The following is a 72,089-nucleotide window of genomic DNA, read 5'->3' as shown; positions in this document are numbered from 1 at the left end:
TTGTATCATTTGCATTCACAGTTTAGATATTTAATCTTTGCACTAGTTTTCTGGGTTATTAATCTTTTCAGATTCTAACAAATATTATGGGAATAGTGTGTTGACATGATGAAATGGGTAGGATATATATTTTTCAGACTAGGGCATTTCAAGTTTTAAATTCATTACCGAATTAGTTTAGAAGAATTGATCGAAGTTGGGGATATCCCAATTGTAGCCAATTGAGGTTTAAATGTACTTAAAGCCCAAATTCTTTTTTAAAAATTGATTTTCACAATTGATTGTGCATATTTAAGAGAAAGATATTGCTGTAAGGAAGTCAATGCTGGTAAGAAGAATGATAAGCGGTAAGCATTGAATGACTTCAACACTAGTAAGCCACTGGAACGGGAAAATTTGGGAACATAAAAGAGCAAATTTATTCAGTTTTTAAAAGTTCTATTCAAGAACCAACTTCAACAGTCATAGGTAGAGCATCAGTTGCATAGGGAGTTTGAAATTCAGAGTCAGAGTTTGAAATTTGCCTTTGTCGTAGGGTCGGGAGGTCATTTTCAGTGATCTGCGATGCTATGGGAAGTTTGGATTAAAATGTTAAAAAGATATTACTAATGCTAGTCATGGGATCGGAGAAAGAAAATTTCAATGGTAAGATAATACAATGAATTCATAATTTTGAAATGTTATATTGATAAATGTGGGGCCCACGAGATATGATGGTCCAATGGGAATCCACCAAATGGCACTAATTGATTTGGAAAAATGGAAGTAAAGGAAATATGAAATAAAAATCAAAATCGAGAGATTGTTTTTGAACGCTCATAAATTTCAAAATTGAAAGGATTTGAATATTTTTATGTTTTATATACTTTAACTATATGAACATTTTCAATTTTTCAATTTTTAACTCTGTTCAGTTTGGGAGTCAGATTTTTGAAATGGTCTCAGGGGCATGATTTCAACTTGAAATATGCACTATAATATACCGTCGGAACTGGGAAGAAGCGAACTTTCCTTTTTTGTAGTCAAATTTTGTGTAGGTATCAACTAGTAGCAGCTACAGGTGAATTTGTGTTTCTAGGGGCTTCTCAGTGAAAAATGCAGACTTGTGTTTCTAGATGAAATTGAGATCAAATATAATCAGTTTTTCATCATCAATTATAAAGGGAGATTTGATGGTTTTTAATGCAGATGGAAATAATTATGTTTTTGGCAACAACACAAGTTGATTTCACGACAAAAAGCAGAAGTGACATGTTAAGATCAGATTTGAAGCTTTAGTACAGTTTGTGATGAATTCCTGATATTTTCTCCATGAGATATTTTGCAAATTATTAAAGGGGGATATATCAGATATTTTGGTATCATTTATGGTTTTTGGTTGGAGGTAGTTGAAGGAAGTTCAGTTTCAACGACTTCAAATTGAAGATCATTTTCATTGGGACACATGTCAAATTCACCTTCTAGATTCTAAAATATCTTCTCTCCTATATATCTTCCTTTTCTGCTCTTTTTAGGGGTTCCAATTCTTTGGAGATTTTCTGAGAATTGTGAGACCAGTCTAGTTCCAATTTCCTGAGATTTTTCTCATAGTTGTGATACCATTTTCTCAATGTTCTTCTATTATGAATAGCAGTAGTGTATTTCTTGTGAGGCATTTCATATTATACAGTCATTCATTGTGTATTTACTGAATTTTGGCATACAAATGACTGTATTGGTTTTCAAGGAAGTTAATGCAAGAGTTTAACCTTTGTAGTTTCAATCTGATTCTCTTCTCCTTCTTCTGTTATTTGTAATGTTTTTTGTTTGAGAACGAAGAGCTTGAATTCAGTTGCAATCCCTTAAGGTTGTATGTCAAGATGAATTTTCTCTTGGAACAAAGATCCATGTAAATGCTTGTTTACATTGACAAGGTTGCAGGTTCCACTAGAAGGATTTCACCATAAGTATGAGAGTTGTTATGAAGATTGATGTCTATTTGCAAGTCAAATAGATAGATCAGATTTTTAGATATACGAGTATACTTCAGATATCCATCTATATGTTAAGGTTTAGTTGATGCCCAATGGATAAGGTACTGGTTAGCTTAGAGATTGCATGTTCTCTGTTGTTGCATACCTGAATTATGCTGAGATATCAAAACTTTAATTGAATATCTTTCCCTTTATGTTTAAAGAATTAAAAGAGTTTCCCTCACTTAGTTTATCAGGTTCATGTGCTCTGTTATTAGCTATTTCACCCATGAATGCTTGTATAAACATAGAAGATCAAGGGATTTTATCTGTTATTTTAGATTCAGTTATATGCCTTTACATTGGTACCATATAAAGAATCTAAGGTCCACTTGCCTAGGTCTTATAGAGCCTGAAGAAGAAGAAGGATTTATCCTTATAGTTGGCCGAAGACTATAGTCAAGTGCATCTATTATAAGAATTTGCTAACTTTAGATGTATTGGTCTGATTTCTTGGTTATTTTCAAAATTGTTAAATCAGGAGCCAACATCCTACATTCAAGCATACTCAACAAACGAGGTAAATATTTTGTTAGCCCCAACTTATATTGTAATTGATGATCCTATGAATGTGTGTACAAGAATCATATCAGTTGTTATATTATCGTTGATGTCAAAGCCCTAGCTGACTAGACATTATGCTATCTCGAGCAAGTGCCATACAATTTGATTAATGAAGAGGATTTGAAGAAAGTACGATGAAGATAAAAGATGACATGTAAGGTATTTAATGGGCACTTGAATGTGTTGGACAATGATTATGTAATATTGATTTGATTGTTTTGCAATCATGTAATGTTGCAATGTATTGAAGGTTACAAGATTAACCGAGTCCCAAGATTAATGAAGGGTAAGTGTACTTGTCGAGTGACTACAATATTGCCCAAGTGATTGGTAAGAAGGAAGGAAGAATGTAGTGTTGCCCAAGAAAGTTAGTAATAACTAAGTTATATGTTGCCCAAGTAAATGTAATGTTTACTGAGTTACAACCAGATGAACAAGTTTGGAAAATTGGAATCTAACGCCGACTTTTGATGAAATTATGGAAAGTTCAAGAAGGTATAATGTGAGAGTTAGTGTTTGTTGCAAGATCAACGATGGAGAAAAATCAAGAAAAATCTAATGAAGGAAATTGAAGAAGAATAATGATAGACACAAAGTTCTATGCAAAGTTATATTCTATATGTAACTAAATTCATTGTATAAAGAAATTCGATTGTAAACCTAAGATCGACAATTATGTTTAAGAGGCAAAAGATAGAAAGATCTAGAAGCATTCAAAAATCTACTTAAGGAGATGTTAGAGACAATTTAGGTTGTTGATCTAATTATGTTGATCAATAGTTGTTGATGTTGATAAGGATCTGATTAAAGGTTGTTGTGGAATGTGAAGTTGTTGAAGGAGAAAAGAGATAAGTTTTGAGCCAAGTGAGTTGTGCAAAGCAAAGAGAAGACAAGAGGAAGGAGTTTGTCGATGATAGAATCAACCAAGTGAATAAAAGAAAGAGAGAGAGCAAGAGCAGAGATCTGAACAAGCAAAGGTAGTTATTATTCTTTACAATCACTTTATATTGTTTACAGTTTTACCATTGTAGCAAAAAATATTGTAAGTACCAAGTGGACCTAACAAGTCTATGAAATCCTATATGGTAACATCAATTAGTGGTGTTTGTAAGTTCTTTAAATCAGGCCTCTCTTTTTGGTCCTAGACATGGACTGATAAAGTCTAGATGATCTTTTGGTAAAATCCACTAACAAGGTCATTGTAACAAAGTGTATATAACCTATAACAAGGTTGACTCTTAGCAGAGATCACTTCAAAAGAGTGAAATTTTTGGATTGTTAGTCCTAGGTGGTTTTTCCCTTAACAGGGTTTCCATGTTAAATATTGGTGTAAAAATTGTGTGAGTGCTATTTGTGTTGCAAATTGATTTACATATTTTAATAGTTTACTGCAACTCAGTAATAAATAAGATATCACTAAGTTATCACTGGAAATTTACTGATAGTCGGTAATGCAAGGAACAATTTGATATCAATATAGATTAAAGTGTTTGAAAAAGTTGATAAGAAACACTACCGAGTGATTGAATGTATTAAGGATATTGTTGTTAATGTTTATGATTCTTTTATGGTATTGAAATGTTTGAAGGGACTATGAAATAACTGGACATAACCGAATCACCCCCTCCCCGCCCCCCTCTTAGTTATCTAACATATTCACATTTATCTTATTTTATTTTCATTTTCATTTCAAGGTTGATTCCTTAATCTATGGCTTGACCAATGCAAATCCTCCCTCCAAAAAACCCAAAACCCTTTTTCTTGTGTGCAGGTTTTGACAATGCAAGTTTTGATCACAGATCCGAGTACCCATTTCAACAAAGATTCCAAATTTGACTTTTGCTCCAAGATCCAAAAAGAAGCTATATTGGTTCCTAGGTCGTCATGGTCCTTAGGTCATCTTGGTCTCAGAACTAATTTTTGGAAAAAAAATATAAAAAATAAGCACACGCTAACATATGTCAATTTTTTGCAGTACTCAAGTCAACCTGGTCCTTCCAAGTTGACTTGGTCTTGGAGTCATCTTGATTCTCATATCAACTTGGTTTCTTAGGTCGACTTGGTTCTAGCACCTTTAAATCTTCAAACTCTGTTGCTATAGGTCTCTCTGCTATCCCGATCTATCACTATTTTGTCAATTTGCCACAAGATAACAACAAAAATTCTAGATTTCATTTTGGCTTTTTTGATCAAGATAAGTCATTTCAATCTCATGTTCTTTCATTTCCTTGTTACATTTGAGATTTGATTCATGGCATAGATTTGCATGTCATTTCATTTACATTACATCTTAAATTGCCTATGTAATGGGCACCCCTGGATGTCCCAAAAAACTAAACCAAATTGCTGAAAGGAATTATGTCAAACAGTTTGCATTCAACTTCTTAAAACCCCTTATAACTCTGGAAATCAAACGTTTATTTGTTTGTTGTGTTTCGTGCATGGAATTGGTATCATACAACATAAACAAGAAAGAAACTACAATAATATGCAAAGTGGAAATGAACTGCTGCTAATAAAATGTTATTTTCAGAATTCATAAAACCAAATACATGGCAGATTTATCAACTCACTAATTACTTCAGCAATATTGTCATAATACTCCAGCCCATGCTTACGAACTTGCTGCTACAATACTTTGTCCTCCAATCAGTCCACTACCTTCATAATACCATTCCCTCCAAGCGGCATAAGCGTCGGACAAGTAGTGAAGAAGATATGAGCAAAATATCAAATCTGTCTGTAGCCGGAAATGCAACTAAACTGCCTGATAATGAGGCCAATAACAAAGAATTCCAAAGGCCAAACCCCAAGGGAATGACGTCTAGAATGTTACAAGAGAGGATAGACGTCCTCAAATGCCAAGAACGGAGCTGCAACTCACACACCAATTTCTTCTCATATTCAACCTGTCTAATGAAGCCACAAATGCTTCCTTTTATTCTATTCCCACGGGTCCCCTCAACTCATATGGGCAATGTGGGATAAAAGATGTGTAATATAAAACATATATTAAAATACCCCTTATGTCTCCCTTGGGTACACATCACCATAAAATAAATATTAAAGTAACACTTTAATATTTTACAATTAAATTAGACGTTACTTTAATAAAACTTCAGGCATTAAAATGTATTAGCAATCGGACTCCGAATAATGTGAGTGATAGCTCATCGAAAAGCTCTCACCGAGGAGTATCGAATCCAATCACCAAAATTGACCTGCACTGTGTCCTGCCGACTTACTAAAAATAGTAAGTATGCCTGAAACTGAGTAAATCAACTTCGTTTTGGCCCAAACTGGAAATGACTAGGCCAAAACACTCCAAGATCCCATTAAACCCTTCGTTAGCCCTCGGGACCATGTAGAACAAGGCTAACGCGCACACACTTGGTCAACTGCTAAAATGGGGACATTACAGTCCGCCCCCCTTGAAATTGTTTGTCCTTAAGCAATCTCAGTCCAGCCTGCTGAATAACCTGCTCACTCTCCCATGTAGAATCTTCCTCCGGCAGGTCTTTCCATTTGACCAAATACTCCTTCACTATCCTGTTTCTAAGCTTCCTCTCTCTGGTATCCACAATAGCCTCAGGTACTAACACAAGCTTCCCCTCCTCATCCAAAGGGGGTAAATCTGCAGAAGGCACTACACTCTGACCAATGGCTTTCTTAAGCCTAGACACATGAAACACATTGTGCACTCGATTGCCCTCTGGAAGCTCAAGCTCATAGGCGACTTTGCCCACTTTGCGAATCACCCTGTAGGACCATAAAATCTAGGTTTCAACTTTTCAGCTCCGCTCTTCTTGAGCGATGACTGTCTATATGGTTGTAGCCTCAAGTAAACCATATCCCCTACCTCGAAGCTACACTCTATTCGGTGCTGATCAGCATACAATTTCTGTTGATTCTGGGCCTGTTGTATATTCTCTTTGAGCACTTTCAGGATGTCCTGACTATCCTGCAATAAGTTTTTAGCTTTGGGCACTCTACTGTCCCCCAAAACTAAATCCATGAAGCTAGGTGCTTCATAACCATAGAGTGCCATGAAAGGAGTCATCTTGATGGACATATGATAAGTGGTGTTATAACAATACTCTCCCATATGCAACCATCTGATCCAAGCCTTTTGTTGTGTAGTTACATAGTTCCTCAAATATCCTTCCGCCCATTTATTCACAATCTCTGTTTGCCCATCTGTTTGCGGATGATAACTAGTGCTAGGTGTAAGATCTGTACCACACAACCTAAACAACTCTTGCCAAAAAACACTCATAAACTTACTATCCCGGTCGCTGACAATGAATCTGGGCAGCCCATGTAACCTGAATATCTCTTTAAAGAAAAGATCTGCCACCTGTGTTGCTGTGTAAGTGGACGGAATAGCAAAGAAGTGAGCAAACTTCGTCAAGCGGTCCACCACCACATAGATGCAATCCCTTCCCTGCACTCGTGGTAAACCAGTGATGAAGTCCATCGAAATACTTTCCCATTTCCTATCAGGAATGGGCAAGGGTTGTAATAAACCTGCAGGAAATGTGTGTTCTCCCTTATTCTGTTGACAAACCATACACTCCCTGACATACCTCTGAACATCATCCTTGAGCCCTTTCCATGAAAACCGCTCTCGGATCTGCCTGTAGGTCTTGAAGACCCCCGGATGTCCTGCTGTGGGTGCATCATGAAATGCCTTCAATATCGCCTCTCTCAAATGTGATGACGGAATCAAATAAACCCTGTCCTGAACTCTGATCAATCCATCTATCACCTCATAGCGATCATCCTGTATGGTACCTGAAATCAATCCAGAAGCCCAAGCATCTCCGACATACTCTGCTATAATCCGATCTCTCCAATCTCCTGAAATCTCTGCCAGAGCACATAAGTGAGGTCTCTGAGATAAGGCATCAGCCACCACATTTTTCTTACCTTTGACAAACTCTATGTCAAAGTCATAAGCCTGCAATTTAGTCACCCATTTTTGTTGCCGGTCATTAAGATCACGCTGGCTCATGAAGTATTTAATACTGTTGTGATCAGTCTTGATCACAAAACGTCCACCTACCAAATATGATCGAAATTTGGCCAATGCATGCATTATGGCCAACATCTCCCGGTCATAGACAGAAAAACTTTTCTCAACTCCTCGGAGCTTCCTACTCTCGAATGCAATGGGATGCTTCTCCTGCATCAATACTGCTCCAATCCCATCACCTGATGCATCACAATGAAGCTCAAAAGGCTTTGTGAAATCCGGTAGAGCTAGAACTGGACATGAAGACATTACCTGCTTGAAATGCTCAAAACACCTCTGTGCTGCCCCTGTCCACACGAAGGCTCCTTTCCTGGTAAGATCTGTCAAGGGTGTAGCAATCTGTGAGAATCCCTTAACAAACCTTCTATAAAAACCACATAAACCAAAGAATCCCTTAAGCTGTGTAAGGTTTGTGGGAGTAGGCCACTCTACAATAGCTCTAATCTTTTCGGGATCAACCTGAACGCCATCTGCACTAATGATATGCCCCAGGTAAAGGAGCTCAGTCATGCCAAACTCACATTTAGATTCCTTGGCATACAATGACTCTCTCTCCAGAATAGATAACACCTCGTCCAGATGATGTAAGTGCTCCTCCCAGGTCTTACTGAAGACCAAGATGTCATCAAAGAAGATCAAAACAAATCTCCTCAGCTGCTTCCTGAATACCTGGTTCATACAACTTTGAAATGTAGCAGGTGCATTGGTTAGACCAAATGGCATAACCATGAACTCAAAGTGGCCATAGTGACATCGGAAGGCTGTTTTCTCAATGTCCTTTGCTCTCATCCTGATCTGATGGTATCCGGATCGCAAATCAATTTTGGTGAAGAAGCATGCCCCATGCAACTCATCAATCAGCTCATCAATCCTAGGAATGGGATACCTGTTTTTAATTGTTTTCTTATTCAGTGCCCTGTAATCGATGCACATGCGCATTGTCTCATCCTTCTTCTTTACCAATACTACTGCTGAAGCAAAAGGGCTCTTACTGGGCCTGATATGCCCCATCTCCAACAAATCCTTAATCGCCTTCTCTATCTCATCCTTGTGTTTCTTAGGATGATGATAGGGAGTAATCATAACTGGTTTGGCTCCCTCCTCGAGCTCAATAACATGTTCCATCCCTCTGTCAGGAGGAACCCCATGAGGAATATCGCTAAATACTTTAGCGTGTCTATCAAGTATCTTCTGGACATCTAGTGGATGACTCTTTTCTTGTGGCTCTGGTGAAGTTGGCATAATGTGGCACTCTGCCGCCCACTCTATGTCATCATGACGAAAAAGTCTCTGCATTCTCCTCAAGGACACTATTCTGCAACCTCCATCTGAAAGCCCTCTAAGTACCACAGTTCTCCCCTCATGCTGGAATCTCATCTCCAATTTCGCTAGATTGAGTGTGAACTCAACTAGTGAAGCCATCCATGTCATGCCGAGGATGACATCATAATCTCCCATGTCCACAACATAGAACTCATCTTCCAACTCGTAGCCATCTCCAAACCTGATGCGAAGATTAGATATCTTCCGAATGCATAATAACTTATCACCGTTAGCCACCATGACTCTAAACCCATCATGCTCCTCTGTCTGTAACCCTCTCCTGGCTACCAACTATGCATCTATGAAGTTGTGTGTAGCCCCAGTGTCAATAAGAGATATCACTTTCTGCCCCTGGATAGTACCCCTGACCTTAAATGTGATTGCCTTTTGGGCCCCTGTCAAGCGTGCCAACGATCTATCATCCTTAGGAATGTTGCTCTCCTCTATAGTGTTACCCTCATCTGAATCGGAGTGCTGATCCTCCCCTTCTGACTCTGACTCTTCTGCTGAAAAATACTCCATTTGATTTGCCTTAGCCTTGAGAGAACATTTATGAGATAAGTCCCAAGGCTCTCTACAATGGAAGCACAGCTTCTTCTTTCGAAGTTCATTCAAGGTTTCATTGTCTAGTCCTTTTGATCCTTCTTTGGGTTTGCTATACTCTTTCTGAAATGATTTTTTGTCTTTGTCCGTGCGGTAGGAAGAATCTGTTGAATGGTTTTTTCCTTTGTATACCGAAGGGGCTAAATCTCGTGCCTTTTTAGTTGCTTCAGCTAACGTGAGTGGATCATGTCCCTTCACCCAACCTCGTAATGGATCAGCAAGACCATCACAAAATAACACCACCAATCTCCTAGGAGAGATATCAGTAACAAGTACAGACAAGCGTTGAAACTCGGCAATGTAAGCATCCACAGAACCTGACTGTTTTAACTGTGCTAGCTCCTTGAAATGTAACTCGGGATCCTTAGTGTCAAATCTCCCAATCAATGTTTCGGTGAATTCCTCATAGGATGTAATCTGATTATGCCCCAAAGTCACCATGCCATGATGCCACCATTCATGTGCAACGCCATCCAAGTGCATAGCCGCATACTTGATAGCCTCCTCCTCAGGCATAGGATTAAGCTGCAAGTATGTATCTACCTTCTGCACCCAAGCTCGTGCAGTCATCTTCCCTGAAGCATCATAATAAGGTAAAGAAAGTTTTCCAACTTTCTTCCTCAGCTCAAAGTTTTGATTCCTCCCTCCTGCTTTAGGCATGTGTCTCATCCTCAAGTCCATATAATCTCTAAGAGAAATATCCGCCTGAAACTCTGGTCCACTAGCCTCCCAGTCCCTCCTGAACTGATCCTGTAACTCGGTAATCTGCGGTTCGTTTACTGGATGAACCGGATCTCTGGATGGAAAAGTGGGTAGAAGAGGTCTCGAGCTCACAGTCCGTGCTGGGCGTGCAACGTGTCTAAAGTTATCAGCCTCATTCCCATTGTTGCCGTGTCCATTATTACCATTAATGTTATTCTCAGGACCATTGTTGTTGCCTTGGCCTTCATGGTTATTGTTTCCCCCGTTGTTATTGTTTCCCTCGTTGTTATTGTTTCTGTTGTTGGCATCACCTGGATTAATATTGACACCCATCTGTCTAGCCATGAGCTGCAACATCATGTCCATTCGCCTATTCTGCTCCTGCTGCATACGCTGCCCCTGCTCTAATGTATCCAGTAACTGTCGGAACAGTACCTCCCCTTGATCTGGACCAACATTTCTGCCTCCACCTAATCCTGTATTCCTGTCATCTCGATCACCCATATTATTGTCCTGATCACAGAATATCTCCTCTGTGTCTGTATGGTTGAATTCAATGTCCCCCTGCACGGATGTACTAGACTGTTTGCTTTGCAAGTCTGAAATCCTATTTTGTCTTGCTCTGGTATCGCGGAAATTATAAGACCCCTGTCGCATGCTCAAACATAAATGCTTAGCCTGTGTTTTTTTAACTTACTTTTTCCCTCTATCCGGCTGTTCCAAATTCCCTATAAGACCTCCACAGGATGGCAGGACTTATAGCTCTGATACCACTGTAATGGGCACCCCTGGATGTCCCAAAAAACTAAACCAAATTGCTGAAAGGAATTATGTCAAACAGTTTGCATTCAACTTCTTAAAACCCCTTATAACTCTGGAAATCAAACGTTTATTTGTTTGTTGTGTTTCGTGCATGGAATTGGTATCATACAACATAAACAAGAAAGAAACTACAATAATATGCAAAGTGGAAATGAACTGCTGCTAATAAAATGTTATTTTCAGAATTCATAAAACCAAATACATGGCAGATTTATCAACTCACTAATTACTTCAGCAATATTGTCATAATACTCCAGCCCATGCTTACGAACTTGCTGCTACAATACTTTGTCCTCCAATCAGTCCACTACCTTCATAATACCATTCCCTCCAAGCGGCATAAGCGTCGGACAAGTAGTGAAGAAGATATGAGCAAAATATCAAATCTGCCTGTAGCCGGAAATGCAACTAAACTGCCTGATAATGAGGCCAATAACAAAAAATTTCAAAGGCCAAACCCCAAGGGAATGACGTCTAGAATGTTACAAGAGAGGATAGACGTCCTCAAATGCCAAGAACGGAGCTGCAACTCACACACCAATTTCTTCTCATATTCAACCTGTCTAATGAAGCCACAAATGCTTCCTTTTATTCTATTCCCACGGGTCCCCTCAACTCATATGGGCAATGTGGGATAAAAGATGTGTAATATAAAACATATATTGAAATACCCCTTATGTCTCCCTTGGGTACACATCACCATAAAATAAATATTAAAGTAACACTTTAATAGTTTACAATTAAATTAGACGTTACTTTAATAAAACTTCAGGCATTAAAATGTATTAGCAATCGGACTCCGAATAATGCGAGTGATAGCTCATCGGAAAGCTCTCACCGAGGAGTATCGAATCCAATCACCAAAATTGACCTGCACTGTGTCCTGCTGACTTACTAAAAATAGTAAGTATGCCTGAAACTGAGTAAATCAACTTCGTTTTGGCCCAAACTGGAAATGACTAGGCCAAAACACTCCAAGATCCCATTAAACCCTTCGTTAGCCCTCGGGACCATGTAGAACAAGGCTAACGCGCACACACTTGGTCAACTGCTAAAATGGGGACATTACAGCCTACTTGCTTTACATTTTCAACACCTTTTTTTAAGGTAATCTTGACTCACATTCACGCTATTTGATTCTTTTTCTTAGGGAGAGTCTAAACAAAACCCAACTAATTCCATCATCCCAAAAGGGGTTTCATATTGATACAAAATTTCTAGTTTGATTTCATATTGTAAGTCCTCTAATCTATTTTTCTTTTAATTCCCATGATAAGGTCCTACCTCTAGATTCTCTAGGACCAAACTACACCACTTGGAGATCTCATCATATCATATAATCCACTTAAATTATTTTCTGATAAGTTGGAAACAGTTTAGATACCAAAATGATTTGTAAAGATTATAAAAAATGATATCAAGGCTTCGAAATCATAAATTCATTTCCAGTGCAATCTAAATAGAAAATTATGCTAAAAAAAGTGGTAGAATGCAATCAAACCCATCAAACTATGCTGAAAATTCTTTCACCTGAAACCCAAACTTGGAAGGAAATTATGAGCTTGATAGGTACCAAACGTCTGTCTATCTTACAATTTATTAACAAAGCCGGTACATGAACAAGGTATACAATACTACTATAGCCGCTAGCATTCGTGTCTGCTCTGTGGAATGAATTGTATGTTTGTTTTGTCTGCCAATAGCTTTGTGCTCTTTTCTCATCCACTGGCCTCTTCTTTCACTTCTATTTACTTTGATGTGTTGGACCTTACAATTAAGTTATCTTTAATGAATTCCAACATTTCATTAATGGATATTGCCACAAATTGGATCAGTTACTAAAAACCTGAAGGTCACATCATGAACTCATGCAACTGATCAATTACAATACTCCAAGTGAAGTCTTCCAATTTTACCGAGCAAAATCCATTCATACCACTTTATCAATATAACGAGACATTCAAAAAGGATAATATTTGGTTAAATGCCAACCATGAATATCTAGAAAAGACATCAAACAAAAATAATCCTAGTTATACACAAACTGCCTTGTAGTGGCAGAAAAAACAATACCATCATAACGAGAGTGAACAAAACTGTATATGAATAAATATGAATCACAATCATGTAAGTATAACAACAATGACCAGGAACTCCCACACTAGCCAGTTTTCATAAACCCGTGTCATGGATTCGACTGCTACCAAACTTGTGATTTATGTTCAAACTAGCTTTCCCGTGCAAAGACAGAGTAGGCAGTCCTGAACCAAAAATATGGTGATAACCAAAATAGGACAATTTAAGAACACTCCACTACACATGCTTTAGACATAATGTATACAATTTAGATACTTTTCTACAAAAAAGGAAACTTCCAACAGATTTACAAATGAACATATATAATAAAAGCCAACTATTTGAAGTTTCTATTTTTACTTTTGAAAGGTGTGATGATAAAAGTGGTCTAAGGAATTAGATAAAATCCGATACGCTCGGTTTTCTCAACAATGAGGTGTCAACAACAGCCACAGATGTCCATAATTCCAAGTCAACAAAGCAAATATAAAATTAACATTGCATGTCACATTTTCTCTTGAACGTATACTGTATTGAACTCTCCAAAATTCATGACAAGAGAACCCTCTATTGGGCTACCAAACCTGAGCTCCGTATGGTCAAAAATCCTACAAAAATCAAATCTGGCACATTCTTCACTTTCTGCCATGCCTTCTAACATTGTGGCTGCTCCATATAAACTCTGAACTTCAATGTCCTGAAAACAAAACAAAAATGAAGCTATTACAGGAGCCAAAAATGTAGATAACCTAATAAGGCAATGCATATAAGTTACTTACAAAAATGATACAATCAGGTCTCATAGAGTAGGCAACATAAAGTAAATGACAAACAGAACAGATGGCTTCTGACTCTTTAATACAATATATAATACTAGAGAGCATTTTTAGATGATTAATCACAAGCAGGCATCAACACCAATAGTAACCTTTGGCTTGCTTGGCAACAGAGTGATCCTTCTTTCCTGGCCAGGGCGTACCACCTGACTTTGGGGTCTGATTCCAACAATTAATGCTAATTAGATGCATAATAATATTTTTTTACAAATAGCTGTTTAGCTCAGAAAAACAGAGATACTGAGTACCTTTTTTGATGCCAGAGACTGCTTCTTTGAGCCTCCTGGAATCTTTTTGCCTTTCTTGGTACCCTTGTTGGCACCATCATAATCAGTAGAAAATTGCACGTATTTCTTTTCTTTACCTGTAATAAATTATTAGTATTACATGCGTTGCTCATTTCTACCAAAACTATCTGGAGAAATAGATCACAAGCATTATATTCAAAGATTTTCAGTAGCCAGAATCTTTACAAAAACCATTTCCTAAAATCATCAGAAACCTTTAAAACATGTAACCACTACATTCCTTTCCCTTTTCTGGAAGGATGAGACTTGCCCAATCCTCTTCATGCATCATTTTCTGTTTTGAATGTGCAGATCTTTATGAGGTTGATATTTTCTTAAAAGATGCTTACCTTGAGCAATAATATACATGTGAACTGTATCCATCTAGAGTTGCTCAACAAAAAAGATGAATTATTCAACAAAACAGTCTTGTAGCCCCAACATGAAATCCAGGTGATCGTTCATGTTTGAAATGTTGATTCAAGCTTAAGTTAGGTAGGTTTACCTATGTCCAGAACATTAAAAGGTTCAAAACCATGGAACAAGCAAAACTAAAGAAATAGCTAAAAGCAGAAACATAAGAAATTAGTAATTTCAAAACAAATTTGAATGCCATTAGTTACCACATCTGAGATGTGGAAACACTATAATCTTTTTGACTCCATTGAAATATCAAGTCTCTAAATTGATGAACATCAAATTATTTCATGCATATTTAAACTCTCCAAAAACTCTTTGTTGATGTCAACTTTTCAATTTCTTAAGAATGCATGCCATAATGATGATTTTCTTGTGAAACATTTTTTTTAATATTGTCAAGAAGGAGAAAGTACATCGACCTAGAGACCGTTTAAAATCTCAAGGGGTGAACCTTTTCTTGTGCCACTTCACTTCTACAAGCATGTAGAGCTAGGGGGATCAGGTATGATGTTTGTTGGAGAAAGTTTTGATTGACTAAAGTGCTTAAATGCAAGCGACTTAGATTGAATAAACATAAATGAAGATGGATGCTAGCACTGAAATATGGCAGATGCTAACAATATTCTGATTACTGAAAATAAAAGAGCTAATGATCAAGAACAATCATCAATAAGCTCACTGTCTCAGACACAAATGAGGCTTTTGGAAGCCAAAGCAGCCCACATAGGTGTCATACAGATAGAATGCGGAGGATGGGACAGGAAAGTAGGATAACATGAAATCACAATAACCAGCTACAGTCTAATGATCCTAAACCAAATGCTAACAACAGAAAGAAAGCATGGAATCTTAGGCTAAGGTAGGGTAATGCTTAATAGAAGATTTACACTAGAGTGCAAATTTGTGCCATTACAAATACCAGTAATTTCCTCTTTCTTTGCAAGGGAGGATATGTGGAGGTGATCTTAGAAGATAACGTTCAAGGAATGCACAAAGGAAAAAGAATTTGAGGATCAGTTTTGAAGGAAGGAAGATATTCAAAATCAAGGATTTTCAGAAACTAAATTACTTCACAAATGGAAATGCTGTACAATCCTTGGAATTTCTTTGGAAATCAAAGAATCAACATGAGGATGATTACAACATGAGGGTCTCCACAAGAAGTTTCAAGACAAGCGATGACAATTCAAAGAGAAGATTTCCAAGGCAATGAAGGATGAAGGCACTCATGAAGATACAACAATTTGGGAATATGAACCATCACAATCAAAGGATGAGTAGTGTTGAGTATCAAGAGATATTGCTAGAGATGCAGAGACTTCTTTATGATGATGACAGAGTGAAATTGAACAAAGATGAAGAAAGAGCATTTCAAGAATTATGTTCTTATACAATGATAATCAACTGATATTCAACATTAAATAAAGGAGATGAATACTCCTTAATAGAGATTACATGCACAATTTAAATAGAAATAAACCTATTAGAGTCATGTAGTTTCCACAATCCATCATCTTAGATTCTAGCATTTCTGGATTAAATTGTGTGCAATTTTTTTAACATCAACGTTTCAGATCATACTACATGATCCATCATGATCCTAACTATATGACCATTATAGAAATATTGCATAGTACTTCAACACCCTCCTTAATGGTCATTCTAATAACTACTCTACAGAAGACTTGACATCAAAGTAACGAGACTCAGATCTGACCTGAAATCGGCAAGGGTAACTTGAATCGTGGCCCGGCTTGGACTCGCCCGTGACTCGGTAAAGTGAGAAAACCCTTGAAATTTAGAGATTTTTTACGATTTAAAGAAATTCCATGCACCCATTGATGAATAAAGCTTAAAGACACAATAACATCATGAAATAGAAGGTAGTTTGATCACATACATAACTTACACCGATTACATAAGTACAAAGGTAAATTTTAGATGTATTAAGAAATTTTGAAAACAAAAATTAAAAATCAAGTGAGCTAGCCGAGTCAAGCAAGTCAGCCGAATCAAGCGAGTCAGCCTAATTGACTCGCCAAGTTAGCGTCACAAGTCATTTTGACCCAGCTGAGGTAACTCAACTTGTTGACTCAGACAACTCACCCGACTTGCAGTGAGTCGAGTTACTTTGTTTGACTTAACCTCCTCGTCATTTGGCCACGGATACACAAAAGGCCAGCCCATTCTCTTTAGAATGCTTTGCGACATAAGGTTGCCATTGAGACCCTCCCTAGTGCTACAAAGCTTCATTATATGACTAAGTTTTACCATAATCCTTCCAACATAATGTCAGGTAACAAAACTCAACTTGGTCCAAGAATTCAAATTCCAGACAGTTTTTAAACTCTTTCTTTATTAATATTCCTTGGAAGTTCAACTTGTTTCATGAGTTCAAGTTTCACCCGCTTTGAGGGAAAGGAATTGATTAAGTTCAAGAGCATTTACATTAGTCCGTTTGTCATATTGTTTAGCATTTGAGGCTTCCTTATCCAAGAAAGGATAGAATGCTTGATATTTTACTCTGCATGTTTATCAAGAATTGAGCTAGGAGGGTTAAGCGTGCAAATATTTACATTGGACAAATTTGATTGTTTTTACCAAAAAAGTTTCAGATTGCGCCTCAAAAAAAATCACAAATTGGCACAAGAAAGGAGGTTGTTTGTGGCTGGAACCGGTATGATCTTTCAAGTATTGAATCCCAAATATGTTGGATATCTTTTACATGAAAAAATCCAAAAAAGAGAAAACTTTTTAAAAAAATTGTTAATTCCTTAAAAAAGAAGATTTCTCAACATATGGGAAATAGTTTTGTAGTTGTCAATTTGATATTCTTCAAATTTGGATTGATTTGAAAGACTAGTTCATCCACAAAGTCCATCTTTGCATCACTAAGATAGTGTAGAATCCATGACTGTTGAGTAACAAGGATCATTTTCTACAAATGTAATAACATTGTCATTTTTATTGGTGTTTCCCAATCGCAAATTTGAATGTTATATAAATATTCGTAGAAGAGACATGTCTCTTTGATAATTTATAAATTAATCATTAATTAAACAATATTAATGTAACATATATATATATATATATATATATATATATATATATATATATATATAAAATAGTATATAATATATATAAGTAGGCATATATTAGTGCTTGTCTTATTTATGATTAACCAATGATCATAGAGGGATTATCTCTAGGTTAATTCAATCCAACAAAAGCTACAACCTTAACACTTCCTCTTAGCTAAGGAAGATTGTTAAAGAACACATTATGCTCTCAAGCATATAGAGATATCATCTCAATGTGATGTTTTCAAATGTCATATTTAAGGATATCAGCATATATTCATCAAAATAGATGTGTTATTTTTCAATATCATCTTATATTTAAGGATATCAGCATATATTCATCAAAATAGATGTGTTATCTTTCAATATCATCTGAATTATGATTCAACGATGAATATGAACCATAAGATACTTATCAATCTTATATTCTTGTGGTATGTGCACTAGCATCAAATCCATGATGCTTTCCAAGAGAATATGTTATATCCTAGTAGGATATGAGTTATCTGATTTTTGACACTCAAGGATAACTTAATGTAGTCTATTAGATAACAAGTAATCAAGGTGTCATGGTCACTATCATGACAAGTATTGTGACTTCTGGCACAATTTGGGACAACAACTTAATGTAGTCAATCATGATAATAGGTCAAGCTATTGTTAAGATCGTAACCTTACAATAGTGACCTCACAAATGTTAAGTTTGTAGTTGTAGTCAGATTGATTCAATCATGAGATACATTGTTGATGGTAAATCATTATTAGATAAATATTCTTATATATATTATATTATATTATATATATATATATATATATATATTACATATATTATATTATATATATAATAATATATATTATACATATGATTATTTATATTATTAATATATTCACTAATGATGATTAACTATAGAGACATGTCTCACGTCTCCTCTCATATTTATGAGTCTTCAAATCTGCATTTGGAAGACGTCAATCACATTGGCAATGTTAGTACATTTGCAAAAAATGATCCATGTTGCTCAATATGGTAACAGAGCCTACTGCAGATGTATTGAAGCCAAAAAAAAGGAATAATGAGATTATTCATAGAGGGATTATTTTCGATATAGAAGAATATGTTAAGAGTTATCATGGTAGCAATAAACACTCATGAAAAAGCAAAGGTAACGTACTTCCAATAGAAGGAAGAGGCAGACAAGAGAAATAAAGAAAACATATTGGACCAAAAATAGCAAGAGAAAATGGAGACACCAGAAAGGCATCCTAGTTATATCTGTATGGATAATTGAGTAAAATTCCTCAATCAAACAATCAATAATCACAAAAGGAACATTCATCGTGAAAATAAATAAAGATAGGTCGTAGGATATCGAAAAGCGTAGACAGTGGAGGCAAGACAAGAAAGGACATTAAATACATCGTAGATTAGAAGACATCAAAGTCAGCGACCATAACTATATCCTTGTGGAAGTGTCAAGCAAGCTCTCACTAGATATCCTAGTCCATTGCATATGCAGAGACAATACAATATATGGGCTTTAAAAAAAAAAAAACGTCACTAACTCCTACAATATATGTTATTAATCCATGGTTCAAAAATTCTAGTCAAAGTTGTATATCGTTGAAATTGGCATCCACAGGGGCATTAAGTCAAAATGAATTAAGTATTGAGCATAGCCAACAACCCACAATAGTCACACATCAATATCAAGGATTGGAATAGAAATATATCTAAGAGAGAGATTATTAAAGTTGTATGGATATGGGAATGTGTAAGGCAGACCGACAAATTCCATAATGCAACTGGGGAGTAGTAAATGAGACAATGCCTACCAATATCCCTCATGTTCTTCAAATCCATCGGGATTTCTGTAAACCATCAGCTCTTATGGAATGCAACCTATAAAAGGTAATTACATGAGGCTGAGTTGGCAGGATGTTGAAAGAGCTTTTAATCACAAACATGTAGTTTTTCATCACCCCCTTGATCATATTACAATGAAGCAAAATGATGAGAAAACAACAGAGAAAGGATACCAAGAAAATCATGGTATTCATGTTGGCTGGTCAAAGAAAGGATACTGAAGAAATAATCAATGTATCACTCAAGTTGACTTATTTACATTTGAAAAAATATTCAAGATTAATGTATGCCTAAATATTTCATCAAAGCTCATATCTGATAGGTCATATACCTTGACGAAAGAAGTTACTTAGGTGAGTTAAAAAAAAAGGAAAAAAATGCGAGACCTAGGTGATTCATTAGACCACATATATATTTCAGATATTGAACTGGGCAGAGACGAAAACAATTATTGTTGAGGTTGAAGACTATGATATTCCTGTGTGCTATTATATATATAATAATTAAGTAAAACATTTTCTTGCGCTAATTTGCATACAATTGTTGGAGAGAGATTATGTTGCATATATCCAAACGCCTGCAAATTTGTTTCAAAATCAATACATAGTCAATGTCTGCTACAAAGACGACTCCCTAAAGATCAGGACACTCTAAAATCTACAGTTTCAAATGGTGAAAGAGTTCAATGTTCATTTTCTTAAACTCTCGACAACAGAATTCAATCCACTACTAGTCAAGGCAGTTGCGACTACAATTTGTTAACTGAAAATCCCATTTATAAATTAGTATTACCCATCGTATTTGATGAGAGATAGAGAATGTTGTGTTTAAAGATTTTTAAAAAATTTGATGTCGTGTGGAAAATGTCAGAAGGGAGGTAATATTGATAACAACCAAGTATCGACAACTTGGGGGGGTCCATTACTCCATTGTATTTGAGACACTAGTGACGAAGCCACTTATTAAGGAGTGATTAGAATATTGAACAATGAGATTGGTAAGGCTAACAAGGTATGATGTATATTTAAAATTCTTGTTTCCATTATTAATTAATTGAAGATATTGTAGTATAGTTACATATGCATGTATTTATATATGTATTTATGTATATATGTAAGTATAACATATATATATAGACCATGTCAGTTTCTGAGCATCGCTGCAAATGTATTTGCACAGCCATAAATTTGGTATACTATAGATAGCATTCCAAATTATATATTCTTTTCTAAGATATCAAGGATCATAACCATACAAGTAAAATCTCAATCTCAATATACTGAGTTTATATATTAATGGTTTCACAAAGATATGTATATAAGTCTTGATATATTTGGATATCTAGTATATCATAAACACGTGCCATAATATACATAGAAGTACATAGACATAAAGTCTCCTGAATGGAATAAATAAGTTCTAACCATCTAGATGACATGGCTGAGATCAACTCAAGTTTATGTCCTACGATTTTATCTACCATTCATATAGACTGCATAGACTTGGTGAAGAGGAGTCAAGTAGGAGTGGTATTGACAACTATTAAAGGTACTCAATGATATCTTGTTGAAGCTAAGGATATCCAAACCATCTTGACTACAAGTCATATAAAAAATAAAAATAAAATTGTATTAATCAGTGACAAGAATAGAAGATAACATAAGTTGGATCACATGAGATTAACTTCTCTACATTACCAAATAGAGGAAACATGTATTCTGAAGAGTAAAACATATGTGATCTCCTTAAAACCAAGGCAAACCCTTCTATATATCAAAGTGAAAAGTGAGAAATATTCTACAAGGAAACTACAAGGATCCCCTTGAAATTGGGAAATCAGATAGAATCAAAGTAACTATAAAGAGGGAATATTACATACTCACACCAAGGAGATGATGATGTGAGGAATAATAGCAATGATGGACCATTCATGGAAGCAGAACTTTAATACATTCCTCTAGATACAAATTCCATAGAACAAAATTATTGCTCATGAGAACTAAGTATCACTAAATAGATACTATTACCCAACAATATTGATGAAATGAGTGGGAATTTTACATTGTTGGGGGAAAATAATAACCAATGTTTCATTCCCATTGTTTAACAAATGTTTATATAGAGACATCATCTTATTTGATGCATATGGACCTTCATTGGAACAACAAGAACATTAATGTACAAATAAGTATTTATTATCCTTGAGTATTATATTTACTTGCTTATTGTAATCTCTCTCTTATTTGTAATTCTACACATACTATAAGAATTATTTTCCTTGATCTTTTCCTTTGTATCTGAAGTTGATCTTGCAGGAAAAGAAGAATGGCACATTAGGCAGCTTATTATAGTAGCTTAAAAGAAGTTGGGATAAGGCTAGATAAAGTGAGGCTCTTGAAGAAAATATCTTTCATGACTGAGATTATGAGTATCCTTCTACATTAAGCGGGAGTATGATTTCTTCGACGGCAACACACGAGCTTAGAAGATTGATACTCAGAGGGAGTCTAGAAATACATGTGTGATTGCATGATTTTGATGGGCATACTCTTGAGTGCATCACGAGGACGTATTGACTTATCACTAGAAAATCAGAGGATTGACATAAGATTTAGAGTGAGTCTGACAAGAATCCTTGGGGGAAGAGAGCCTCTAAAGGAGTAACTACTGGACCTAACTTCCTAGGATCATTGTTCAAAGGGAGAATTTTGAGGTCCAATCCTTTGCGAATGATATCTTCTCTATAAGGAGAATTTCTAAGTGAAATTCCTTTTAATGCATTCTTCCCTATGAGAGAGAATTGAGGTGAAATCCTTTGTACTACCCTTAACTTGGTTCATAGGGGTTACTATTTCGCATATGATATGTAATGAAAGGTGAAGATCGTTTATTGACCTATATAAAAAGAAGGTAACCATTGTAAGGTGACGATCTTATAAATGGTAGAACTATTATCATGACAGACTTCATTAAGTTGTTGTCCTAGAGTGCTGGAAGTCATGAAAACAAATGTATCATGATCAGACTTCATTAAGTTGTTGTCCCGAAGTGTTGGAGATCATGATACTTGTCATGATAGAGACCATGACATTATAATTTTTTGTTATTTGATAGACTATATTAAATTGTTGTCCCAGAGTGTTGGAAATCGGATAACTCATATCCTTCTAGGATATAACATATTCTTTTGGTAGGCATCAAGGATTTGATGCCAATGCACATACCAAAAGAATATACGCATGATGAATATCATATGATTGATATTTCTTGTTGAATCATACTTCGGATTTATTCAAAGATAACATCTAAGTTGATGGATATCCTTAAATATGTCATTCCAGGAATATCATACTGAGATGATATCTCTTCATATACTCAAGAGCATAATGTGTTCTATAACAATCCTCCCTAACTAATAAGGAGTTTTAAGTTTGTAGTTGCAATTAGATTAATTTGATCATGAGATACATTGTTGATAGTAAATCATTATTAGATCAATATTCTTATATATATATATATATATATATATATATGGTTATTAATATTATTAATAAATTAACTAATGATGATTATCTATAGAGACATGTCTCTTCATGAGACATGTCTCCTCCTCTCATATATTTATGAGTCTTCAAATCTACATTTGGAAGACATCGATCACATTGGCAATGTTAGTACATTTGCAAAAAATGATCCATATTAGTCAACAACAAATACATCAACAAAGATCTTCATCTTTCATGACATAATCCAAATATGCAAAATAGTAACCACCATGAACCAAGTCAGAGGGTGGAACAAGGGTTTACACCTCAACTTCTTTCTCATGGAGAAGAATGCATTACAAGAAATTTCACTTAAAACTTCTCCCTCATAGAGAAGATATCATTCACAAGGGATTTGCACCTCAAAATTCTCCCTCTCCACAATGATCCTGGGAAGTCAAGTCATGTAGTTACTCCCTTAGAGGTTCTCTTCAGCCAAGGATGCTTGTTGGACTCCCTCTCAATCTGATAATGATCTTCCAACTTTCTGGTGACAAATCATTACTTCCTCATGATGTATACTAGAGTAGGGCCATCAAAAATCATGCAGTCAAGTCCAACCAACACCTACTCTGAGTGCCTCAAAGCGTAGCGCCCCTCTCGAAAGGCTTGCTCCAGTGCTCTCTCCACCTTTGGCAAACAGACACTCCATGCCTGCAGCAGCTCCAAGTTTCATCAATTGGTCACACTTCCCACGACTGATAACTGAATTGATTGGGGGTCTAGAGTGCAACGCACCCAATGGGGTCGAGGGGCAATGCCCCCACTGCCAAGACCAAATTAGCACCCTCAAACCCACACAAAAGTCCATGGAACACACCATTTTTGTGATTTTCTTCCAATCCCATACTCTTTTTGCCAACTGCTTATGTTTTACTACATGTTTATGTCTTTCCCTTCCCTTCGATATCATACATTATTCATTGTGAACTGTTTTGATTTGTCATCGTTTTTTTTTTAGAACCTCCTATCACCCTTCTTTTGTGTCCGTATGATGGTCGTCTTATGGTGTTTCAAATGTTCCCTTTTCTATGTGAGTCGTGCATCAATCCTTCCAATCTGTACCACAATCCTTCTTTCCAGTCTATACAATAGTCCTTCTCCCAATCCGTACAGTAGTCCTTCCTCCTAGTCCATACAATGTACTTATGCACCTTTCCAGTCATATGGTAATCACCATTTCTCCTTGTTTGTGCAAGGCCATACACTACCTTTGAGATCCTTATAAGTATGGTCGTACGGCTGCTTCTTCCTTCCACAATCCTCTCAGGCCATACAAAGCTTCATATTCTATTCTATCCAAAGGTCATACGGTGGTCGTACACCCATCTATAACTCCTGTGAGCACCGTATGATGGGTTTGTCTTGCACATTGTTAATCTTTATCTAGTGCTCGTACGGTTGGTATGGTATTAATCTTGATTGCTAGTTGTACAGCTTCTACAATTGTTCGCGCGGTGTTGCTTCTTATTGTACCCTACCTCAACTATTTGTGTCTTTCCAAGTGCTCTCTTTTGACCTCCTGTTGCCACTATATGGTCCTTTTTTAAAGCCTTTTAATATGCTCCTGTAGTAATACGGTGCCAGCCTCATAGTTCCTTTTGTATGTGGTGATTGTACCATGCCTTCCTTGTGTTGTGAACATCCGTACGATGGTTTGTTTGACCTTCTCTCTCTATCCCAGTGGCCATATAGTATCATTTGGGTCGCCAACTGCTCTTTTCTAACTCTGTATGGTACACTTTCTATGTTTTTGATGCCAAATATCTACTTTTTCCTGTGTGCTCTACATCCGTATGGCGTTCTTTCCTTCCTAGTATTGATTGTATGGTATCATCCACTTTTCACTTGATGGCCTTCAGTTTATTCCTTTAACATTGCTTTATTAACCTATTGCAATTTTACATTATTTACATTTACTTTATATCTATAACTTATTTATCGATTATTGTTATATTCTCTCTAAGATCATCTATGAAGGTGCGTTACTTCTTTCATGGTAGATTTTTAGTTTCGATCCATTCACTGCCTCGGCTATTCACTTCTCGTCAAGCGTCCATAATTTGATTGCCCCATTATCGCCAACTTCATGGATCTTGTATGTTCCGACCCATCTAACTTTAAATTTTCTTGGTCTAATCTCGTTACACCCATTATACTTTAAAACTAATTGGCCTGGTTGAAATTTATTCAATTTCAAATGCTTGTCATGCCATATTTTTTGCCTATTCTGTATAAACTTTGTGGCCCATTGTGCCTGCAATTGTCGCTCATCAAGTTTATTTAAGTTATACAATCTCTCCTTAGGCTTTCCATATCTCCCAGTTTGTTCTTGATCGCAATCCTTAAACTTGGTACCATGAATTTCGTCGGCTGCCACTCCTTACCGTCAATAACTATATTCTTGATTCTAGAACCTTCACTCTGTACTGCTGAAGTTATTATTAAGCCCTTCCTCTTTGTTTCCTGTATAGACCATACGATGTTTTTTCCTTGCCGTCGGTACCTTTCTATTAAATCTGTGGTGTAGTGTAACCTTTTCTTTCCACGCGGTCCGTTCACCGTGTACCGTATGGTGGAATCTTTCCTTTTTTTGAGTTCATACAGTATGTTCTTCCTCCTGTACTGGCCATATAGTATGTTCTTTCCTTCAGCTTCAGCTGTAATTGCCTTGCCTTCTTTCGCTTCTCTGTATTCCTTTAGACATTCATTTTCCTCTCCTTTATTACCTTCATCGACCCTTATCATATTACAGCTCAGAAAGAACTCGTAGTCCTCCATTTGCCAATGGAGTAGGCCATTCACCGAGTCCAAGTCATCATCATTAAACCCTCCTTTCAGTCTCAATACTTCCTCTTCATTAAGTTTCTTTCTCTTCTTCCCCTCATCATCCCCTCCACCTTCACCTTCGGAATCCGACGACACTTCCTTCTCATCTATCATCTGTGTGTGTAAGTCGACGACAAATCTTCGGCCTCCGCATTCCATGGACAAGGTATTTTGTTTCCAATCATGTTTCACTTTTCCTTGCACCAACCAACCCTACCCAAGGATAGTATCATACCCTTTTCCTTTTAGCGGAATGACCACGAAATCTAATAGAAATGGTTGCATTCCAATAGTAACCAGCTGCGCCATTAGGGTTCTCAATAGCTTAATTCCGTGTTGATCTGCAGTAACTGAAATATAGGTGGCCACAATGTAGGTTGTCCCAACTTTTTCAATATATCCTTTGGTAACACGTTTACGTTTGATCCTCCATCCACGATTGTGTCTGTAAGTACAATTTCCAGTATACCTATCTCTACTACTATCGGATGTCTTCCCATCATGAGTGCTAGTAGCATTGGGTCTACTGCAGTCATTTCACTGCCATCCTTTCCTGTTTCCTCCATTGCTTTCGGAAGTGAGGTCATGTTCAGTATCACCGTTCACAACTGAGGCATTGTAAGGTCATTTAACTTCATAGGAACTTCCATTTGCATTACCTACCTTATAATATTTTGTTCTGCCAAGTTCCTCTTTGAGGTGCCCGCAGTGTCTTTTGTTTGTAATTTCTCCATTTCCATTTCTTTTTCCAACTACGTTCATGCTTGCTGCAACCTCTTCTTTTCTTCCTCTACATTTGGGTACATTTCCTTCTTTGCTTGTTTGCGAGTGATGGCTAGTATCTTCTTATCACATGCTTCGATGCTTAACAAGTTCACCCCTTTCTTAGGGCATTTCGAATCTTTGTGGTTTCCCAGACCACACAATCTGCATAACTGCTATGGTGTTTCCTTCGTGGTACAGTCTCTGGTGAAGTGCCCCCAAAGGTTGCACGCACGACATTGTATCATCGAACATCCACTTGAGTTGTACTATATCCGAGTTCGGCCCCCATTATTATTATTGTTACCGCTCGTCCACGCCGGTTATTGTTCTAGTACCCTCCAGCCTTGTGGTCTCCCGAACCACACCATCTGCATAATAGCTGTGGCGTTTCCTTCATGGTACAATCTCTGGCGAAGTGCCCCGAGAGTTTGCACATACGACATTGTATCATCGAATGTCTGCTTGAGTCATACTGTATCCGACTTTGGCCCCCATTATTATTATTATTGTTACCGCTCGTCCATGTCAATTATTATTTTGGTACCCTCCAGAGGTTGCATCATTTTTCTTGTTTGTTCTTGCTCCTGTAGTGGACACTTCCTACGTCAGTAATACTTGCCGATGTCCCTTTATCTTCATATTGAATGGGAATTCCTTTGTGGAATGTCCCGCAATCTGGCAGATATCACAAAATTATTTTTTTTGGTAGGAGCCCTTTGTGTGGCCTTCCACTTTACAGTCTGTACACCACAATTCCTCTTTCACCGAGTCAGGATTCTTTTTCAGATTTTTAAATTCCTTCATCATCCATAGCATATCCTTCTGCAACGCTCGAACTTTCTTAATTAATTCTTTCTCGTTGCTACTACTTTCGAAAAATGAATCATCTGAGTCCAACGATTTGTGCTTCTTCTTCTTGCTTTTTTTTGCTTACTCTCGAAATCCATCACCCGATTATACGCATCTGTGTACAATGCTGGAGGTACAATCTTCATTTCTTCTTTAGTGTCGGTCATAACCCTTCAACAAACCATCGTTTCTTTAATTCGTTAGCCGGTGGGCTCTCCATCTTCCCCACCAATTCTTTTAGCCTTCTTGCATGTGCAGAAATCATTTCATTCTTTCCTTGCTTCGTACTGTATATTTCTACTATAATTTTGTTATCGTCCCTTAGCAGTCAGAACTCTGCTATGAACTCCTTCCTAACGTTTTCCCATGTAGTTAATTTCTAAGGATTGGCATCCACAAACCAATCAATTGCTACACCCCGTAGGGTCGCTGGAAATTGTCGAACCTAGTCATCCTGGTTCGTTACAACATTTGCAGTCCATATTGTTTCACAGGTCTTGCAATGTCTGATCAGATCTGTCGCCCCATCACTATTGAACTTCAACAATTTTTCCTTTGGTCCTACCATTACTATTTTCTTTTGAAGTGGTGGTGCTTGCTGTACACTTGGGTTATTCTGAGTACCTGCGTTGTTCTGAGTATCTTCGAGGTGTTCTAAGTACTCGTATTGTTCTGAGCACCCGCATTGGTCTACACAACCACGTTGATTTGGACAACCGCCCTACTTCCAACAACCACATTACCTAGTGAGAAAAGATCTTCCTCAAGCAAAGTTGTTTGATTCTCAGCCTGTATCCATTTGTTGGGTGTATTGAAAACGAAGAGTTCACTCCACGCTCGTGCTCCTTTGACACTTCGAGCCGTACAAGTTGCTTCCCTTCCGTTCAGATTCTCTACCCTTGGTGTATACAAGTTAAAGAACTCCTCCCTTCTCTCTTCCACCAAATTCGATCACTATCAAGTCTCTTCTAGCAATTCCTCAACACTCCTTGCTCTGCTAGGTGAATGCACTCCCTCCGTCTGTGCTCTTTCACCCCCCCAGTGTCCATCGGTAATCTTTTAGTATACTAAGATATAATACAGAAATACTCTATTCATATACACAACATGCACTGCAATGCTTACAATATGATTATGATGATGTTCAATAGTCCCTTTCGGATGGTGTATATATACTTTCCCGAAGGGGTGACTCAATCGTCGCGCCCTTTCGGATACAATTCTACCCGTCAGCTACAATATAGAATTTACTGACAACACCCATTTTTTGTTTTCTATCTACTTCTCCCGTTTATTATTTCAAATTGTGAATTGTGAAGTTTGTTTGATTTCCTACCTCAATGTTAAGGTGGTTTTGAATACCACTTTTGACAATTGTCCTTCCACCGAATAACTAATGAGTCAACCACTTTGTTTCATTCATTACATATGGGGGTGTCCACATAGGATGGTCATTTAAATGCCATGGCTTATAATCTACCAACGAACCTTGATGGTAATATGAAATGATATCGCTTTCGGTTATGAAGTATTAATGGGTCTAACCAGTGGAGTTTCCCTTTTTAATTAATTATCCTTCACACGGTAACTCAAACCCATGTAGTAATAGTGATCCAATCTACATTATCTTGCAGATTGGTACATCAAAGTACAAAACAATAAGGACATTCTTTGTATCTGTTCCTTCATCCCCTTTCAAACCTCCATGCCTAGTCATTTACCTGTGCACTCTAAATAATCTTTACAATAAGAATCTCCCAACAAAGATATCATTTATGTATCCAATGAATATGCTGGAATATATTTCAGCGAGTATTGTTTTTTGAGTCAATGTATATCACTTTCCTTATTTATTTTTTTGGCGGAAGATTGATAACAAGCTCTAGATTAAATCGTGGTAAATAATAATGCTTTGTTAAATACTTTTATTATAGCTCCCTATTTTTCTCATTTTATCTGTCAATATTGATAATTGCTTTGGTGCCAAGTTTTAATTTGTGAATGCTTTTAGATGACATAATTCTTCTAAAGAGACTTTAAATTGATGTTTAGCCACCCATCAACTATGATTGAGTCGAGATTCTCCAGCTATCTTATTGACTTCGGAAACTTAGTTATGCTTCCCAATATACTGATTTTCCTTAGTTATGTAGGTAGGTTTGAATTCCATAAGTTATTAAAGAAGGCATTTCTAAGATCTAAAACTCTCAGACATTTCATTGAAATCCTAGGGAGCATACTTGAGTGTGGACAATCATACCACTGCAACAATAGAATATTTTATATCTGGTTGAGTTTTTCTATGCAAGGCAAGGATTTGATGATTATCTCTCGCCATGAATTTTGCCTGCCGATCTGAATGTTTTCTAATGTTAATTCACTTTGAAGGAAGCATTTTCTTTCTTACATTTTGCAGCCTTGCTCTGATACCATGTTGAGTAACAAGGATCCTTTTCTACAAATGTAATAACTTTGCCATTTTTATTGGTGTTTTCCAATTGCATATTTGAATGTTATATTAATATTTGTAGAAGAGACATGTCTCTTTGATAGTTTATAAATTTATCTATCTATCTATCTATCTATCTATCTATCTATCTATCTATATATATATATATATATATATATATATATATATATAATAAGTACGTATATAATAGTGCTTGTCTTATTTATGATTAACCAATGACCATAGAGGAATTATCTCTAGGTTAATTCAATCTGACAAAAGCTACAACCTTAACAATGACACCACTGCGCATGAGGAGATGCATTGTTTGATATTCGTGTTAATAATGAATTTCACATTAACAAGTGCATAAACCAATAGTACTTGGGAGACCAGAATCTAATTTTTGTGGGTTCAAGGAAAGGATTAGGAAGGAATCAAGCACTGAAAAAGACAAACATGAAGAAACATTTTTCCCCAATTGCTATAGCATACACGATGTCACATTCAGAAACCATTTGTCCATCATGTCAGGATGCCATCAAATAAGTCAAGCATCAAATGGGATGGTTTGAAGAGACATTAAAGGATTACACTCAAACAAGTCCAGAAGCAATAGAGAATTAAGAACCACAAGTTGTTTCCATGAGGGAAGACCATGAAGGATTTGAAATAGAAGATTCATCAAACAAAGAAGAAAGGCATAATCCAAGACAATTGCAAGAAAAGGAAGCTTCAATGTATCTCAGGGAAAGGAAGTGTGTGGTGAACATTAAAGTTTGCAACAAAAGAAAACTGAAACAAAGAATTGTGCACCATTCCAAGAAGGTAAATTTCAAGCATCCTTGGAAAGAATTCTTAAGTAAATGTGCCAAAAGATGAGCAAGTTATCATAAATGAGGCCAAGTACCATAAGCAATTCAGGTTGGCACTCAAATTTGATGAGATGATTGCAAAACCATAAAAAGATCCATTGCTAAGGAGGTTTCAAGAAGAATGAACAAATGAAAAATTGCATGTTCTAGATGCGAGTGGAATAATACATCATCAAATTCAACCTCTCGAAGCAATGAACGACAAACAAGAATTTTCATCCAAGGACAAGGACCACCAATTTGTTTCTTTTACTATTCCCAATTCTGAAGGTTATCAATTTGATCATGGAAATCTAAAAAAAAACAACTTGCCTGTTGATTAACCATGTACCCAATGAATTGCCTCAATTGTTGATTTTGCATAATGTATTTCTTGAATATGAATGTGAGGATGTAAAAAATTTCTCTGAGTACAAAGATAAGTTTTGCAAGACTCAAACCATGACCAATGCCTTGCTCTTGAACATTTTGATAAATCATATTAGGACATATATATTTAGGTCTATTGATTTTTGTTTAGTCCAAGTGTTTTGTACTTTGTTGGATTAGTTTTACTTTCCATTTGTTTTAGTTTAGCTGTTTTGATGAGCCTATTGATAATATACATTGAATCATTTGGCTCAAGATTGTCAAGTGGCTCAAGTTGCTTACTTGAGTAGTGTACTCGTAGTAGTTAGTTCTAGTTTTCCTTTGATTTTCCTAGAGTAGTTTCATTCTAGTCGTTAATTTGCTTTCTTGTTATTGTTGTTCCTTAGTTTTAGTTTCCTTTGTAGGGTCCCAATTTGTGAGAAAGGTGTCATTGTCTTGGCATACATTGGCACGATTCCAATTTTATGTTCATCTCATTTCTTGGACAAGTATTTGTGGACTGCTTTAGAGTTTGAGGTTCTCTCTCGTTTTGTCATCTAGTTAGCATGTGTCTTCGATTTTAAAGGAAATCATCCATTGTGTCTTGAAACCAAATCTTTCTATTATAATATTGTATACACATATTTAATTGCTCTAAGTCATTGAGGTTTCTTGGGAAAAGTAAATCTTAACTCTTATTTCAGCACCATTGTAATTCTCAAACCCATTATGAGCTTCATTGCTTATGAGCCACAATGTAAAGATGTGAGAAATGTAGTATCACAAGAAAAGAAAGAAAAAGAAAAGAAGAGAAAAGAAATAGCAAAACATTTGGCTTTTGGAATTTGCAAATCTCTATTGGGCTATGAATACCTAGCTGGTAGTAAAACAATGTTCATGGGAATTATAGTGACAAGCTCATCAAGGATATGGATGCTTAGCTGGCAAATTACAAGATGCTTTTGAAGTAGGGAAACTCATGTAGCTCATCACCATGGATTCTAGGAGTTTTAATGGTCTTTTGAGATGGAACAAACACATTTGCACACACTTGGGTAATAAAAGGTAGATTTTTATCCAACTTATGATTTCCCTTCCCTTTCGAGTATATTTCCTTGTCACTTGATAGATTTGAAGGAATTTTCTAGAAATTCTGAGTGAGGCATGAATGCCATCCTTGAAATGTTCAAGACCATTTTTTTTCAAATTGGCCCTAGTGTTGAGTTGTAAATACACACCCGATTGTAAATGGGGACCCCTCTTTTCGCTTAGTGGCTTATTGTTTAGCTTAGTTTGTCATATATGTTTGTCAGTTTTTCTTAGCTTGGGACTAATATTGGTCTCTTAGTCTCCTTGCACTTGGGAAGGCTTGTGGTATCTTGTCAAGTCTTGGTGTAATTTTGATCGATATGTAAGAGAAGTATAAAATTTGAAATGTTGTGATTGTAAGAGTTGGAAGTTGAGGGCAAAAATATGAAAATTCTGTAATTTGTCAAAATACTGTAAAGTTGATGTCAAGGGTTGATGATTAAGATCTTCAATATGAAATTCAAGAAATTCTAAGTGAAAATGAAGACAAAAAGTCAAGTTGCTAGGTGAATTCCAAATCCTTGGTCGAGAAATGCAAGAAATTCAAGTGAATTTTAAATGAAAAGAGGACAAAACTTTGCTCATTTCCAGCTTCTTGTTGAAATTCTGACCAAACATCTTGCCCATTTCCAGCTTCCTTTGGGAATCTTGACCTTGCATTTAGGAATTTTCAGCTCCATCATGAAATCTTGCCCGAGTAGTCCAGGGGAAATTTAATATTCAAAAAGATTGGAATTGAAAATGAATGATCATTGGATTAGGGGTGACATTTATTTCTTACAAGTTGAATTTTAAAGAAATAGGAAGGAAAAATCCTCAAACAATTAAAGAAATTTTGAATAATTCAATACAAATGCAAAAACTAATTGAATTAAGTAAAAAATAAAGGAATTGTCTCATTTCTGGCTCCTAGTTGGGATTCTGACCAGGATTTTTCTCGTTTCCAACTTATTTTGAGAATTCTGCCCAGCATAATAAACATTTCCAGCTTGCAATCTAGACCCGCCTTATTTTGAAGTCAAATTTCAAAGACAAGCTAAAATTCAATCCAAAAAAATGATCAAGGGAACTATTGAAAGATCACAAGTTTTCAATCAAAATTGAAGAAAAAGGAAGAAATTTCAAGTGAAAAGCTTGGAGGTGGTTAAAGATTCATTGCATTTCCATATCAAACTCAAAATTTGCACAAGTCAAAACAATTTCCAGCTCCTAGATTCAAACCTGCCCAAACTATGTTGTTCTCATTTCCAGTTTATCATTGGAATTCCCGCCTAAAGGTTGCTCATTTCCAGCTTGCCATCAGATTCTGATCTACAGGTTGCTAATTTCCAGCTTGCCGTAGGATTTCTGACCTAGAAGAAATGCACTTCAGCTTCCCTTTTCATTTTCGCCCAAGGAGGGAAATCAACTTAATTTGCACACTTTACATTTTCTTAATGTCTAGGTCAGCCTTCTACTCCAAGTGGTGCAACCCTCAGTTCGAATGGTATAAATAAAGGACAACAATCACAATTCAAATCATTAAGCACAGAAGCAGACCTTGAGCAAATTTGATCATTTAGCAGGCAAATTAGAGCATTAGTAATTACTGGGCATCTTCAAGGTGTAAGCACTTGAGTCTGATCATATTGGAGGTGAATATGAAAGAAGAGCCTAACAAAGCCCTGATTTCTAGCAGGGAAGTGTGAATTCAAGAAGACCTTAGCAAATTTTTCAAGAAGAAAATCAGAGAATAAACATTAGTGAATTCAAGGGAGGCAGCGAAATTGAAGATCAGACTTGAGAAATCAAGGTTATCAAAGGTGAATTAAAGGAATAAAGGATACAAATTTCCAGCTTTAAGGTGAATTTTGGTTTTGAAAATTAATTTGCAAGTCAGAGCTGTAACTGTAAAATCATAAATTCTCTTAAGTTTGATTATTGCAAGAAGGTAAAAATTCAAGACATAATAACAAGGATGTGATGCTCTTGGCAGTTAAAATTTACAAATTGATTGCAATATGTCGTAATGATGTTTTTCTTGTGAAACATTTTCTATAGTGCAATTTATTTTCTCTTTCTTTGAAAGAGTGGATACGAGAAGGTGATCTTGCAACATGACGTTCAAGGAATGCAGAAAGGAAGGAGAACTCAAGCATCAATTCAAAGGAAGGAAAATATTCAAAATCAAGCAGTTCAAGAAACCGAACTACTTCAGAAATGGAAATGCTACATGATCCATGTATTTCCTTTGGAAACCCAAGAATCAAGAAGAGGATGATTACAACATGGAGGATTCAACAGGGAGTTTCAAGACAAGCAATTTCAATTCAAGAAGAAAATTTCCAAAAATAATGAAGGATGAAGACACTCATGAAGATGAACCAATTCGGCAATATGAGCCATCACAATCGAAGGTTGAATTATGTTGAGTATCAAGAGATATTGCAACAGATTTAGAGACTTCTTTATGATGATGAAGTGAAATTGAAACAAAGATAAAGAAAGAACACTTTGAGAACCATTCAAGCTTAGGTAGTGCCCACTAATTATCAACCAATCAAGTGATTCCAGGTCGACATGTCAAACTTCATAAAACCTAACACATTCACAAGTAGACATGTTGAAGGTATTTAATGAATTACTACAATGAATTTTCTTGTTGCTTCATCCTTGGAAGGATATGTACTTCAAGATTTGTAATCTCCTCATAGGATGATAATAAATGATTTTAGTGGTGGTTGTAACAAACCCTAATTAGAGTTTTAATTGAATTATCTTCGTCATTGATTTCAAATCAATCTAGGCCCTTCATTGTAATTGAGACATATAAAAGGCTTCACCTTCTCATTTGTAAGTCGTTAGATCATTAGGTCAAGTAGCAATAGCATTAGGAGATCAAGAATTGTTGCTAAGACTATGATGAAGTTGATATGTGATATTTGTTGAAGATATGGTGGATTTGTGTGTTATTTCTACATTTTGCATGGTTTTTACTTTTGAAGCTTTAATTAAAGTTCATTGATCTTATGGAAAAATGTGAAGATATGTAACAAAGTCCTTGGTTCATAACATTTGTAGTTTGTTAACTACAAACTGTATTGTATGGTTAGTTTGAACTCACTAAGTACTAGTTCAATTGTGGATGTTCATTTAGATTCCACAATATTTGATATTTGAATGAATGCTTGCAATATTAAAATACCTTATTGCCTTTGGAGATTGCATCAAATCATGTCTAGTTGTTTCAGCATGGCGAAGAGGAGTTTAAGAAATTCTAATATCCAAACACCATCCATTGTTATTATTGTCCTTAAGAAGTAGCAGAGACTCTCTAAACCCTTTCCTTTTTTAATTTTTCTTTGAAATTCGAGCCAGTTCAAATATTTGCAATTTTTTTAGTTCTAGCCACTTTTGAGGGAAAAGAATTGATAAAGTCCAAGAACATTTGCAGAAGTCCCCTCATGATTACTAGCAAGAGCACATCATATTCACTTAGTTATATCCAAAACAAAGTTGCTAGTTTTCAATGCAAAACTTGGGGTTCCCTTATTTGATCACACATTGTCCTGTTGTTTAGCATTTGAGGCTTTCTTATTCAAGAGAGGATAAAATAAATGGTATTTTATTCTACATGTTGGAGTGGATACAAAACACACATTAACACTTTTGAGCAAGTGCAACAGATTTGTGTGTTTTGTATCAAAAATCCCTCCAAATTCATATAATTTAGTTTTCTTGCTTGCAATTAAAAAATGTGGTTTTCATTGGAGGTAAAGTTTTCAAAGCCCTTAATTTGAGATTGCCTAAACCACATTAGGAGTGTTACCCCTTGATCCCATTAGGGGCATTGCCGCCAAATCCCCATTAGGAGCACTACCCTCCTCATTGGGGTCTCCACTCCCAAATTCACATTAGTTAGTGGAATTTGTCAAATAAAAAACTTGATGATAATGAGGGTGTGATGGGGACTCAGGATATGTTGATGTAAGTTTTGTGATCTCTCCAATGTGTAGGATAAAACACTTAATATCCCAAGATCAAATGCCAAATACCAAATCCTCTTGAATAAAGACACCACATATGCTAAAGATTGCAAAAAAAATCATAAAGGCAACTCCAAGGTTCCTATTCTAGTTGGACGCAACTCATTTTTATGATGCAGTTTGTTGATAACCATGTCGATACTTACATTATTCATCCATTGGAATCTACAACCTACCAACTAGGGAATCTCTCTGTGGCTATCAATTGAAACCACAACATTGACACTTGATCTCCAAATATCAAATGAATAGTTCCGAGCAGAACAACCCACCCAAACTATTGCAATCAATGTGATGCCATCCAAAACAATGCACACCATCTCCATATAGTGTATGTAGTGATTGCCACTTACCAAAGAGGAAGCAACAAATATATATATAGTGTTTGGAAGAACACTCACAACCACATCCCCTATAGCTTGCCAAGGCTTAATGGCCATCTACATACGGAAAGATGTCTCCATAACCAACATGAAAATGTAAGGGCATCAATAATCAATCTGTAAGCCCATGAAAATATAGGAGCTATAAACATGGTAGTAACTAAAGAGACATCTCCATAATCAAATCATCTTTACCAAACAGCCACAACAACAAAGTACTCAATTGCTTGTCTGATGATCTCATCCAATTCATATTCATCTAATGAATTGAAGTCGTCCCTAGGTGGATCAAATAGTGAATAATAGTACTAACACTGAGATTTTTCCTACAACTAGAATCCTAAACATATCTCCTCAATGTGTCACATAGAGTCATACCAGAAAATGCAAATTCCTCCACTCTTCTTGCTAAAAGGAAAACAATCTTGTGCTAGAGCTCAACAAGCTCATTGCCAAGGGACCTTAAAGATTTAACATGCCTCCATTGTAATAATCTAATACAATCAAGACATGCAAAACCTCACGCTGTTCCAAATCTAAGGATTTCTAATAGATGACCCAAAGCATGCAGAAGTTCATTGTCATGAATGATCACTCAGAGTAGGCCACCAAAGTTGACAATACAAACCTTCATACAATGAGCTCTTGCAGTTTAAGAGATTTGAAGTAAACAAAAATTAATGTTGCTCAAACTGAAATTAGTGAAGTACAATCTAATTTTGTGGTTCTGCAAAAAGGACAACAGCAGTACCAATGAATTTTCCAAGTATAAGCATGTGTGATAAACATTCTGTTGTACCAAATCAGCTCCAAAGTGCTTACAAAAACACCTCCAATACACCTCCAACTGAAAATCCTCGCTACCTTGAGAAAGAATAGTGTCCCAACTCCCCTGAATGAGAGCAACCCATGAAATGATGTGACTGACATGCAACCAAAAACCAAGCTTCAAACTGAAAATCTGATCTATTATTTGCCAAGGAATGCTCCTATGAGTCAACGTACTATCAATGCTCCAATCTCTACTTAAAATCTCTCTCCAATTCATTTGCAAATGAACAAATAGAATAACAAGATGGCTGGTAAGGAAATGGACAGCACTATCAATTCTAATATTTAAATCATCCCTCCAAAACTCACTCCAAATGAAATCTCCATTTGTCTTCATATTTGCACATTTCATATCAGGGGTCTCCCAAGAGAGTATCCAATAACCTCATAAAGCAAACACAAATCATTACCAGGCTGAAAATCATGCTCCAACTCAGGGTCTAAATCTTCTCTTGGATCCCATACATTACTGTTTTCACCAAGTGCAGCACTACAATAAGAGTTTCCTCCATCATCCAACTCAAAAAAGTGGATTGTCATGTCTTTTCTACACCCACCTCAAATAATGGGTTATCATTGTGCACCACAAATTGATTCTTCCAAGCATGTTTATGTATATCAAGAAAACTATTACTATGACAAATATCAAATTCATAACTACCATACCTTTCACCAATGACTTCAAGGCTGTCCCAAATCTCTCACACATCCTTGTCATCATTTTCAGTAGTATAGAGTGGATCCAAATTATCAAAATTTCTAAAGTTGTGATCAAAGTCAGGCCTATGAAAAGATAAATCAGATTTTCTTTCAAGATCTTCCTCAGAATCACCTATACTATCCTCCATACTTGCATTATGATAAAAATTTAGAACATCATCACAGTCAAAACAAGATTTATCTTGTGTCAAATCGTCATCATACTTAGGTGCCAACACACTCATCACATGTGTCAAAAGGTTGATTGCTTTGTTCGGAAATAAAGTTTTGTCTGTCCTCCTCATGAGTTGTTATTATTGTGAAAGAGTCATTGTCAAGCTCATTAGCACTGATTTCTTCATAAACGCTCCTACCCAAAGGCTTTTATGATCATTCAGCACGTGTCTATCTCGACCATCATCAATGGGAATATTTGGACTCAGATCCAAGGCTGTTGTTTTGCCTCTCTTCATGCACAAACTCATCAACAGTAACTGTAAGCATGTCCAAAGAGTCACTCTGAAAATCTGTCATCTAGTCTTTATCTACCATGGCACTATCTCCCCTCGAATGATTTTCTATGAACCTCTTTTCATTTGTTTGTTTCTCATTGTTTCTTCCAATAGAAGAATATTTTTCATTTACTTCTCTCTTTTTAAAGAAGGATCTTAACCAACCAAGACGCTCATGCAAGTACCAAAGATCTTTTAGCATCTCCTCATAAGTCCTCATCTTTATGATAGCACTGTTGTTTCCTCCATTATTTTTACCATTGTTGACATCAAAACCCATTCGTCTAGCCATCATCTTCATCAATAAACCTATTCATTGATTCTTCTCCTAAGCTCCTTGTTCACCCATGTTCACTGTAACTTGTTCACCTATGCTTAAGTGTCTTAGATTTCTATGTTTTTCTTTCCCTGCATTCAATAATGCTCTGATTCTCCATGTATTAAGTAATGTGACAATGGTTATACACTCCAGTCATGTCACTGTCTAATCATTATGTATCATACTCATCAGGGTCGTAGGATAGACTTCTCTGATACCATGTAATGAGCTGCCTTCATCTGATTTTTTTTTATGCATTACTTTTCACAGTAATTTTGTAAACCAGTTTACTTGTTATCTAGCATCTGAAGTTTTCTGAGTTTGTTTGTAAAACCAAACTGCTTTGGCTTAAATTGTATTTGTCAAATCATTAAAAGAACATACAATGTATGAGCAAGTAATTTTCAATGCATACTAACTATGTGAGCATAATGACATAACCATGAAAGTTTTATTTTCATATATTATCAGTGTAAAATGGGGACGCGTCCCCCCACCAAAACCGGGCTGCACCGGAGATGGGGACGTACCCGAGACGGGCGTCTTGGCGTCTTGGGCGGCTCCACTTAGAGCGCCACCTCCGTCGAAGACATCTCCGTGTCCCCTGTGAGTGCGGGGGGACACAAGGGGGGATGCCGGGATGTCTACTGCGGCAACAAGATGGGGGATATTAAAAAATAAAAATAATAAGGCATTATTTTAATATTTTTTTAGTTCTATTTTTGTTATAATGGGATGTGGGGCCCATTCCTTCCTGCTCCTTTGTTCAAAAGCCTTCTATTCTTTATTTTTATTCACATTTGCATTTCTATATCTGAAGACATATATATTATAAATTTAAAATTATATAATATATTATAAATTTAAAATTATATCTTATGTTGTATAATTGTAGTACATCTTTTCATAACTAGCATTTTAAGTACCATATGTATAGTATATACACCCCTACTCCCCCCGCCGCCATCCCCAAATCAAGGCACCTTTGTCCCCTTGTCTCGGAAACTTATCCCCCCGTCCCCCTGTCTCGCAGGGTGGTGTAACTCTGTATGTTATTGTTGCTCTTTAGCATTGATGGATAACTCAGATTTGATAACAATGGCTGTATGAAATATCTATAACACAATTGAGATTTACTACTCAAAGTAATGGCCAAGAGTGTGCTGCAGATGGAATTCAGTGAGAATGATCTGCAGATTTCCAATGTCAACTACACTTATGGACTGCACTTCTTAGACCCTTGCTCATTATGTTCCTGACCAGCATGGCTCCTTGCAAGTGATTACCAACCTTAAATGATTGGTTGTAGTTGTTCTTTGTCTGGTACAACCTCTTTACGATGTAAAATATAAGACCAAACTTCGAAGAATAACTCCAGGTATCTCATACCAGGTACGGGCATAGAATCTCCCCAATCAGCAGTGAACAAATGCAGCTTCAAGTAAAAATCTTTAAAAATGGTTCACAAACTCTATTCTGTTGTGTACAACCAATACGGAAGTATCTCAATCTGTAATAACCTCAGTCACAGCACTTACAAATAAATCTAACTTCTTTCTATATCCTACAACAGCACAAACAGGTAAACCAAGGAATCTGAACCAAAGCTGGCTCTCTGAATCGAACTTCCAAGCAAATAGAATAAGAATATCAATTCTTGCAAACTTCAGATTTACATTGTAGCTCAAAAAAAAAATTCAAGACCATATCTTTCAATGGCATCAAGATTGCTAGCATAGAGGGTTTGCATCCTCAAAGCCCTTGAGAAAAAAATCTCCAAAGTTCACCAATTTTATCAATTATCCACACATAACCAAGCAGAGTACTTCGTTCCTTTTTTTACATTTCTCACAAGTTCACTCTCTTGTTTTGTCAATGTGGGATTAAAAAGCATAATGTTGTTTTTCCCTCCTATTTTCTCGGGGCCTCTATTCTCTCACGGCTCCTATTTTTCCACATCTCCCTTTTTTTCCGCGAGTGCTTTTCCTTAAATATTTCCTCTCTAGCTTTTATATCTCCAATGTGTTATGAAATGAAGGGGAACCATTTAATTTTAATATTTCCTACAAACTATAGATTATGCATTGATAAAATTAAATAATTAACTTTAACTTTATAAAAAACTTTAATAATGCATAATAAATTATATAATTGATCCTATCAATATTGAGAAATTTACCATCAACATACCACTTCATTGGAAGTCCAAATACAACTACAATGACTTACTATAAATAACAAGTGTGCCCAAAACTACCTCAAAAAACCATTGAATGAATTGTACCTAAAACTGCCTAGTCCAAATGGCCTCAAAGTCTCTTTTATGTCCTGGTAAGCCTATAGGACCAAGGAAAAATAGGCTAATGAAAACATTGTGTTGTGAACTCTTAAAAGGAGACATTGCACAAAGCCCCCCTTATATGGATGTTTAACTTCCATTACTGTATTCATTGTTCAAAATGTTGGTGAAAATGTGTAATGTCAAAATTCTTTGCATAACTCTTAGAAGTTTGTACCATTTCTTATGGAGTTACAGTTGATCTTGGCGAAGCAGAGCTTGGTTATTAAGAGGTTTTCCACTAAAGTGCCATATCTTGATATTGTTGCCCTTGGGAGTAGATTTAGATCCTTCTAACCCTTTCCCCTTTAATTTTACAGTTCATTTAATTTGTGTCAATTGAAGAAGCATCACAAGATTGTAATATTCAATGGAGTTCTAGTCAACATTGTAGAAGAAGTGAAGAATGATTCAAAATGTAAGTACCTTTATGATGACGACATATCACATCAACCGAGCTCATTAAGTTCTTAGGTTACTGCAAATGTAATAAGCACTACCATAGTATTTGATATGTGTTTTCCAAATGGCAGCGAGCTCTTATTTAAATTGAGAATAAGCCATTAAGAAACATGTCCCATCAATGAGCTATTCTATTCGTTAATTAGATAATTAATATAATAAATTTAATCATTGTTATATATATATATAACAAAATTATATTAATTTCTCTGATATAACAATAAACTTATATATATAAATCATATCTCATATATAATTATATATAAGTTTATCCGACAAAAGCTACAAAACATCAACACTCCGACTTAGCTAGGGAGGATAAACACACGTATTATCTCAAAGTAATATCAAATTAGCAAGATTAAGGATATATTTGATCAGATGATATTCATCATTTTGATATCACATTTGATATCAAGAGTATTAGTCTCCTAGAATATCAACATATGATATTCATCAAATACTTGATAAGGTTTGATATCACATCTGATAGCATGAGTATTGGCCTCCCAGAAGATCAATGATATTCACCAATTACTCAAAAATGTTTAATATCACATATGATATCACGAGTATTGGCCTCCCAGAAAATCAATGATACTCACCAAGTACTCAAAATAAGGTTTGATATCACATCTGATATCAAGAATATTGGCCTCCCAAAACATCACTAATATTCATCAAATACTCTTTGAATAATGGCCTTCCAGAATGTTAAAATGCAAGACATTCACCATATACTCAATTTGTTTGATCTCATAATACAAGTTATTGTAAGATCATCACCTTACAGTAACTTCTACAAATACAATTGACATCATTTGGAAGTCATCAACTCCTCATGATGTATATAGGGAGTAGGTCTATTAAAATTACATAGTCACAAGGTATATTCATGAATTGCAGTCCTCTTGACTGCTATGATTAATTGATTATTGGAGAATTCATCTCAACATGGTTTACTCCCTCTGAATCAATATGACCGAAATCACCGAAGGTTGATTGAATCATATCCTCTATCTGCTCCTTCAAAAGGATGTGTCAGACTCCCTCTGAACATCAATCTTTTAAGCAACCTATACATTTGAAGAAGTGTCAAACTCCCTTTGAATCGAATATCAGTTTTCCTTTCCCTGCAATAACATTCTTAGAGGAAAAGATCAAGGAACATAGCTCTATAGTAATACAAATCAGATATAAGTACGACAAAGAGAGTACAATGAGTAAATAAATTTATATTGTCTCCAATGTAATATAAGAAGGATCAAATATAATCATAACTTTTGATTTCCTTATTTCTTGGTTCACCTGAAGGCATGACTCTCCATATTAATGCCCAAATCACCTTATAATAGAGGGTCGTGTGCTTTGCCTAATGACATAGGCCCTTCAACTTTTAGTTATTCCCTTTTCTTATTTCACATCTTAGATATATACCCATATTTATCTGTATGTATTACAGGTTCCACTATAATATATAATACGACCGATAGTCCAGACTATATCCACGCCGTCTTGTGTTCAATGACTATGTGACCAAGAGTATGGGATTTATTTCCTTCCACGTGGAAACTTCAGCTATCTCTCAATTTTCCCATAGGTGACAATAGCACTCTCTACCAACTTCATAACTCAGCCCACAGGCGACGATTTTTATTGCAGGTAACATAAGTTTTATATATATATATATATATATATATATATAATGTTGTCCTTTTTTACATTGTTTGGCGCCGCTTCCCCTTATATAATAGCTCAAATATGGACTCGATTAGCTAACCTACACCAGCATAGGTTTAAGTAATCGTTGACACTGATTCACATGGGAGGGACCCTACAAATATTAGGTCAATTCATATTGAAGTGGTGGAGTCTCTATGATAATTACCTTTTGATTGCCTTCCTTAAACGTCTATCCTTCTTAACCGATGATTAACGCCTATGCAATTATTATTTTCCTACCTTATATATTTGAGGGTCGCCTCAATCTTTTTCCTGTGCTATTATTTTCTCCTCATATTTAATTCGAAATTGCAATTACGATCAAGATTGAGGGTGGGATTGCATAGGCGTCTGCATGGAAGAAGAAACATAGAGACGAGCTCATTTGAAAGCGCAATGAGAAGAAGAGTGAGGAGAGACTAAGGCTTCCACCCACTTGCAGCTGTGGGTTTCCATAATACTAATTTCTCTCATATAACAATAAACTTATATATATAAATCATATCTCATATATAATTATATATAGGTTTATCCGACAGAAGCTACCAAACATCAACAAAGTTTACCCACAAGTCAAGACTTGACAACAAAGAACCTTGGAGTCACTTGTATGATCTTTGGCAATTTCCTTTCACTCAAGAGAGGATTAAGATATGTCAATATTTTGTTTTACTATTGGAGGGTCATAAAACATATATCAACTCAGCATGTTTATCTTTTCCTTCTATAAGACAAACCATCATATTAATAGAGGAGAACGGATTTGTAAGCTGTGTACTTTAGCTGAGGTTGAGACGGAGACTCACTTTATTTTTTGATGCCCTATCTTTTATGAGATCGGAGGGAGATTTTATTGTCTATTCTGAGACTGCTTTTCTCTTTCAGCTTTCTTCAGTTATTGTGACCAACGGTGTCTAGTGCTCTATCTTCAGGAGGTCACTCTGCTTCGTGATAGTACTCTACAATCGCTACTTCCTCACCGACATAGTTCCGATCAACCTATCACTACCTTTTTTGCACCCTTATCTCCTTTGCAGAGTGTGAAAAGGCCGGCTTGTTCTACTAGTTCTGTTGGTCATTCTAGATCTGTTAGATCTCGCAGTGGTTTCTTATGCTAGCGATGCTCCTCCACGAGTTCACAAAGATAGTTCAAGGTTCCTATTCACTCACAGTCTTATCCCTCTGTGACTTATTTCTTTTTGTCAAGGAATCATAGTCTTTTGCTTGTCCTCTCTCTTCTTGATTCTTGTTGTTTTCTGTTGTTTGCTTTTCTTGGACACTGTTTGGTGCTCCTATTGCTGTCAGCTGTCTGTTTGTAAACTCTCAGTCCCATAGACATCTTGTGGTCTTTTCTTGGACATTAATAATTTTATCTTATCTATCTATATACTCTATTAAAGTTGAAGATGTAGGAATACCTCTAATGGTATGGTTTACAAGACATACCCGATCCCAAGACCTCAAAACTCTTGCATGTATCATTTATGTAATGTCCCCTTTTTGGGACATTAGAAATACTGAAGTCTTATTTTATATAATATTAAAATTGACTATGAAAGCATAGACTCAAATTATTAAAAGGTCAATTAATGTTATAAAGAGGGCAAAAGGTCAAGGAAGAATAAGACAAAATGCCAAAGGGAAGTTGAAGAATCACAAGGGAATAGGACGAAAGCCAAAGGGGAGTTGAAGAGTCTTAGTTTGTGTATTAAAAGGGGAAGAGGCTCATTCCTGGGTATGCTTGATTTATGATTCAGTTTCAGTTTTCTCTCTTGTGAAAATTATTCAGAAAGCTTCAGCTTTTAGCTAGTATGAGCATATAGCCCCTCATGCCGGCAGACAGTGGACACAAACCCATTGTCTGAGAGACGTCAATTCAGGTGTTTCATGCACGCTTACAGATTCTTATTCTAATATTCCAATCTGACTATTAATCTCTATTTAAGATTGGGTTTTTGTACTAGTTATTGTATTTCTGTTGTATAATACAATAACGTGTTTACGGAGTTGTATGAGAGTTTTCTAATTTTATCATTGAGCCTGTAATGCATTTCTACATGCTTGAAATCCTGAATATTAATATGAAAAGAATGAGTTTATATTTATTGGAGAATCAAATGGTTTTCTACTGCTGTTCGTAATTCATATGCCTTTGGTTTAAGTTCTGAATATCAGTTTTGAGGAAACAATTAGATAACTATCAGTTGGATTATTTTCTATATTTTACATTGTCGGTTTATCTATGATACGATTTATGTTTTATGATCTAAATGCTATTCCGAGATGAAATCAAGTAAATATCCGATTAGGGATATTTCAGTGGTATCAGAGCTATACATCCTGCCAGCCTATGAGGTTATTAATTTTATCAAATATGGAAAAACCTAGTGCTTACATTTGCACTTACAGATTTTGAGAGAGTGAAAGAAGGTGACGGTGTTGGAATAGATTTTTCATATAGATAGTTACACACTTAGTGTTCATATAGGGATGTTCTACATACAGGGTTTTCCTAAATTTATAGAGCCAATATTCCTTGTAGGGTTGCATCAGATTTAGTTGATCGGCAGTAGTTGTGAACGATTTTCTATAAAATAACTAGAGGGCAGTATGGTATATGTTGAAGAAGTATGTCTGATAGCAGAGTAGAAATAGTTGTAGGGAATGGTTTCCTAAACCGAGTCTTATTCATGGGGATAACAAGGAATAGCACATCAGAATCTGTATAAATCTCATTGGATTCAACAGTTAAATAGGAGAAGCCATTATCATGAGGAACAAGAGACCCTCACACAAGGATTATTATGGAGTCAATACAGAGATGACCTTGATGTTGGTGCAGGGAGTCATGAAATATGGAATATTCTTCTCATATGCAAATAGTAGTGTGGCAATGTCCATTATTTCCACGATTGTGTGGATCACTTGAAGTCCGCCTTGCCATGAAATTTCAGGGATTCTCCTATCATGGTCTCCAACAAACAATTCCAATTTCACAAAGAGAAATAATGTATTTGGCTCAATTTTGATAAGCTTATCACTGTGGGGCCAGACTCTACGATTGTTAAGGAGAAACGATTCAGTCTTATTGCAAAGGCATTGGGACATTTGTTACATCTTTTGCCCAGCACCTTGGGAAGATGATAAATATTAAAGATTGTTTCAGGCGGTTGCTTTAATGTGACTGGTAAATCTGAGGAGGAAACCCCTTGGGTTGTGTGAGGAAGTTGGATGTCACCCCAACCCCTCATTTTTGGGTTAACGAACAGTTTCAGGAAGAAATCGGCAAGAAGGAAGTAACAGCATTTGAGGAACTGGAAGTAAGTTATTTTGTCAGATTATACAATGAAATAAGAACTAGCTATATCAATTTTCCTTCATACTGATTGCACAACTGTTATCGTCGGCTAAGAAAGAATGGTAGTGGTTAGAATAGAATCCTGTGGGTATGGACTGGGTGCATGACTCTCACACTAGCAGTTGGTTGGGTGATCTATAGTGGAGCATGGAGAATATCGAGTTGGAAGTCACAGTCAGACCGTCAATCATATGCTTAGACAATACACGGTATCCATGTCTTTCACCAGTGAAGACCGTTAGAAGGGAGAGTGTAGTCTACGAGTGTAGACTAATAGACGTGTGGGAGTTCCACCATTTGTAGGAGTCACCAAGTTGGACCACTCACAGCAGCAATATCACACGTTCACATCAAGAAAGAGTGGCTCGAGTTGTAGACAAATAGTATAGCCAGCGATATTTTGGTCATAATAGGTCACGTGGATAGTTCATCTTCAACAACCAATCTCCAAGTTCATTAGTTATTGTTTTGTAAGGTTATAATCAATTGTTGTACGTAATGGAATTGAACTCACTCCATTGTCCTTGCCATGCTTTCAGTTAGTCTGTTGTAAGCAATAATAATCTAATATGTTGTTCCTAGCATTACTATCATTATTGATTCCGCATTAAACATCTTCTTAGACTATTGGCATACATTATTAGAATCAGTTTATTATCAATGGCCTCATAGTTTAATAGAGCATGCGTACACCAATTGTTTGACAAAATTTCCTTCAGCGTGATTTTGAATTTTGTATCAGATTAGGCAAGGAACATTTTGATGTCATGAGAAACAATTATGCCTGAAGTCTCAGAAGTGTCATAAGAAAGCAGTATAAGTCTATGGGGCACAGTGGTTTCAGCACGTGGTTTGATTTGTGATTCCCATTGTCAAGATACTTTCAGCTTAGAGGAGATTCTACACTGTGGGCATGCTAAAGAAGTACGTGATACAAATGAAGGACCTTTAGTTCTATTGTTAACACAAGGAAGTTGAACTAAGCATAAATCATGTTGAATCGAGCATCCATCTTGCTAATTCGGTAAGTAAAGGCTTTGGATAAAATCATGAAAAATACTATGAAGTTAGCCCAAAACTCTAAATCCGATATAAGAGCTAAGATACTCGACATTTTTGGAGAGTATAAAGAACTTCCTACCCGAATTCAAAATGATTTATCATTCGATGATTACTTGAATTTTCATCTAGAACAACAAAACAAGACTGATACGGCAAGAAGGAAATATTTGGATTTGGTTTAGGATATTCTCGCAAAGGTCCTAAGCAAAAACGCATATGAATAATTTCTAGCAGATCAAGATCATCGAATAGAGGTTCTGGAAAAAGAAGAGCAGCCAACTACCATTGATTTACAGCTTTCTAGCGACCATGTAGAAGATGTTACACAGGGTGCAAGTTTCTATGTTGGTGAAGTAATGGTTAGTGTTGACAAGTAGGTTGATGAGGTTGGTTGCATGCGAGGTAATAGCAGATTGGAATTTTATGGTGAACCTTATATTTCTGATACCCATGACAAGAATTTAGAGGAACAATCTAAGATGACACTGCAAGACGATGAACCACTTCAACGAGACAATAATGAAATGCATACCTTAAAGAATCAGTTGAAGGTTAGCAATGACATGGTTGTGGCATCTTTGGTACGTTATGACAGCATTCACAAAAAGGTTGAATATCTCTATTGGATGGCTCAAAGGAGGAGTGGAAGGAGATTGGCTTATTGCTGATTTGCAGGTGATCAAAACAGCTCTTGAGACTATGAAATCAGATTATTTGTATTTGCTCTTCGATCGGGATAACATTCTTAAGGTTGCTGAAATACATGTTGATTAGCTAGATAAAGAAAGGAATGAGATTATAGAGCTCAAAAGGGAGCTTAAAGATACTCATGACACATTAGATGATGCTCAATTTTCTCTTCAGAAAGCAAAAGATTAGATCAGGGTCACGAATCACTCTCAGGAACATGAGGGTAAAGTGAGCCAAGAGTTTTTCGAAGAAGTCATTGTTGAGCTTGATAGCATTCAACAAACTTATGACTTGGATAGTTGCCCTAAAAGACCAAGTACCGAAATTTCAGATCACATTCAGCTTATCAATAACCCCATGTTTGAAGTAGATGGTGATTGGATTCCCGATAATCCTCTTTTTGAGATAATCAAGGACTCTCCTTTTGATTATCATGATGAAGATGATTTTGATTTCAGGATATGGAATCCTGGTACGATTCCTATTAATGAATATGGGTCACAAGATGGAAGTAATGATTTGACTATGGTTGTTCATCATTGGATCAGTCCACATTGGGTTCTTGATTTCACACCATACAAGAGTTGGTTGGATTATATACATCAGCCTTTGGATAGTTTGTGTTGTAGTTTTGAGAAGAGTTATGTGTTGATCATAGGAATGCTCTTTCAGTTTCACTCTTATTCATAGTACCTATGTACTCAGAGGTTCCCTAGATTGAAGATGACAATATGGTATTTGTTGCGCCCAAGGTGTTACCTTCAAATTTTGAGTGGCTTGTTTATTACATCATCTATTTAGGTCGGGTTGTCACCATCTACTAGGTTATACATAGTTCATGGATACATTTCTACCTTATCATACTGGTTGGTTATAACAACAGGGTTTGGGATTCAAGTGTTAATCATATCTACTTTGGCTTGTTGAGGACCTTGTTGTAACTCTATTCAGTTTGAGGTTGGATTCAGTGGTATCAGTGATGATCAAAGTTGTTCAATTTACAAGTGAAATTTTTTTTCAGAGTTATATGGGATCCAGGGATCCGGTTGAGAGATAGATTGCAAAGTGACATCTTGCTTCACAGTGTGGCCGAAATTGTTTTCAGTTTGGGCTACAGGGCTACCTACAGACTCGTATGGGATCCTGGTACTAATTGCTTGAGGACAAGCAATTTTAAGGAGGGGAGATTTGTAATGTCCCCTTTTTGGGACATTAAAAATACTGAAGTCTTATTTTATATAATGTTAAAATTGACTATGAGAGCGTAGACTCAAATTATTAAAAGATCAATTAATGTTATAAAGAGGGCAAAAGGTCAAGGAAGAATAAGACGAAATGCCAGAGGGAAGTTGAAGAGTCACAAGGAAATAGGACAAAAGACAGAGGGAGTCGAAGAGTCTTAGTTTGTGTATTAAAAAGGGAAGAGGCTCATTCCTGGGTATGCTTGATTTATGATTCAATTTCAATTTTCTCTCTTGCGAGAGTTATTCAGAAAGCTTCAATTTTTAGCTAGTATGAGGACGTAACCCCTTATGCTGGCAGACAGTGGATAGAAACCCATTGTTCGGGAGACATCAATTCAGGTGTTTCATTCGTGCTTACAGGTTCTTATTCTAGTATTCCAATCTGTCTGTTAATCTGTATTTATGATTGGGTTTTTGTACTAGTTATTGTATTGCTGTTGTATAATACAATAACATGTTTATGGAGTTGTATGAGAGTTTTCTGATTTTATCATTGTGGGTCTGTAATGCATTTCTATATGCTTGAAATCTTAATATTAATCTGAAAAGAACGAGTTTATATTTATTGGAGAATCAATTGGTTTTCTACTGCTGTTCGTAATTCATATGCCTTTGGTTTAAGTTCTGAATATCAGTTTTGAGGAAACAATTAGATAATTATCAGTTGGATTATTTTCCAGCGTTTACATTGCTAGTTTAATTATGATACGATTTTATGTTTTACAATCTAAATGTTATTCCGAGAAGAAATCAAGTAAATATCCAATTAGGGATATTTCAGTATCATTTGACTTGCCTCCCTAAACAACCAAAAGAATCACTAATGACTTAACAAGGCACTAGAATAACCCAATTGGATTTTCATCTTTCCCACCCAAAAATACCCATGGTTTCAAATGTACTTCCAATAATGGAAAAGGAAGACAAATGCCATGTTGCCATTAATGAGAAGGTTACGTTTTTGACATCAAGAGTTTCCATGAAAGCTTCAAAGTTTGAAACTATCATTTTTTTAATTTTAATGAGAAGTAAGCTCGCTTTGCACACCTTTACCATTGATCACTGATTCCCCTTGATTCCCAAAGTAATAGAGCAACCTTCAGAGCATTATACATACCAATTTGTTTTCCAAAAAGAGGGTTTTCCACTTTTTATATCCATGCATCCATGAATAAAAGGAGCTTCTATGATGTTTCAACTCTTGCAAATTCAATTATTCTTTGAGCAGAAAATGTTTACGAATCTCAACAAGGATAATATTGTAAATGGTTCTTGCAATTGAATGTCTCCACAATTCCATTTGTGAATCTTTTAAGAAGTTACAATTTGAGGTTTCCTCTTTCTATTTTGCTAGTATGGATGTAATCAAATATTAGATGTATGGGAGAACATTTTAAATTGCTACAACCATTGTCATTGTTTTCTCTTTATTGCATATGAATTTAAACAATGTTGAATGGATTACCAAGTGTTGTTAGTTGCTTGTTGCTGGTATTTGTAGTGTATGTATAAGATAAGATAAGATAAGATAAGATAATGATATTAATGTCCAATAAAAGACCAAAAAAAGGTCTGTGATTTTAATTTGTTGTTCCTCATGGCATGCTTGAGGTCCATGACCAAATGAACCAAGCAAAAATCCTAGAAGTAACAATCCACCATAAACCTAAAACTAAAAACATCTTACACCAATAGTGTAGTAGGAAGTAGATTTGTATGTGCTCCATAACTCAATGTTATAACTAGGAAAAGCATCTTCATCGAACTATAACAATTATCATGATGAAGAGTCATTTTGTGCATACCAACATCTTGTTGACATGGATTGATATAATTATTAGCTTAATAGAGATTACAATGGTACAATGGTCTTTGACTTAGTGATAGCCTCTGGGGTTAGTTATACAATGTGTACTATTGCACAACTTATATAATTCTCTATCTTCAATTGTGTTTAATTATAATCAAGCAAGCTCTAGGGGAAGCCCCCTAGGTCTAGTTGAAACCAAAGTCAAAGGTCTTATCCATAGGTGAAATACTCATCAAGTACTTGCCAAGTATTGAAAAAAACTCACAAATTTTCAAGCTTGTGAAGATTCATGAGCTTCAGGCTATGGATGTATGGTAGTGATTAGAATCTTATGCCCATTGGAACCATGTTCAAGGTTATGAAGAGAGCACTGCCCCATCAAATTGACCACAATTATGTGCCCGATATCATAGGTCAACTAGACAAAGTGAACATCAAGACAAAGTGTGTTTTAAAAAAATCATCCATGGAAAATAAATAGTTCAAGATGCCAAAGTGAATTCTGAGTCATTTTTTGTGCCTTCTGATGGAGCCTAAAAATTCATAAGTCTCTATTCTCCTAATTGCTTCATCATCCATGTTGTATCAGCCAATGGGAAATACATGACCAAGAGATGCATATGTTTGCAATATATATATTCAAGTCTATGATTATAATATTGATGTGGAAGCTAATAAGAGGAGTGAATGGAGCAAACAAACGTAACCAATGCATCTTTTGTTATCCATTATTGTTTCAGGAATCTGAGATGGAGTATTAGTTTCTTGGAGCTTATCAGAAATTTCTATCCTTTCAGGCAGCCTTCGCAATGTGCTATTGTTTAGGAAAAGCTTACTGGGAAATCTTTTCTTTATGCTGTATAGCATAATGCTACCATTAATCAATAATCCATGAGTTATTGGGAAGATATACAAAGTTCCAGCTACTGGCAGTACATAGATGAAAAGAATGATCTACAGATGCAATTCAATGTTAACTAATTTGTCTTGGGAATGCTGCGAGAACAGATGGTATGGGAACCAGAGGCAGTATAGCTGAAATAAAAAAAGGGAAATCAATGAAACAATGCCTGGATGTGGAGATTGCTGGATTCAGAATATACTAAAGAAATATGTATTATCTGAACAGTAATTGAAGTAACTGTCAGAATATGAAACAAGTTAGTAAAACCTGCTTTTCAGTGTAGCCCCATTTACTATATGTATAAGAAGAGGTGTGGCTAGTATGGTCCAGATTTTGGAGATAGGTGTTTATGTGAACTTACAGTTGTTGTTGCAGATCCATTCTTATCTTATTTTATTTTTGGCATCTGAGGCTTGATAACTCGTATTTAGTTGTGGGCAAAATAGAGTGCAGAATGGCATTTGACACCGATTAATAATGACGAAAGGAGTTGTCAAAGGCATGTATTTGGCATGTCAGATATAAGGCAGGGGCATGTGCGAAATTGCTCAAAGATCATCCGTATTTTTAGGACCCAAACTCGATGCCTCATCAGATGATCCCAATAGTTCCCTTGCAGTTTTATTTTATTCTTCAACCTTATAAGCGATGATGGGTATTTACCTGAACATGAAACTTATAAATTTTTATCTAATATTATGAATTCGTTGCAGGTTTGGAGATATGAGGACAGAAAAGGATGCGCAAATGTCTCGTCTCAAGAATGTAAATTCATTGAACAGGCACTCACAATTATCAAGATGTTATGGACACAGGCAGGAGTATCAACACCACAACACATATACTTAAGTATTGTTCAGGATGATTCACCCATAGGCTGTGTATTTGCACAGGTTTCTTCAATGGCAGGAAATATGATATATGCGCCAGGAGTAACCTGGATGCTTCATATGATAAAGGACCCGCGTAAAGAGAGTTTCCACCATCACAATTCAGTGTTATTCATGATACCTAGACACCTGCACTTTGATACTGTTCAGAATGAGTTCGTTGATAAGTGTGAAGGAATCTGCCTGTGCATGAATGGAGAGAAAGCAAAAGGATCAGTTTGGACAAGGCAAACCATTTCCGAATAATGAGACCATATTCAAGCAAGGTTCAGGCATCTAGATGATGGAAGAAGGATTTGACTAAAGCAAGGCGTGACTCATTAGTGGTCGTCAATAGCTCTCGGGAGTTTGAGGGCCTGTAAATCTAACATATCATATAAAGAGGGTGTCGTACATGTGTGAAGAATTCATAAACAAGTGTTGGAATAATGTTGCTCGACTCTTCAATTAACCATTCATATGGTCAAGCCAAGTTATTATATGCTCTAAAACGATTGGAAGGATTAAATAATCCTTGCGGTTATAATTGTTAAGCTAGGATTAGGTATATTGAAGAGGTGCGATATTTGGGAAGAAAACTGATGTCTTTTCCTCCTTTATAAATATGTGAAGTGAAGCCAAACACGGGGGACTTATGACATTATTATTATTCATATTTTAAATTTTTTTTTTGCCTTGCGATGATGTATTATATTCTTTTAATTGGTGAAGGAAATGACCTTTTGAACTAAGCCTCTGGATGGTGAATTATGGAATAAATTCTTGTTCGATTCTGGAGTTGAATTATATTGGATGGATCACCTGTAGGGAATGTCTCCCGTACGATTTTATTTCTGGATTAGTAAGAAGCATTTATTTAATTTACTTGCATTAGAGTTTTAATTTTTTATTAAGTTGTGTCCTTTATAAACGTTTTTTTTATTATTTTCTATAAATATTTTAATATTTCGATAAGTGGACTGGATCGTTATTGCATTTTAAATCTGATAAACTTAAATATTGTGAAATACTTTATTGTTTCCGTATTTAGGTCTAATTTGTCTCCGCAGGAGTTAAAGTGCATTTTAGACTAATTTGAATTGCATTCATATAATTGATCCGTCGCGTCTGAATTATTAAATTTGTTTATAGTTAAAATATATTAAACTTTATAAAGTTGTACGTTTCAACTAATAATATTGACTCTATTGCTCATTTTATTAGGCACTGGTCTTTCATTCTTAATTCATAATCCATACGCTGGCAAATGTTTCATTTCTTGCCTTTGCGGAATTAATATATTCATCTGTTGCATTAATCTATATTTATTTTTATTTAAACATTACTTCAATCATTTACTTTTGTTCTCAGTTCAGAAATTGCAAGTTTAAAGTTTTCCTATAGTTCTTGCCATTTGGGAAACTTTTATTGTATTCGTGTTCTAATCGATCTGTTTTAAGTATCTTGGATCTAAGCATTTCGTCCAAGATTAGGTGCACCCGCCTCGGTCTTGCAGAGCCAGAAGTGCAGGGGATTTAGATCACATCGATCAATCCTGTCAAGTTGGCCTTAACCAATTGGATATCCCAGCATCGAGCAGGCAAGGCTCGTAGGATTCCAACCTGCGGTTTTGGGAACCAATACCTTCTTTGAGGCCTAGCATGCACTTGGAGCTTGTTCAAGGATATTCACATGAAAAAGAGGAACAAGCTAGATCAAGAATGTTTCAATGACCTTGTCTTTGTGCAATATGATTACACAAAAGGGATGTAGAGGAAACACCAATTGGTCCAATTGATTTGAATGATATAGATTCTTACAACGATTGGACATCATAGGAGCAGCCTCCATTATTTATAAAAAATGAGATCTATGATTTGGAGAGGAACACTATGGAGGAGGGTGAATTTTGATTCAGACTAGGTGACATTGACAAGGATAAAGAGGTTGAGGATGATAAGAAGTAATTGTCAATTCCAACAACATTTACATCTAGGGCAGAGGTCAAGTCACACCCTATCATGTTGACTGAGGAGGCACAACCACAATGGTCTCCTATGACTAGACCCTCAACCTCTCCCCTAGTTTTTACTAGAGCTGATTATAGTTTTACAAAAACAGTTCACTAAGTTAACTTGCATTAGACTATCAAACTACCAGCCATCAAAATTCAACACGAAGATGCCATTTTGCACCCAACTTGTATTTTAAATCAATTAAATATATTGTAACGTCCCCACTACTAGGGGTAGCCTGGTACAGTTATTTCCTACAAATTAATGTTAGAATTGAACAATAAAAAGATTGAGTATATGGTGTTCTACCCTCTATCCTAACCCAAACCTTAAAGACATCTCCAAATCGGGTTTCCTAACCCTTAGTTATTCCATCGTCTTCTCTGGAGTGCACTTTTTAAGGTTCTTCTTGGACAAGAAATTTTCTATCCAAGACCAATCACATATGCATATGCTAGCATCATCCAAATATTCTAGCACATGGAGATTATCTACTAATCCTGATCATGGTAGTCAGATGGAGACCTTAACGCCTCAAATACCCCATGAAAAAGATTCCCTTAATCTCCATGGTGTAAGTCTAGAATAATATCCATGATCCAATATTCCTCACATAAGTAACTATATTGATTATCATAAATGCATTCAAATTAAATATATAAAATCATATATAAAACAAAGATGAAATATCATTCTTCATATATGTTTCATATTTATTTCAATATATATTAGTAATTTAGGAGAGACAAACAACATATAAATTTATAATAATAGAAAATGTAAATTAAATGATGTCCATCTATACTTACCTTTATGGAGCTGTGCCCAAAGTCCTTAACAAAATTCACTTGAGATGACCGTGTTCTGACTATTTATGTCTTCTCTTCATGAGTATGGTTGGTATTTCCATTCACATGACATCACTAATCATTTCCCCTTTTGGTGATGTGGACGAATAGACCCTTTTAATGTGTTGCCAGCTTATTAAGAGTTTGCTATAAAAATAATTTAACGGTCCTATGCATTGAGACACAGACCAAGAACCTTCATGTATGTTAGATGAGGGATCGAATATTTTGGTTATGTGAATTTACCAGCCAACAAAACTCAACTTAGGATATTTTTATACTCTTAGCCTTTAATTCTTTACACTCTCTTTATATATTATGCTTTAATGCAGATGGTACGTGGCATTGTTTCTCGTCTTCCATGTACTTCAGCGTAACGATGATACTCTCCTTTCATTTAACACTCTATTTGCTAGTGGTGGGTCTGTAGGTATGTAAGTAATTAAATATGTGTATTCCGTCTAATGAGAAGTTTATGATTTTCATTATATTTTTTCGAGGGTGATAGTTATACACACACACACACACACACACACATATATATATATATATGTTGTCATCTGATTATCAATGCTAAGCCTAATACTTATATATCCCCCACTCACCAAGGTGGTGTTTCATTGGATCCTTTTTCTATTTCAATTATTGTTACTTGACCCCGTGCATGAGGGATTATTAATATTTTAATTTTGTGTATTGATTATTAATAAAGATAGATTATTATTTCTTTTATCAATTGATTAGGAATTATTTTATTTATCGATTACTTATGTCAACCATTTAATTATTTATATAAGGTTAGGACTTTGATAATACTGATTTAATTATATAGTTGATGACTTAACCACTTTATTTTATTATTTCACTTAGGGATATTTGATTGTTGTGATTTATAATCGAATTCTATTATTAGAGAGGATATTACATATATCTAGACTTAGCTTGTTTCTTTTGTGTATCAATTTATTGACTCGTTGGATGAATTTACTCATTGAATTTTGTGAAAAAATGCATTTCTAATTAAATCCGGCCAATTTTGAAGTTGTTGGGTTTTTGCCAATTTTTTTAGGCCTTGGCAAATTTTTTCCTTTGGCAAGTTTTTGAACTATGGTTTTACTGAACTTTCAGAACTACTCCAACATTTTCCCACCATTTTATAGGTTATATGATTGATCCTCTAACTTCCCTACCATTTTTTATCTCCTTGAGATCTCTATTATCATCTTGATGATGGATCACAAAGTTTGCTCCGAAATATTGATGAAAAAAATCTACATAAACTAAAGAAGAAACAATTGCCTTATTTCTCAAATGATAGCCAAAAAATCCTTTGACATTTCCTTAGGGAACAAGCAAATATATTTGACTTTATAAATCAGCACACAATGGATATCAATCGTGTTCAATTCAACCAAAAGCTCAACACTTTTGCAACTTGTTCAAAGTTTGTGGAGCTGTTAACAAAGGAAAAAAATGTCCCTTCTCTCTAGACACTTCCATGTTCATACTCAAATGTATCTTTGATGCAAAGCTCTTGACAAGAATTCCTAATGACTAGCATAATATAATATAATCTGGTCAACATAGATAAAATTGTCCTTGCTAATAAAAATAATATGTTTTACCCAGTAGAGATTTTCTTATCTAGGCATCAAATAACCTCATCAACATAATGACAGATTTACAAGGACAACCAAAGAAAAAATGATAAATAATTTAAATCACTACTCATTGATCAAATTAGACAATCAAAACACCAAATGACAAGCAAAGAAGATAACTTAGCAAAGAGTTGAAAAGATAACCTGGCTTTTCATTTTGAGGTGCAACCACCTTTGCTTTCTTGTTTGTTTTTGGAGGCTTGATGCATGAATTTGGCCTTGGCCACTTATGATTTCTACCATGCATCTATGGCAGTGCATTATCAAGTCAATAAACTTTAAATGTGCAAGCTAAGCTTTAACAATTAAGCCCAAAAATGTTATACCATTGCAACCGTTGAGATCTCCCCATATTCATCATCTTCACTGCTATCTACTTCATCATCACTGTCCTCATCTTTGTTATCACTTCTACTATCTTCCATGTTCTGTTACACAAAAGGCACCAATAGTAAGAACATATTAGTGCCAACTTAGAGTGAAAATAAGAGAGAGACTAACCACGAACCAAAAATTTACTTTTTGGGTTGGTAAAAAAAGTTTATAGTTGAAACCCATATGCTTTAAATAAATGATCAATATATTGAAAGCTAACCTCATCTTCATTGCACCCTCCCTCTTCATCATCAGAATCATCTTCAGATGTGGAAACATCATCCAAATCCTGCACAAACCACTCATTTCCATCAGTGACCTATGATATTGCATTCTCAGCTCAATATTAGAAAGTCAGATTTGAAACAAATTAACCAATCCCAATTATGCCTTGGCAGTTCCCTTGTCTATGTCATCATCCTCATCCTCGTCCTCATCCTCTTCCTCATCCTCATCCTCATATTTTGTATTTCCATCATCACTACTATGAAAGTCTTCAGAATCCTGTCATGGAGACAATATGAACTTTGTAAGCTAAGAAAATAATGCATCAAAATAACTGAAATATATAATACTGGTGCAAATGACAGAGAAAGGGTAAAAGCACCTAAACTTTCTTAAATTGCCTCAAGGATTTGCAAAATAAACAGATTTGCTAAAGTATATAAGCAAAAGACAAAAATTTCCAACCTTATCTTCCTCATCATCATCAGAATCATCATCCCTCACAGATTTCTTCCACTTTGGGACAATTCTAGAACAGCCACAGAAAAATAGACTCAAATACTTAGAAGAATGAGATATTTGGAATGATTTATTGAACACCAAATTCAGCCCAATCTGATGACATCTTCCATTTATAAGGGTTCCAAGCACAATCTTCTTCTTATCCACACGAAGATAAATAGCAACCCTCTCATTATCTTTGCGAGTTGTCTCTCCAAGGGCCATCTGCAACCAATAGCATATTTTTGGCAAAAATTACAAATTTAAGGCCGTGAAGATAAACAATAATAAAACCAACAGACTCAAGCAAACTCATTAGAATACTATAGGTATTGGAAGAAACAGAGCAGGCATCTTAAACCACCTGAGTTAAATTTACGGCATTGAATTGTAAGAATTCACAAGTCAAAGCTTGTCCAGGCTTCACTTCAACTCCTGTTCAGGCAACCAAGACGAAGGTTACATAACAGATAAAAAGCCCATTGCCAAAAAAATCACTCAAGAGTCAAAATTAAATACTGGAAATAACACAAGCAACACTTCAATGAAATGCCAAAGATGAGCCAAGGGATGCAATAACCAGTCCACTCAAGCAGTTAAAGGTTACAACAAGCACTCATTACAGAAACACAATCATTCGCAATCATTAGAACATAGGAAGTAAGCCAACTTGTTAGGAATAAAAGAAGATTGAGAAATGCCAGATAGCTTACCCCAAAAAACTTCCATTCAGAATTTTTATTCGTTCCTCTTTCTTTCTGAATACAAAAGGCCCTGAAAAGTTACAGACAAAGGGTGATCAACTGCATGTTTCATGTGTACAAATGCACTAGATTTTGTTTTTCTCATTTTACATGTAGAAAGGAAATGTGAAGAACCAAAACAAGGTAATCACAGTTTAAAAGTAAAAAGAGTGTCCTATCTGTATCTGTCCTGAAAAAGTCAATGTATCTTCTTTAAGGGCTTGTTCAATTTCTTTATGAAATTCTTGAATATTTGAACCAAAAAAGCCTAATGTTGCTGTATCTGCAAAATTATAGTTGAGCTAAAAACTTCTAACACATACACAGAACTCTAGCACTAGTATACAAATTTCTGAGTCCAAAGAAAATGGGTTTACATTATAAAGGCAAGAGGTGGTTTTTAGGTTTGCGCTAAGCATGTTTTGAACTATAAACCTATACATTTGAGATCACAGATCATAAATAGGTTCCGCAAACATGCATAATGTCTAATTGTCCAATGCAAACATGACACTTCTATAGCATTTTGGTCCACTGTCACACTCGTAAGGATGTAACTCATTTTTATATTCATCCACCCCAATATGGTAGTCAATAGCTCCATGTATCATGCAACAAGTTTCTCTAACCGTGACAAACTTACTAAAAGCTTCAATCATGCATAACTTGTGTATCCCTATGATGCAGATACAACACTTGAGGTCCGATGGTTGGTTGATCTAACAAAACTAGGACGCTCTGAGTGCAAGACTTGAGTTCAAAGTTCAAACCCCTAAACAGCAATAACATGACCCATAACTAAGAAAAAAATGTCATCAAATATCAGATGATATTTGTCAATAAACCTCCTAGAAACAGATGTCATCAAATATTAGATGGCATTTGTCAGTAAGTCTCCGCAAAAACTCTCATAGGGTGCTAAACTTAGAGAAAATGGTTACGTTTGTTCACATTTTATATTTATAAACTTTGCATGACACAACCCACTGAGGATAAACACCTGATGTATCCCCTCCACCAGACCACGTCATTTAACTTAATCTACAAGGATCTTTTATTCGCAATACCTTAAGCTTCTTTTGAAATATACTTCCCGCGTCGAAACCTGACTAGTTGTATATATATTAAATGGTATGTTTAAGGAAAATTAAAAAAATCCACATCCCCACGCACAAGGCGTAGCTCCTGTATAACGAGCTCTATATTATCTGGAAAGATTAGCTTTTAAATAGTATGCACAGCTTATAACAGCAGCTTGACGAAGTTTGTTACTCGGACAAATTGTTTTCAATTTTTAAAAAAGCAAAAAATTGGGATGAGCTCGGTGATAGAATCATCCGCATTTTCTGAGCTGAACCCTTTCAAAACTCAAAATTAATATTAAATTATGTTCAATTGGGTAAATTAATTAGATATTGACAAGGCATATCTTAGCAAATGAAACAGGGTGTAAGTCTTGGTAAGTCTGCCGTTGCAAAATACCCTTAATAATGAATTCAAAACCAAGTACAACTCCAAGATGAGTTTCATAAATGGGATACACCTAAATTGCGACAGCTAAGCAGAAGACTACTACCGCATTAGTTGAGTGGGCATACTAATCAATTGAACTATTGCACACAATTACAGGCCCCGTCGAATCGAGGGTGAACTTCACCGACTGTAAACTTCAAGCGGAGGAATACACAGCAAGGAGATATTACTCGATTGACTAATTAAAAAATTAAAAATGAAATGTCTGTAGTGATACGAAACGTCAAGCATATAGCATGTTTTTCTCTAAAAATTGACTTGCAACAACGCAGATGAAACCCTAGCAAGAAAACACATCTTTTTTAATTTTGCTATTTTCATGTCTGGGTAAGAACCAACTTACGAAATTCTGAAGGATAATTCTCTATAAAACCAACCTGCAAAACTACAAACACGCTACGAGAAAGTAACATGATAAAGTACGTTTACGTACGTTGAGACTGGCATTCTAAACTTTCAAAAAACACAGACCTTTGAAAATATGATGCAGTGTTCAACTGCTCAAATTAATCTGATAAAATGTGATTGTTTTAATTATAACGGCTTACCAATTCGCTCGCCCTTTAGAAGAGTCTTTTGTCAAGGGAAAATTTGTGAAGAAGTTTTCAGTAGTACTGGACGGAAAGGATTTAGGGGAAGAAAACGGTCTGAAATGAACTAATGGCTTGCATGCAGTAAATACGAGGAAGCCACTGCTACAAGGTGGCAGTTTTTAGGGTTATATAGGCAATCAAAATTGGCGCCAAATGAAGAGGAAGGAAATCATAAAGATACGTTACGAAAAATTTATAAATTGCTATTGTTGCTATTATTATTATTCTTATTATTATTTTATCGTATTTATTAATGAACATGATAATGATAATAATCGTAAGTTTGCCCTGATTCGGTTGGTAGGAAAGGATGGAATTTAGAAATTTGTTATTCAAGGCGGGTGAAATTGACATCATTGTCAGGGTAAAATCATTATCTTTTGATTTTTTATGATTTTAATAAAATATTTTCATCTTTCAATTTAATTTAAAAAGTAAGAAAAATAAAGAATATAAAAGGAAAAAATAAAAATAAAAAAAATTGAATAAGGAATAATTGAAAAAGTATAATTCAAGCTTTATATAAAAAAGGTTAAAAAATTAATAAAGAAGGCAAAATATGGGAAAAAGTTATAAAGAAATAAAAATGTAATTATTATTTTTGTTTTTAGTTTTTAGTTTTACATTTCTCATATTTTTATATTAATTATCATCATATACTCATTTTTTGTTTTATACAGTTATGATTTTAAATCTAAAGTTTTTACTTGTAGTTAAAATAGATTGTATATTTTTAATTTTATTATATTATTTATATTTATATAGTATAATATTTTTAACTTTATAAATTATAATAATTATTTATTGTTTATAAGATTGCAAATAGATTTTAGATCAATTGTACACAATATTATATTTTTTTTAAATTCTATGTTAGAATAATAAATTGTATTTTATAATATATAATTGTAATTTTGATTTTTAGAATTGAATAGATAATAATAGATGTAATATTTAATATATTAATATCAAATATATTTTTAGAATATTATTATATTTTTAAAAAATATATAAATAATTTGTATTATGTGAAATAAAATATAATTTATATAATATTTAATTAATACATTAAAAATGACGATTTTTTTTTAAATGTAAAACAAAATAGATTAGACAACTTTCGATGTTTCATTATGTAAACTCGCTAATAGGGTTAGTAACCCTAGCAATCGAAATCTAGGTAGAAATATTCGCACGAATTCTCACAAGCTCGACAGTTTAAGATCAAGGCAGAACACAACAAAAAAAAAAAATTCAACACAAAAACAACTTTGCAATTTAGGAAACACTACACAAAGGGCAAGGAAACAACTTGCAGAGGAAGGAAAGACAAAGGTGATCAACAAGAATTCCCTCAGATCTCCATAAAGAAAGCATTAATTCCAATAGGGAACAATCAATCATCAAACACCCATTCCTTTTCAACTTTAGTTAGACTCCATGAAATCGGAGGCAAAGAAGTGGTGATAGCTCGAGGAGCAGAGGAGGCAAATAGTAAGGGAAAGTTGCCTCAAAAAACCAAAGTCATGAAAAGGAAGGACCTGAAGATGGTTGGAAGTTGGTTTCTAAGTGGACAAAAAGGTAAAGAAACTTAGTAAAACCCCAAAAAACTATAGCAACAATTCAATCTAGAATCGAGGAGAACACAATAAAAAGGGATGAGGCTCAAATTAGGAAATAAATGGCTCATTTCTCCAATACTAAATATGTAAATAGATAGAGTTGTTGTGAAATCCCACCTAGATCCTTTTCAAATAAGGTTTGCAGAAACCCTAGTTTTAGTAATAACCGTCCAAAAAATATTTCTAATACCAATAGCATACCTATTGGAACCAAGTCATCCCCAGTTGTTATAGATTGAAAAGCCACTGAGGAGCTTGGAAACCTTAATTCACTAGCACAAAGCACTAAGGCCTACATTCCACCTCATATGCAATTAACAAGAGCTAGTATTGTTTATCATAATGTAGGTTTAACCCCATTAATTCCAAGAAGTAAACCGAAAGAAGGAACACTATTAGTAGATCATAATTCCCCTAGAGATATTCAAATTATTAGTAATAAATTCAGCGAAAGAAGGTGGTGGGAATGTCAAGAGCTAGGAGTGTACGCTTATTGGATTGGCCATCTAAGAAAGATTCTGAAATTGGTAAGATGGTTAAAGGAAATATGTAGGGAACATGTAATTGTTTCTACTTATTCTAATTGTTTGCCATATTTACATAGTCAAAACAAAGAAATTAGGAATGAATTAATCTTAATTTCCTACTATTTTTGCAAGGGTCATTCACTACAATTTATATACTGGATCCCAAATTATAATGAACAAAAGTTAGAAAGTCTTTCAACCCGCTCTTGGTTTGAATGCAAAAAATTTCCTTCAGAATTGAACCATATATATATATATATATATATATATTATAGGGAAAGATTTAGGCAATTAATTAGGCATAGAAGCTAACCACAAATCAACTAATACTATCAAGTTTCTTTTGAATTCATAAGTAGGTAGAGTGCCTTCAAAACTAAAAAGATCATCACAAACAGATCTATCTACAATATTATCTTAAATAAATATGAAGGAAAAATTAATGGAATAATCAATATAGACTCTAATAGTATTCCTCATCAAATAAACACCACCACAATTCTTAAAGAGGTATTTAGCATATCGTATGTCTTGGGAAAGAGGTTAGCTGAGGAGAAAGATGGAAAACTATAAGAGACTAGAAATACAACAATAAAAATCAATAGAAAGAAGGGCAACACTAAAGAAACACTGGAAGAATGAGAAATTAAATGTTGGGACTTAGAGGACATAATGACATCTATAATCAACAAACAACCAAAAAAGTGCAAGGAAGATTTGGGGGAGAAAGATATTCTAGACGAAAAAGAAAGGGGTAATAAGGTGTATGGAGATATGCAACAAAAAATAAATAAGTTTCACTAATGCTGTCTATGTCAAAAAGAGAATGGATTACTAGAAGAACTAAGCTACAACCTGAAGATTCTCAATAGATTAACACATGATCTATCACTTACTCAAAATGATATGTATAACTAGATTATTATAGGAGAACATGAGTATAATTTAGAACACCTCAATATTTCTATTCAAGATAAAACATTTGAGGAAGAAGATCTCCAAGTAATTGAAGAAAGGGTGTCAAAACAAAAGAAGTAAGAGCAATAAAGGGAACAATAGGTGAAATTACACAAAGAAAAACATCACAAATAGAAAGAAATTTGGTAAATCATGACAAAAACCTAGAATCTCATTTATATCAAAAGGAAACAAATTCACATGTGAGATTGGTAGCATTGAATCAGAATACATGTAAGAATGTAGAGTCAACAACAATTAAAATCAAAGGACAATAACAAACAAATAAATGAAAAATTACTGCAAGAAGTGAAGCTACAAAATTTAAACAGTAAAGAAAAATCATATGAAGAGGTAAATAGAGCTAAATAAAAATTAACAAACCTAAAAGAAAATAGAGGGGAAGATTGTATGATAGAAAATGACTTAGATCAAAGGAAAAATGAGTTGGGATCACTAGAAATAAGTAATAGGCAAGAATGGATAGAAACACTAGCTCAAGGAGAAAGTCAAATTACAAGAAACTATTATCCCCCTAGAAACTTCCACATACTAGAGTAACGTTACTATATGGAAAAAAACTAAAAAGAGATCAAACAAATTTTGGTGAACCCCAACAAATGGGAAAAACCTTTTTGAAGATAGTGATAGTGAATCTGAACTGAAAAAGGTGGGTAAGGATAAGAATGAGAGTCTCCTTATACCAATGGAAGCAGAAATCTTTTTAAAGGAGATCACGATTGAAAGGCAAGAAGAACCATAAAATTGTAAGAAAGTAGGAATTATAAATGGAAAACAATTAGAAAATGGACAATCATGGGAAGATTTTGGAGTATTAGATACTATAGAATAACTACTTAAGAAGGAAAAGACCAAAGAAATGGATTCTCAACACGAAGAGAAAAAGGAAACAAAAATGGATGGAATGCATACTAGGGATCAAATTATGCAATAATTAAAAGAAGAAGAGATGGCATCAAAGGAAGACACATCATCTATGAGCACTAACAATATCAACTAGTACATAGAAAAATTAGGTACATCTTAATCAATCGAGAAGGATTAAAAACCCCAAAATGTGGCAAGAAAAAGATGAACAGAGGAAGAAATATGTTGATGGAACTAAGATCTGATATTGGGCAAGTAAAGAATCAGAAAAAGATTAGTGAAATATTAAATGCAAGGAAGGGGAAGTTCCTTCCCATAGAATAATGAGGATAACAACATGGAATGCTAGGGGACTTAACGCCCCTAGCAAAAAGCATTTACTAAAGCATAATTTGACCTTATTTGATTCAGAAATAATATTAATCCAAGAGACTAAATTAACAAAAGAAGAAGGAATCAAATTGGAAAAGAAATTGTTGGAAGGTAGAATTAGTAGAATCTAATGGAGCATCAAGAGGTATCGAGATTAAATAGAATCCCAAAAAAATAGATTTCAACAAAATAGTTTTATATAATAATCGAATGGGTGGTAGAGTAAAGTTTTAGACATAGTCTCCAACTTACATTCATCAATATATATAACCCATCCAAATAGGAGATAAAAAAGAAGTGTAGAATGAGATCACTACATTTATGGAAGTGAATCAAAGGGACAATTTTCTCAAAGGTGGTAACTTTAATGTGATCTTAAATTTGGAAGAAAAGTTTGTAGCATCTCAAATAGTAATATAGGGAACAAGAAATTTGAGAGAATGGTTTCAAAGAAACAACTTAATGGATATTCCAAAAAATAATAGAATATTCACCTAGAATAACAAAATATTGGGCTTCTATCACATGGTGGAAAGACTAGATAGATTTATATTTTAGGGCAGGCTTAGCACCATAGATCTATCATATCATTCTCCTATCTTGCCAAATGTTGGATCAGAACACTTCCCTGTCTAGATAGAATTTGTTGAATCTGAAAAAACCATCAAGAAATCCTTTCAAATGTGAAAAAATGTGGTTCTTAGACAAAAACTTATGGCAAATATCAAACAATGGTGACAAGAGTGCTCTTTCCAAGGATCTAAGATGTATTGCTTTGTATCCAAACTAAAAATGCTTAAAGAAACAATCATAAAATGGAATAAAACATATTTTAATAATATATTTAAAGAAAAACTAGATAATGAAGAAGAACTAAAGAAAATAAATGAAGAAATAATCACAAAAAAGGGATGGATAATGGGAAATATAGTAAAGAGAAGGAGTTATTAGCAAAAGAGGAATTATTTTCAAAACAAAAATTGAGGGAGGATTGGCTAGCGGAGGGGGGCCAAAACACCAAGTATTTTCATAATAGTACAATAAATAATAGGAAAATTAATAGAATCACCTAAATCAAAAATAACAAGGACCACTTAGAAGAAGACCCTGCTAAATTAGCAAATGTTTTCATGAATTATTACAAAAATATCTTAAATTTAATTTTGACAATTATAACCGATCAACTCAAAACAAAATTATAAATGAAATACTTAAATTGGTAATGTAGTTAATGACAATAAAATGCTAAATAAACCTTTCTCTATAGAAGAAGTCAAAAAATCCCTTTTCAATATTAATTTAGATAAATCACTGAGACTTGATGGATTCCAAACCTTTTTCTTTCAAAAGTGTTGGGACATCCTAGGGGAGAATCTATGGAAGAAAATATAAGCTATTATAAATGTAGCATTATTATTGACTGAAATTAATCACATATTTTTAACCCTAATCCCCAAAAACAGAACTCATGATGAACTCGACAACTTTAGACCTATAGCATTATGTAACACCATTTACAAAGTTCTATGAAAAAAATTAGCATCAAGACTTTAAATCATTCTCCCTAAACTAATATCTAGAGAACAAATTAGTTTTCTCCATGTTAGATCTATATTAGATGGAATCATGACCATTCAAGAAACAATCCATTCACCTCAAAATAACAAAGAAGCATGTATGTTTATGAAGCTAGATATTCAAAAAGCATATGACATGGTCAATTGAAGATTCTTGTGCAAGACCCTAGAAGCATTTGGTTTTTCACATAAAACATCATTTTTAAGTGTATCACAACTCCTAAAATATCTAGAGGAATCAGACAAGGAGACCCAATTTCACCCTTCCTATTCATGATTATGGATGAAGCATTTGGTTGAGAAATCAAAAGAACCCAAAATGAAGGGAAAATTAAAGGGATAACTATAGCATAAAAAATTTCGAACATCTCCCACCAACAATTTGCAGATGATACAGTTTTACTTGAGGAAATTACAATAGAAGAAGCACAAAATTTTAAACAAATTATACAAGAAAATATGGAAGCATCAGGGCAAAAAGTGAACACTGGAAAATTAGACATATTTTGTCTTAACACCTCAGTAGAAATGGAAAATAATATCTGCAATATTAGGGGGTTTGGAAAGGGTACACTCCCTTGTAAGCATCTAGGAGTTCATCTAGAAAAGCGAGTTAGACATTCGAAAATATGGGATCCCATCTTAGAAAGAGTTGATAAGAAAATAGAAAATTGGAAAGTAAAATGATTAACCAAAGTAGAAAGAACTATGAAAATTGAAGTGGTTCTATTAGTCATTCCTACATATCAAATGTCATGTTCCCCCCTACCCAAAGGAGTAAACAAGGAACTAGAGATCAAACATAGAACCTTTTTCTAGAAAGGGATGGAAGAAAAAAAAAATTAGCATTTATTAAATGAGAAAACATATCTAAACCTAAAGAGCTAGGAGGTTTAGGTATCAAGAACTTTAGCTGGCAAAATGAAGCACTAGGAGCAAAACTAGCCTATAGATTATACCAAGAGAATGAAAGAAAATGGGCAAGAATTATGTATCACAAATAGCTAAATGAAGCAGATCTGATATCTTTATTTAGAACTAGGAACCCCCCTAAAGGACCTAAAGGTTGGAGCTTTATGTTACAATACTGCAATGATATCATTAGTGATTATATCACATGGGACTTAGGGAAAGGGGAGGAATCTTTATTCTGGGAAGATTCTTGGGATGGACTTCCCCCTTTTGATAACCTCAATATGCCTATAAACATCAAAAAGACATTAGTCCACTTATGGGGAAAATAGGTAAAAGATTAGAAACGGTCAAAATGAAAATGGGGAAGAGTTGTAGAATTGGATATCATTGGAAGGAACTAACCTATCCATAGAAGAAAATGAGGTTTTCAATAATTTCCTTATACTAAGAGAAGTCAACCATAAAAATAGAAAAGATAAAGTGATATGGGGTCTTCAAAGGATGGGCAGTACAATGTAAAGAAAGGTTACGACCTAATAATTAATTCACAAATATGGGATAAAATTAATATCCCCCTAAAAATTTGTTGGGATCTAGCTTGTTTGTTGAAGGCTAGGATTTTTAATTGGGTTGTACAAAAGAGAATTTTAACAGCTGACAGATTCCTAAAAATGGGCTTTGAGGGACCATCAAGATGTAAGTTATGTAAAGAAAATTCATAGATAGCCAAGCACTTATTATTCCAATGTCCCTTCACAAGGGAATGTTGGCTTTGTCAAAAACTAAATTGGGCTTCACCTGTCCCTAAAAAACTTGAGTGTCATCTAAATAGTTGGCCTTATGGTGGAAATTCTAAAATCCACATGAAATTATAGAATATTTCATCCTCTATTCTTATGTGGGAAATATGGAAGGAAAGGAATAGGAAATTATTCTAAAATGAACATTCCTTCCTTCCTCAACAAAGTAGAAGCTTGTATTATAGAAGTAATGAACAACAACCTAAGGAGGAAAAATAAAGAAGAAGGTTCATTCTTGTATTGGGATGCAGATATGTAGAAAAAATGGACCAATATCATAAATCCACCTCAAATATACCGTAAGAAATATCAATGAGGACAGATTGAATGTAGATGGGAACCATGTTGGAAGATTGGGGAGATTGTTGGAAGATTGGTTAGAAGCATTAATGCTAATGATATTCCTATGGGGGAGTACTACTATAATGATATTTTTACATTCATGATTGAGTTTGTCATTGATGTCAACATAGCATGTTTGATGTCTACATGTAGTAGTTTTCTATGGTTTCTGACAGAAGAACAACGAAAAGATCAAGTTGGTACGGATGGCTAGTAGAGCATTGTAACCACCCAAGGTTATGGGATATACTTCTGAGTATCTGGTATATGTAGTTAATGTCAAAAGTAAAAAGGATAAGTCTAGAAGAAGTTATGTAAGTTTTGGTGATGTTTGTTCTGAGATAGAGTTTACAAAGGCATGTTTTGGTAAATTTGTTATATCTCTTAGCAGAGTTGATATCTTGAGGATCGAGGTTGGGGACATGAAGAAGACATGTCGATGATGACATGGCTAAGCTTGCTCATCATAATATTGCATGTACGTAAAGTTATTCAAGTTGCAAGGCGAAAGATTAAGGTTATTACTAGTGTAACATGTTCTTAATGTGGTCCTATAATAATTAATGTAGAAGGTCTAACAGCTAACTCAAAGAATTTGTTTATGGACTTGGTATAAAGGAAGGACATTTCCTTTATCATGATGTGTAAATATATGATTAAATGAACAATGATGAGCAACAGAGAGTGTGGAATGTGAATTTGAGCAGAGCAGTATGGAAGTGAAGGAAACTTCATTGTCGAGGTTTTCCTAAGTGATCTGAGGTTTGGTATTTGGATTTGAGGTTCATGACTTGGTCTAAAAGGTATGAAAGTGATTGGTTTGGTTGATAGGATAGAGGAAAGAGCAGAGGAAAGAAGAAGATAACAGTAGTTACGTGTTTGAGCAGTGAGCTCTTCTTATAGTTGAAATTGCATGTTTGGGTAGTGGGCTCTTCTTGCATACATTATACCATAACTCCTAACAGGGTTGGAATCTCCTAACAAGGATTCAAAGTCTCCTAACAAGTACTCATTGTACTAAATGTTTTAATAGACTCCTAATAGGGTCCATCCTCTAACAAGGAATATTTATATTAGTACATCATCTTGTGGGCATCATTCCCACTGGGGTTTTCCCTCTAATCAAGGGTTTCCCTAGTCAACATATCTAGTGTAATTGTTTATGTGTACTTTATTTGGCTGTTTACTTTGGTTGAATGGTTAAGGTTTTTTAAAGAAGATAAATGTTTTAATTATTGGATAATTGATTCACACCCCCCTAGTTATCTTGGTGGACTATTGTTTCTAACAATTGGTATTAGAGGAGTAGATCCTTGAAAAAAAAAATTAACAACTTTCGGAGATCCATGGCGAACATGTTTAGGAAAGATTGTCTGAAGTTTGATGGGACAAATTATGACAGTTGGAAAGAAAAGATGAAGACATGTTTGTTGTGTATGAGTCCAGGATGTTGGATCTTGAAAAAATCAACGAAGACAATCATTGAAGAAAAAAATTTGGAAATTTGCATCGAAGTAGAAAGAGATCTTTTCATGTGTGACATGAGATCTAGGGAAGCACTATTGACTGTACTTTCTGAAATTGAGTATAATTAGGTAAAACCACTTCCTACTTCACATTTGATTTGGAAAGCTTTGGAAAATAGTTTTGAGGGTGATGCACAATCTAAGAAGTTGAGGCTACAAATTTGTATTTGTGCATTTCAAGATGCTAAAATGATGGAAGATGAATTTGTAAGAACATATAGAGGTAGGATATCATAAATTACTACAAGTACTAAAGCTCAAGGAGGAACCAAAGACGATAATGAGGTTATATGGAAGATATTGAAGACTCTAACACCACCATTCAAGTCAGTGGTTTAGATAATAGAGTTGTTGATATCATGTACCAAAGATTTCACAAAGGAGACATTGCTTGGAAGACTTGAAGTAGTTGAGAATGAACTTAAACAGTTTGGAGAATTGACCAGAATAGAGACAACTTTCAGTGCC

General features: G+C 35.1%; 1 protein-coding gene across 3 annotated transcripts; it reads right to left on the bottom strand.

The window, feature by feature from the left end:
- Positions 1–13,461: 13,461 nt before the first annotated feature.
- Positions 13,462–62,196, bottom strand: LOC149564960 (uncharacterized). Of its 3 annotated transcripts, XM_089816992.1 has the most exons (11): positions 62,051–62,196; positions 59,940–60,000; positions 59,591–59,661; positions 59,191–59,451; positions 58,891–59,004; positions 58,721–58,789; positions 58,452–58,553; positions 58,270–58,372; positions 14,222–14,337; positions 14,066–14,132; positions 13,462–13,834 (listed from the first exon to the last, which is right to left on the bottom strand). In XM_089816992.1, exons 2-11 carry the CDS (start codon positions 59,953–59,955, stop codon positions 13,827–13,829), a joined length of 927 nt encoding a protein of 308 aa, XP_089673118.1. In that variant the 5' UTR covers positions 59,956–60,000; positions 62,051–62,196; the 3' UTR covers positions 13,462–13,826. The 3 variants fall into 3 exon arrangements, with proteins under 3 accessions (XP_089673118.1, XP_089673116.1, XP_089673117.1); XM_089816990.1 differs by lacking the exon at positions 58,270–58,372; XM_089816991.1 differs by lacking the exon at positions 13,462–13,834 and having other exon boundaries at positions 14,049–14,132.
- Between the last annotated feature and the right edge of the window lie 9,893 nt (positions 62,197–72,089).

This window comes from Cupressus sempervirens, chromosome 3, assembly GCF_028749045.1.
Source record: "Cupressus sempervirens isolate cs-2001-9-10 chromosome 3, ASM2874904v1, whole genome shotgun sequence".
NCBI lineage: Eukaryota > Viridiplantae > Streptophyta > Pinopsida > Cupressales > Cupressaceae > Cupressus > Cupressus sempervirens.
The sequence above is the reverse complement of the archived record's forward strand: the minus strand, read 5'-3'. Positions and strand labels throughout refer to the sequence as shown.

Coding starts and splice junctions, on each gene's coding strand:
- LOC149564960 (XM_089816990.1), bottom strand. Junction 59,452..59,590: donor ATGCCGTAAATTTAACTCAG/GTGGTTTAAGAT, acceptor TATTGGTTGCAG/ATGGCCCTTGGAGAGACAAC. Junction 13,835..14,065: donor TGTTGCCAAGCAAGCCAAAG/GTTACTATTGGT, acceptor TTTTGTTTTCAG/GACATTGAAGTTCAGAGTTT.